The sequence below is a fragment of the Caretta caretta genome, chromosome 7, assembly GCF_965140235.1.
Source record: "Caretta caretta isolate rCarCar2 chromosome 7, rCarCar1.hap1, whole genome shotgun sequence".
Taxonomy (NCBI): Eukaryota; Metazoa; Chordata; order Testudines; family Cheloniidae; genus Caretta; species Caretta caretta.
In genome coordinates, this window is record NC_134212.1 from 110,500,486 (window position 1) to 110,572,574 (window position 72,089).

At 39.9% G+C, this 72,089-nt stretch overlaps 1 protein-coding gene and 1 long non-coding RNA gene across 3 annotated transcripts; one reads left to right on the forward strand and one right to left on the reverse strand.

Moving 5' to 3' along the window:
* Nucleotides 1-7,912: 7,912 nt before the first annotated feature.
* On the reverse strand, nt 7,913-27,206 carry LOC142072831 (uncharacterized). The gene is made up of 3 exons (XR_012669423.1): nt 27,070-27,206; nt 25,738-25,818; nt 7,913-7,999 (listed from the first exon to the last, which is right to left on the reverse strand). It is a non-coding gene; the product is annotated as an uncharacterized LOC142072831 (long non-coding RNA).
* A 59-nt stretch (nt 27,207-27,265) lies between these two features.
* FAM204A (family with sequence similarity 204 member A) lies at nt 27,266-52,909 on the forward strand. Of its 2 annotated transcripts, none has more exons than XM_048857466.2 (8): nt 27,266-27,349; nt 29,278-29,546; nt 30,567-30,657; nt 31,290-31,326; nt 31,943-32,042; nt 35,210-35,299; nt 50,683-50,789; nt 51,134-52,909. In XM_048857466.2, exons 2-8 carry the CDS (start codon nt 29,286-29,288, stop codon nt 51,183-51,185), a joined length of 738 nt encoding a protein of 245 aa, XP_048713423.1. In that variant the 5' UTR covers nt 27,266-27,349; nt 29,278-29,285; the 3' UTR covers nt 51,186-52,909. The 2 variants fall into 2 exon arrangements, with proteins under 2 accessions (XP_048713423.1, XP_048713424.1); XM_048857467.2 differs by having other exon boundaries at nt 27,349-27,482.
* Nucleotides 52,910-72,089: the final 19,180 nt, after the last annotated feature.

The window sequence follows — 72,089 nt, forward strand, 5'->3', positions numbered from 1 at the left end:
GATAAAAACTTAATGCTTAAGCAAGACATTCATATTTTTGGAGGATGTTTGACAGTATGATCTGGAGCAAAATTTCCAGGAATGAGAGCAGAGCACGCACATGAGAAGGTGAGAAACTCATTTTTAATCTTTCACTACACCACTGTGGATACTCACTTTTTAAATTCTGCTCTCAGTTACATGAGTGCAAACTCAAACTAGCTCCATTAACTTCAATGAATTTGCGCTATAGTAAACAAGAGAAAAATTTGGGCCTTAAATCAAATTAGGCTCTAATCTGAATAACTAATAAGACTGGATCAGACCATAATTATACTATACTAATAGACATACCGAGGAACCCCTGTACAGTGTAATCAAGTTTACATTGATTATTCAAATTCCACAGTAGTACTGTATGCGAACATAGACCTGTCTTACTTTTACAGTCTAAGAGATTGATTGATGAAATGTACAAATCTAAAGCTATGTTGACTTGCTCCCCCCGTCCCCACACCGCAGGCCTTGGGCAAGAGTCTAACCAGTTTATGAGTGGGAATGATGCAATCCAGAGAAAGGCAGGAGTGCAGGTAATCCAGTCTATAGATATGTACCATCTATTTGCGTATCACATAGGGAAGAATTTTCTATCAACAATACATGAATAACTCCATGTCCTGAGCTTGCATGCCAACACAGTTATGGGTATATGTCATCACTTTAAAAGCTGTTTCAATAGACTTGTAAGACATACTGGTAAGTTTGCCTGGTTTGAATTAGGCTGAGTGGTTCATGATGGCATAAGGAGGGGAAAGACATTTTAATAAAACCAGCCAAATCAAACCTCCTCTTTCCAATCGACTTTTCATGGAACAGGTTGACAGGGCATTAAAAGCTGTACTGCTGCTTTCTACAGGTGAAAAGGGTGCCTAGCATCTAGATTTAATGGAACCCTAAATAGCTATAGATAATTTATTCTAGTTATAGCTTTAAGTTCTGTTTTTCAGAGAATATAACTCTTACAAAAAAAGTGGTTTCCATGCAAATCAAAACCAGCTGAAAGCTTGCCAAGGCCAAGATGTAATATAACATGGCATTTAAGCCTCTCTCTGTCTTTTCTGTCTCTGGAGATATCATCATAAAATAAAAGAATTCATCAGGTAATGTTTTCTTCATTATTCAAAAGCACAATTCTGAAATGAAAAAGATAATTAGACATACAGTGCTGTCAACACATAGTTTATGAGGAGATTTTGATTAATTAGCTATGGTAAAAGGTTTTTATATAGTCATAATTAATTTATATTTCAGGAAAAAAGGCAAACAGACACTATACATATTTTAATATTTTTCCTGCTGATAGGTTTATCAAAATGGTTCTGGTGTTTTGATGACCCTTCTGCACTTCTTTCTTTTAGGGACACTTTTCAAAGCGGCAAAGGGAAATCTAATAGCACAACTACCATTGACTTTACACGCAGCTAACACACCTGCACGTCTACTGCACCTCTACTCCTGGTCCTAACTGCATCATTCTGTTTTCTGTAACATGAGCCTTTATCCTTAAGCACCCAGACTCAGGCCCATGGTGAAAACTATCACACAGATTAATTTCATTCTCTAGGGATTTGTGAAACTGAGCAAATTACTCATTTGTGTTTGGGTGGGGGGAACAAATGTCCATCAGACACAGTGCAGCTTCTGTATACACATTTTAATTATTAATTTTCAAAGTGGTTCAACTCACTGATGATGCCACCTTGTGGGACCTTATCTAATGCCCACTGAAGTCAGTAGGAGTCTTTCCATTGACTTCAGTGTGTTCTGGGTCAACTCTTTGATAATGTTCTGGTGACACTGCAGAGAGGACAATTATAAAGTGTGTCAAAAACTTGCTTTTTCTCTTGTTTTGACAGAAGCCACAGCAATAAACACTAGCTAAAGAAAATTGTTAAACTGCAGGATCCTAAATAATACCCATTCAATTTCTGTTTAAAGCATACTGACTGTAGCATTGCACAGAATGGTTTGGAGCTATGAAAAATTCTACAATAGTTAAGATTCCTGAATAAATAATTCTCAATTAAGTGTTAGCACCTAATTATGTTAACTTATAGTAATTACCGATGCAATTATGAAATTGAAGATTAACCTGAAAATGTAGACTGGCTAATTTATTTTTATGATAGCTATACAGTAATAGCATGTGTAGAAGGACTTCTACAGGCACAAGCAAGGTAAGTGTTACTTTAACTCATATTTAGGAAGCAAGATATTCTTGTAACACTGAGAATATCTGGCTAGATTGCACCAGCATGCATATCTATCACCAAACACCATGTTTAATTTTATTTTTTCATATTCTCATGTATCCTGCACGGAAATATTGGATGAAATGCAGAGACACCTTTGAGTATGTCATTTTTTATTAATCTTTAGTTTTTTCTTCCAAATGATTAAACCTTTGTCTTTTACCTGCAGAAGCTAATTTCATTTTAAGTGACAAAGGAGAACATCTTTCCTCTATTCTTATCACAGATAGGCTGAAGAGGCCATGTTTTGATTTTGGCTTGGCAAAACCAAAGCTACAGATAGTTTGCTTTCTGATTGTATTTTATGTGACCCTTCAAAGTTTGAGGGTAGGTCCAATAAAAGATTTAATGTTCTGGACTCTCTCTGATTCTCATGAGAGATGGCTACAAAGAGCAAAAATAGGGGCAACACTCTACTCTCAATTACCCCAGTATAAATCAGAATTACCTCTGAGGTTTACACTGCAGTAACAAAGAGCAGAGTTTAGCCATGGATCTCTGTTGTAAGTCATATGACGCATAAATAAGGGTCCAGTCTTGCAATTCTTAATCACACAAGTAGTCTCATTGAAGTCAACATCGATGAAGGCTTAAATGATCATTTATTTATAGTGCTACTTAAAATGAATATGATCCTTTGAAATCTAACAAAAATAATAAATTATAGTTGTGTTGGGTTCACAAACATATCCAAGAAGTGACAAAACAGTAAAGATTACCTCACATATATAGATAATATATTATTTGTGTCACTTCCACTACTTTTTCTTTTACAACCAAAAGTACAAAAACCATGTGATTAGCCATGACACTTTGTGTTAGCTTTTACCCAGATAAATGTCAGATTTAGATAATCCTGTGGGATCTACGCTGCAAACACTAAGTAACATGACTCTCTGAAGTTAAAAAAAATATGTATTATTGAGTTTCGATTTCCAAATTGTACACTGGTGCAATAGCTTTGCAGGATCATGTGGAAGGTGTGAGTTTAGCAACCCCCTCCAAACGTTTACTTTCTGAATCATTGAAGATCAAGTATATGGTAAAGGTGATTGCATTATTCATTACGGAAAAGGATGCTGAGTGTACCTCTCTTACCCCTCTTTCTGTATGACAGTATGTTAACGACTCCAGTCTCATGGGAAAACATTTGAAACCCACGGCTGGCAAAGGAGAGGATTGATTTGGAAGGAGACATGGGTACAATTCCTGGTCCCAACATGTGGGATTTTTGAAATGACTGATTAATTTTATTTATGAACTTAAATATGTGTATCATGATTGTGAAATACGTAAAACATTTTCTAGTGTAAAGGTGAAGCACTACAATTATATTGTCCCACTGAATCAAATTCCGAGTGCTCCAAATTTTGCCCTCATTTATACCCAGGCAAGCAAAATATTTCTAATGGCCTCTTAAGCCTGAATGTCCTGGGGATGTGAAGAATCGCAAGCAGGTGGGGTTGTTTTTTTTTACTTCTCAGGGACCCAAAAACATTTTTAGAAAGAAGATTGCCTCTTCTGGAGTTAGATTTTGCCTTTAAGGTACAGCCTATAGCAAGAAGTGGTGTTACACAACCCCCGCGGCAGGACTGAGAGACACTGAGGAGCACCCCAGTGTTCAGAGAGGACAGGCACACTGCTATACCTTTCTGTGGGCTGGTGGCGCCTATGTCCTCACTCCACACTATGTTGCTGTAAAAGGACCAGGCAGATTCAGGCCCCAGGCAATTTGGTCCTTTGGCTTCAGTCCTGATCAGAACCAGGAACTAAACAGGTGCTAATTAATGAAAAATAATGAAATAAATTAAGAGAAATTCTCTAAACCCCATAAAAATGGCTCATTTGAGCTTTGGGTGAAATCAGGTTGGTTCTTATTTAATTTGTACTGGATAGCCTATTCCTATAAAGGGCCTCAATATCATTATACCCTACAACCTCATGAACACCAAGTATTCTAATCATTCTGTCTTATTTGGCTGTTTAAGCTGAATGTTTGAAATATGCATAGCAAAGGGAGGCAGGCTTTCTACGTGAAACAGAATCTGATACTGGAGAGAGAAGGTATGGACAGAGGAGTGAGAAGAGCCAATCGAGCTCAAATACTAAACTACCATGCCACTCCCCTTCCCCCCCTTTCAATAACTGTGGGTCATTGCTACTGAAATCTGGCTGCTGCTGTTCGTTAACTAACAAACGCAAAAATCATACACCTGTCTGCCAAATATACACAGCTGCATGTTTGTTGCTGCTGATCCAACCATCTGCAGAATATACCAGCCAGTGAAAGAAGAAATCCATAGCATAGTTAAGAAACAACATTTTAATTTGCTGAGTTTTGTGCTGCAGCTAAGACCAGGCATTTGTTTTCAGGGCTGTTTGGAGAGAATACTGCTCTTTTGACCAACAGCTATGAACTCAAACTGGGACCCTCAACCAGTAGCCCAACCAATTTGAGCATGCCTAAGATCCAAAGGGATTCTAACAGCAAGGGCCTGATCCCAACTCAATGAGTTTTTGATCAGGCCCCAAAAGAGAGGTAGGTTGAAAAAAGCTACATTGAAATATACCCACTATGCAGCTGTGGGCATCAAGTGGCATTCTGCACATTGTTCTGTTTTTATATCCCTTTTGCTTTAGTGTGTGGGGGTTTTACTGCTTTTTTCCCCATTTTTAATTTCTACATTGCAGCTTCTGAGGCTACTCAGCTTTGCAGACTTTTTTTAAATGTTAGCTTGCTCACCAATTTGATTTTCAAATTTCTCACAGCTCTCATGACACTGTGACCAAATGAACTCAGCATTCACACTCTACATACTACTGTAATAATCTTTGTATGAAATACGCCTTGTGAAGTGTCATTTGAAAGCTAATAACTCACTGGTCAATAATATCAGGGTGAACTGTACGTAGCAACATTATGTGTAAAGTTATGAAATCCGCCTGTATTATGTTAAAGGCACATGTTCAAACTCACTGTAGTCTCCATTAGGAAGAACTGGTCAAGCAAGCCTGTCTTAAACAAAGAGATGTATGTTTACCTCAGTGTGCATATAAGCTGTAAACAAAGTCCTCAGACAGTGAGAGGGGAAGAAAGAAGACAATCTAAATCTGCATTTCAGCATACACAGGTGAAAAGTAACAGCATGAGCCTCCTTCCTCCACCGGACTCTGTGTATCCTTTTTCTCAGCTGAAAAGAACTTTAACTAGGGGTCACTCTCAGGAAAATGCTTTTCAAGGAATGATTGAACTATAAAAGTGAGGGGCAAAAGCACCCAGGTTCTCTTCCTGTCCATCTCTCTTTTTTCACCTAAGAAAGAAACAGCCATTGGACTTTGGGAGCAGATCCTGACCTGAAACTTGGTTAGCAATGCTACTGAAAACCTGTGGTAAGAATTTCATCTTGAACCAAGTCTAGTTTAAGTTTAGTACTAGGAAGCATTTTATCTTTATTTTTCTTGTAACCATTTCTGACTTTAATGCCTTAGTACTTGTACTCACTTAAAACCTATCTCCTTGAAGTTAAATAGACTTGCTTTATTTTTTAATCAAAACTAATTCAACAGACCTAATATACCTGGTCTGTCCAGGTGAGGGCTGGACAGTGCACAAAACAAATTTTTTGGGGGAAAAGCTGACACTGGGAGTGTGTTGGGGTCACCCTGCATGTAGTAATCAAGGCTTCTGGATGACACAGTGGCTGGTGTTTGCTGACAGGCTGCTGGGGTCAGAATTGCTGGACCAGGGCTGTGGGTGTGACCTACCTGCTGTTTGGCTGTTTGTGAGGAGCCCAGGATGGGAGTCACAGCAGGAAGGCATGGTGCGTCATCCTAGGTTGCAGAGCATGTGGTGACACAGTCCCTAATGGGTCTGGACTGCACCTTGAATGTCGTAGTCACCCTATTGGGCCCTATTATCAAGATCTGAAGACTGTACATTTAACCGGCACCATTCAGACGTCATCACAAAATATGGGATGGGGGAAAATATGATGAAACTATGAAAACTATGTAACCAGGTGCAGGAGAAATGTTGGGTGGAATTTTCAGAAGCACTCAGCGCTCACCTAGTCAAATGGTAAAATTCTCATTGACTTCAATGGGAGCAGAGATAAGCCAATACTGAGAACTCTGAAATCCCACCTATTAAAAAGAAGAAAAAATGAATATTTATAATGCAACTGACTGAATGTTCTTAAGGGGTGAGGAGGGATATATATGACTTCACCTCTCACAAACCATATATATTCCTCCTTTGAAAAACAAGTCAGTCTAAGGGCCTGTCTACATAGAAATTGAGGAAAATTCAATCAAATTAACTACAGGTGTTAATTTCAAATGGATTACTTAAACCACATTAAACCCCTGTGTGGATGCTTTTATTCAGAATTTAATTGGCCTCAATCTGATTTAGTTTTATTCACTTTGGAAGTCCAATTATGATGACCAGGATGGCACTCATCTCACCTTTTAACCAGAAAAAAAGGAAATATTTTCCAAAAGGCCTTTCAATTTACATCCATAAATTCTGCATATTCATCCAATTCCACACACAAAACCTACATTTTCATGTGCAAATCATCTAATTGCACATGCAAATTTGTGATTTGCATGATTAATGTCAGTGTGCATGGGCAAGTGTAGCTCTTTCAAATGCAAATGGCTGCACATGTAAAATTAGTAGATGCAATTGTAAAGGCCCATTCAAAAATTTGAACCCTAGCATATCTTCTATTAGAGGGTCACGCACAACTGTGGATGTGAATAGGTTGAATGGTCATTTCTCATGCAACTTTTTCGTTGATAGGACTTGATCTGATTTGGCATGAAGTGGCACAGCCAGAACATAATACAGTATTGCTCCCTCATGTCTTTACACTAATTTCTGAAATGTCTTCATATCACCACCACCCCATAATATGTCCCAAACTTTCTAATGTACTAGCAAAGAAGATTAACAATTGTTCTGTACTAACAGAGCTGGTCAGAAAATGATCACCTTTGTCCGGCTTGTCCTCGTCTGTCCCTCCACGAACGCAAGTCAACACCACACCATTCTATTTTGTTGCAAGCACGTTCTTTCCATTTTGGGCCAAAGAGTTTTGTCATCGGATTGGCCCAGAGCATTTTTGGTCTGCCCAGTGGTCGCCTGTGGTCTCTGAGGATCCAATCACTGATGCAGGTTTTCCACCCATTGTCTTGCCTGCAGACTACATGACCCGCCCATCTTCGCTTTGCGTCATACATTGCCTGCACTACATTGGTCACCTCTGCACGCCTTCTGATCTCATCATTCGGTATATGATCATGGAGCGATATCTTACACATTCACCTTTCCATTGCTCTCGGTGACAGTGAATTTTTCTTCCTCTGCTTTTGTCATTGACCAGCTTTCTGCTCCATATATCATTGCTGGTAGAACCGAGTTAAACAGTTCTTTCCTTTTCTTAATGGGCAGTTCATCATCTGTTAGAGAAATCTTTATTTTGCTGAAACTTGCCCACCCCGCCTTTCGCCTCCTACTGCATTCCCCTTCGAATGAGTTGTCTCTGCTCAGCTGCTGACCCAGGTAAATATATTTGTCGACCGCCTAGATTTCTTTCCCATTTACAGTGATGATTCCTTCTGCGCATTGTTATTCTACATCTACTTCATCTTCGATGTGTTCACTTTCAGCGAAAATGTTCGCAGTTGCTGCAATTTGTTCTCTGCAAGCCACACAAAGCAGAAAATGATACTTTCTGCAAAAATTTCAAATGAAATAAAAATAAATCTTTTTCTGGAAAATTTCACAGGTATTTTCTGCAAAAATGTTCATTTAAAAAAATTAAACAACAAATTTCAACCAGCTCTATCTATCAATGTAGTCTCAGCAGGATCTCACCTTCACTGCAACAAATGTACATATGAAGTTAATTGATCTTACTATGTGTACAGAATCTATTATCCCAAATGATCTCTATGTGCTTTACAAATTTAACGAACAAGATCACTGCATCTGCTGCTGAAATTCAGCCATCTCTTTCTGAAACCTCAGTGCCTAACAACACTGCACAAATGTTTAGGACAAGAAGTGAAGAATCAGTGATCCAATCAAGGAGAATTAAGGTAAGCAAAGTATAAACACCTAACTTGGAATTTGGGCAGGAGACTGAGATTAGAAAACCTACTCTTATTATTAACATCACCATGGAATCTTTAATGGCCAGTATCCTTCGGCAGCACCATGCTTCAGTGGATCAGTGCTGACTCAGAATGAAAAATGCCACATAGTGAATAATCAATACCACTTCCTTCAGTTTCTTGGTATTCCTAAGAGGTCTCCTGTCCAAGTGCTGACATAAAACTGATCCTTCATAGGTTGGGAAACAATCTTCTGCTGCACATAGTATCCACTAGGTGCAGCAAAAGTGGGGGAACCTCAAAGGAACCAGTTGCAGCTCCCCAATCCTCAGGGCAGTACACGGCTGGTTCAGCTGCAGCATAGTTTGAGCAGCACTGAAGTTACTCCAAAAGATGCTCTCAATGCATTAGCCCCAAGGGGGTCATCCACCAGCTGGGGATGGCGCTCTAGCCATGCCTCCTACACTCCTTGGCATGATCCCTGGGCTGGGGGCTAAAAAGGAGTTGGTGCAGGGCTGGCTATGCTACTCAGTGATTTCCCTGTACTACGGAAATCTCCGGTTAGCTATTTAAGCCCTCCATATTGCCCCTTTGAACAACTGGAGCATCACAAAGATGCCAGAGTAGGACTCAGGCTTGCGCCCCTTATGTAAACACAACACAAGACTGTACAGCTGGAGGTTGTAGTATGTAGTCCCAGGCTTCAGCATTTTTGTTTTATGAAACTAGAAATTGTGTCTACTCCGCCTGGTTATAGAAGAGCAAATGAGAGTTCCTGGCTTGTTCCAAAAATGTAAAGCAGGATCAGCAGTAAAAGATGTTGAAGCAGCCAACTTTGAAGTGGAATATGGATTAGTGTCACCAAGAGCAGCAGCAAAAGCTGTGGAGGCAGCCTCTGACGGGGCACTTCCCTTTCTGAACATTCTGAATCTGTACAGCACAGCCACATGGAAAATTTCTCTAGAAATATTTCCCCAGTTTTGTCCAGCTCTACAATACAGGTTTACCCTCTCTAGTTGTTCCAGACCTCAAGTAGCAGAATGAGAATGGGTGGATATAATAGACAGAAGGTGTAATTTGATTTGCCTAAAATATAAAATCAAATTATTCCCCCATTACTATGTACAGAATATTGGTGGTGACAATCAGGATGTATTTATGTACTTCCAGATCAGTATATAGAGCAGACTGTAGTATTTACACACTTACTATGACTACCTGAAGAGTCTCATCCATAAGCTAACATGACATATATTAGAATGCATTTATATAGAACTGTAAAAAAATGTGTATTTTTTTTCTTTTTACTCTGTAATTATTACTGCAAAAGTTCATAGCTTCTTTCCAAGATCAAGGAGTTACATTTCTTCCTTTTAATTTACATGATGTAGACCAAGGTTTTAATTACATACATGGATTCTTGATATTCACTGTCTCTTCAGGAATGTGCTTATTCTAAAAAAAGTGAAATAATCCAAATATATTCCTTATACAGAAATAAAGCTTTTTCCCCCTTCTATAACAGAATTGCTGCTTTAAATAGTCTCTCAAGTTAGGAACAGAATGATTCTTTTATGTCCATATTCAATTCATACTGATTAAGTATTTCATATCTTACATCCTCCTGCAATGTCACAAGAAATAAGGCCAACATTTTAAAACTGGAGTGTCTAAAGTTAGGTACCTAAATCCATATTGGACAGCTAAATAAGTTTCCTGATTTTCAGAAGTGCTAAGTGAGCACCTATTGATCTCAGTTACTCAAACTATTTTAATGGATTAAAGGAGTTTTTTGTTTGTTTGTTTGTTTGTTTTTAAAGACATACATGGGAGTCAGGTACCCAACTGCTATTAACTTTCACTAGGAGTTAGGGAAGCTATCTGCTCACTGTGCCTTTGAAAACTCCCTCTAACTTTAGGCACCGAAGTTTCAAAATTTTAGCGGAAGAGAAGAGCTACAATCTTCATCTCGTTTTCTCTGGATGTGTAATCAATACAAAGAATAAAGACTGTTCCCACCTTAGTGTTTCCCTTTGAGTAATACCGTTTCTTATAACATATGGCAATTATCCATTCTTAGTACCATTTTTCAAACAACAATGAATAATCATTCGGTACATATGTGCTTTTCCCTTACAATTAAAAAGTAATATCTCTCTGAACAATTTTAAAATGTACTCTCAAGAATGTATTTAGCTAAACCCCACACAGGAGCTGGTGCACAGTCCATATTTTGAGTGTTTAATTCCCAATACACACTGTAATAATACATAGCCATTGCATCTGGAAACTGCACACTTTTTCTGGTGTATAAACCTGGGCCATTTTGTTTCTGTATAAACCAAGATAAAGAAGAGCAAGGATCATATTTACTCCTTTCATGGGGTCAATGTGAATATCAAGTTATTATTGCTATAAGACCATCATAGTGCATGACACTTTAGAGGCCACTGCCCTGAGGAACAGCCAGATGCTGGGACCAGAAAAAGGGGATGGATCACTTGATGATTGCCTTGTTCTGTTCATTCCTTTTGAAGCATTTGAAATTGGCCACTATTGGAAGACAGGACACTGGACTATATGGACCACTGGTCTGACCCAGTATGGTCATTCTTATGGTCTTAGGGAAATTACACACACTCTACTGTAGTTTGTAACAAGATAGATTTATTTTCCATCTGACTCTGCCCCCTATTAAACTGCACTCTCTCTGTGGGCATAATCAAAAGACAACCACCCGTCCACAGGGGAAGAGTTTAATACATGTCTACATGGATACTTTGTATTCTATAATTTTTAAGCAAAATACATAAAAATCCAATGTAATTCATTTTAAGAGTATATAACAATTAGGCCTTAACAGTTAGCTAACCCATTTTGTTCTAAAATTCAACAAACTCCGAGAAAATCTCTTTTTATACAATCTTTGGGATATGTCATTTGCCATTTATATTTGATGGCCTTAAGGAAAAAAAGTTATAAAAAGGTATTAATGCAAGTAGATAATAAAGCTGCATTCTATAAATCTATAGCAGCTTACAGTAATCATTAAAGGTTGCAAAACTCTTTCATCTATTCAAAAATATGCAGTGCACAGAATGCCTGCTAAGGTGCATGACAAGTCAGAGTTAAATATATATTAATAAATGAATTAGCTTCATAAATAATAGCCATAATGACATTTTAGGAGACAATAAGTCTGAGGATTGTCAGAAAATGGTTGATGTATGAGCTTCACGTCTCAGTGATTCTTCAAAATGAATAGGCTTTGCGAGATAGTTCAGACCCACGACCAGCCTATTTCCTTGAATAATTTACTTGTTGTCAATTTGTACAGCCACATTACACATGCAAATTGTGCTGCCTGTGCAAACACCACTTGGAGATGATAAAAACAAATTTACGAAGGCTATAGAGGAAGGATTTATTTCACTTTCTCGCCCAGGTCAAGCAATACATGTATCTGACGATTGTGTGTACCCAATTTTGTTGTAATTATATCAGCAAATTATTCTTTATAATCTTATTATTTTTAGCAGTCTCCTTGTGCTTGGGATAATTAGCTTTCTTCACTCAGTGTAAAAACAATTCAACTTGCCAGCTAGGCAGGGCACAGCTCCATTATCTGTTTTGGGTTTAAATTTATTCCCTATATTCTTGGACACTTTGTGTAAATTAAAAATTTCATAGTCCCTAATACTGTACACGCTGTTCATTCAGTGATGAATTAAGGTCCCTAAACCTCTACGTTTGCTATTAGATATCTCACCCACTTTATATGTTAATCTGTGCTAATGAATTCCACAACCCCTAGCCACAGCAAGATGACTAAAATTATTACCACTTACAGAGATATGCCTTTTTCATTTAAAGTTCAATTCAAATTGCTCCCATAAACAGTCTGCCACACAAAGATACCTCTTTTAAAGGAGAGTTACTTACCTGTAAGTAGAGTTCTCTGAAGGTAGTATTATCTTTGGCTACACATTCCTAAGTTACATGACCTCTGGTTTGTGGCACAAGGAGAGTGGATTCATAGCTTGATAGTTGAGACTTTTTCTTTCAGGCACTTCATTAGTGTGCCTCCAAGGTTATTTATACCATACTCTGTCACATAACTGCTCATTCCTTTTTGAGGTAGGCCCTAAATCAAGCAGTTAGAGCAAACAAGCTCCTAAAGAAGAGGAGGTTGGATTGACTGAACACCTATCCATTGTATTGCATTGAAGGACTTACAGTTAAGTATCCCTTCTCTGAAGGCAAATATCTATGGTCCAACGCTCCTGGACACTTAAAACAAACACCACACACAGAAGGGCAACAAACAAAACAGACATATTACCATATGTTGTAACATATCCATGGCCACATCTGGATGTCAGGTTGCTTATAGCACGGCTACTGGGAACTTCATAGTGAGAGTGGGGATCAAACTCCTGATCCTAAAGGACAGTAATCTACTACTACTAGTCTTCCCTACTAAAGGAGAATCTAGTTAGCAGTACAGGATCTCAGTTGGGCAACTGTGATCCCAACCAGCAGAGGCACTGGTACACACAGAGACTAAATAGGTTCATTACAATATCTTGAAAAATCCACTGCTATTTGTACAAGTGAAATCATGGCAGCACATTTTAAGATACTTTACAAGGTATCAAACTTGGCCCAGAAAACTGAATGTAGCACAAAAATAATTTTAACAAGATCAAGCTTCTAGTAATAATGTTTCCACTTATACAGCTCCTTATATTTTCAAAGTGCAATACAAACACTAATTAATTTCACATAACACCTTTGAAAGGTAGGTAAAATAATATTATTTGTTTCACAATTTGAAATAGAGAGAGGTTAAGTGACTTGCCCAACCCCCACATCATCAGTCTCAGATCCAGGAATTCTTGGTTGCCAGTCCCTATTTACTCCTCTAAACAATGCTGATTAATATACAAGGAAAAACTCTTCTATTAAAGGTTAAGAAAACTACTCTCTGCCTCTTCCTCTGTAAAAACAATCTAAGGTTATGATTATTTCACATAGTGATAGAGTTGGCTACCGGTAGAAGTCAGCTTACCTTCTACTGCAAGAGTGGACAAAGTGCGCTCCCAGACCCAAATAGGGTCCATGGACTCATGGCTCTAACAACCAACATATCAATTGATGGATCGACACTTAAGATTTTTAACACAGTATTTGAAACGTCATTGTTTGTCTTACAATAGCTGAACATTCTCACATTTAGTGTCATGGGGCCAGTTTTCCACAGGTATTTAGATGCCCGAAGATGCCAATAGATGCCAAGTGGGATTTACAAAAGGGCCTAAATAAGTCAGGCACCTAATTTCCATTGAAAGTCATAGGAGTTACATGACTAACCTACTTAGATCCTTTTGAAAAGCCACCTAGATGCCTATCTGCAACTTGAGACACCTAAATATATTTGAAAAGCTAGCCCATACAGCCCTGAAAGATTAACTAACCTAATTATATTATTGTTATTCATTATTTGTGTTACAAATGCACCTAAGGCTCCAATTGCAATTATAGTGTGTCATAAATATAAAGGGAAGGGTAAACACCTTTAAATCCCTCCTGGCCAGAGGAAAGGGTTAAGAAGCTAGGATAACCTCGCTGGCACCTGACCAAAATGACCAATGAGGAGACAAGATACTTTCAAAGCTGGAGGGGGGAAGAAACAAAGGTTCTCTCTGTCTGTGTGTTGCTTTTGCCGGGACCAGAGCAGAAATGCAGGTCAGAACTCCTGTAAAGGGCTAATAAGCAATCTAGTTAGATATGCATTAGATTCTGTTTTGTTTAAATGGCTGATAAAATAAGTTGTGCTGAATGGAATGTATATTCCGGTTTGTGTGTCTTTTTGTAACTTAAGGTTTTGCCTAGAGGGATTCTCTGTTTTGAATCTAATTACCCTGTAAGGTATTTAGCATCCTGATTTTACAGAGGTGATTCTTTTACTTTTTCTTCATTAAAATTCTTCTTTTAAGAACAGGTTTCAGAGGAACAGCCGTGTTAGTCTGTATTTGCAAAAAGAAAAGGAGTACTTGTGGCACCTTAGAGACTAACCAATTTATTTGAGCATGAGCTTTCGTGAGCTACAGCTCACTTCATCAGATGAATCTGATCAGATCAGAATCTGATGAAGTGAGCTGTAGCTCACGAAAGCTCATGCTCAAATAAATTGGTTAGTCTCTAAGGTGCCACAAGTACTCCTTTTCTTTTAAGAACCTGATTGCTTTTTCCTTGTTCTTAAGATCCAAGGGTTTGGGTCTGTGTTCACCTATGCAAATTGGTGAGGATTTTTATCAAGCCTTCCCCAGGAAAGGGGGTGCACGGTTTGGGATGATTTGGGGGGGAAAGAAGTTTCCAAGAGGGCTTTCCCTGTTAGACGCTTGGTGGTGGCAGCAATAAAGTCCAGGGACAAAAGGTAAAATAGTTTGTATTTTGGGTAAGTTTTAACCTACACTGGTAAAAATAAGCTTAGGGGGTTTTTCATGCAGGTCCCCACATCTGTACCCTAGAGTTCAGAGTGGGGAAGGAACCTTGACACAGTGTCATTGTTTAGGTGCTTTATTAATACATGGTCAGAGACAACTCCTGCCCCAAACAGCTTGCACTCCAAACAGGCGAAAGAATGATTAAACTAATTTTACAGATAGGGAACTAAGGTACAAAGAGATTAAGTAACTTGTTCAGGTCACACAGGAAGTCTGTGGCAAAGATGATAATTATGGATATGATTTTGTCAGCAAAATTCACAGAACAATCATGGTAAAAATGTACAAAATGAGGGTATGGTCATGGTGGAGCCCCGCCAATTAGGGCTGGCTGCCTGAGCCCTACGACCTGGGGCTGAAGCTGAAGGACGAGAGGGGCTGAAGTTGAAGCCGAAGAAGTCACAGAGATCTGTTGGAATTATGGAATCTGTGACCTCTATGACCAAATCGTCTCCTTAATGATAATTGAATCTAGATGTCCCGGTCCAGTGTTTAACCACAAAATCATTCTTCCTTTCTGGGTGTCAATGGTGTGCTAATACTTTTGAGAGGCCTGCCTATTCAGGACTGGATAAAACAATCTTATTCAAGTGCCACTTCTTAAAAATACAGATGATAGGGAAAGAATGAACAATAAAATACAAGTTTCTGAGGAACTAGTAGACATTAAATGAAGATTTAGATAATCTTCTCCACAAAGATTTAAGGCTTGATTCTGAACAGCTCAGTTGCAGAGTGCTCTGAGAATAAGCACAAGTTACAAAGTGATTAGCAGAACAGAGTGCATAAGCAAACCTGATCCTGAATTATACAGAACCCTACTTAGAGGTCACAAAGTTACTCTTGCCTAGTAGCGAGAGTAAGTGCTTCTTCTTAGTGTATGTGCAACGTGCCTCAGGTGGCACATGACCAGAATTTATCACCGAATTTGGTCCACTGGTTAGAGTTGCAGGTGTCCAGATTTCGACGGAACGCCCGGTCAAAAAGGGACCCTGGCAGCTCCAGTCAACACCGCTGACCAGGGTGTTAAAAGTCTGGTCAACGGTGCTACAGGACTAAAGCAGGCTAGTCCTTACCTGTCCTGGCACCACACTGCGTCCCAGAATTGGCCAGTTGGTCCAGCTCCTAGGTAGGGGGCCATGGAGCTCCACGTGCTGCCACCGCCCCAAGCACCAGCTCCTCACTCCCATTGGCTGGGAACCAATGGGAGCTGGGGGGGACAGTGCCCGCATGCGATTGCTGTGCGCCGAGCCTCCTGACCCCCTCGCATAGGAGCTGGACCTGCTGGCCACTTCCGGAGGGCACCACAGAGCCACAACAGGCAGGGAGCCTGCCTTAGCCCTGCTGCACCACTGACTGGGAGCTGCCCGAAGTAAGCCCAGGCCCCAACCCCCTGCCCCAGCCCAGAGACCCCTCCCACACCCTGAACCCCTCATCCTTGGCCCCACCCCAGAGCCTGCACCCCCAACCCAGAGCCCATACCTCCTCCTGCACCCCAACCACCTGCCTCAACCTGCAGCCCCCTCCCACACTCCGAATCCCTCAGCCTCACCAACCAGCCTGGAGCCCCCTCCTTCACTCCAAACCCCTCATCCCCAGACCCACCCCACAGCTGGAGCCCTCACCCCCTTCCACACCCCAACCCCCTGCCCCAGCCCAGTGAAAGTGAGTTGCGGATGGGGGAGAGCAAGCCACCAAGGGAGGGGGAGTGTAGAGCAGGGGGCAGGGCCTTGGGGAAGGGGCGAGGCAAGGGCATTCGGTTTTGTGTGATTAGAAAGTTAGCAACCCTGGTTGGATCATTCGCTTCTCTGGCCAAGGCTGGGTGCTGATGGGGAGCACAACATGAATGCTGATCCATGCTCCTTAAGGGCTAAAGGCAAATAGCAAAGCATCTCATGCTGAGGATTATATTTAAGCGCATGTTTTCTCAGAATGTCTGTTCTCTGTTATATCACCCCTTTTTCGCCCTAAGTCTCTGAGAAGATGGAAGCAGGCATGCAAGGGGATTTAGACTGACTTGCTTTTGTTCAGTGCAAAAGACAGTGTCTAGTGCATAATTTAATTACAACCACATGTAATCTTGGCGCACACTTGTGCTGGAGGGCAACAACCTTGTGTTCACTACCGCACACTATGGGCCTAATCCAAAACTCACTGAAAACCATGGGAGTCTTTCCATTGACTTCTATAGGCTTTGGACCAGGACCCATGCAAGGGCTTGCAGGATCAAAGCCTTACTATCAGTGCTGTAGAGAGGACTCACATTACAAGACATCATTACTATTAGAAAATATATTATCCAATATTTACTTTCATGTGCTGCCCTAGATAATGTTCTTGTGAGATTTCCATTTATTGTCCCTATAATGGTTCCTAGGGTCTTTGTTTAGCAAGAAATGAATTTTGTTTCTTATATTGCTCTGTATGTGAAAAAACCTGTAATCCCTTTTCACTGCTTTTAAATGCCTATTTGAGTGTAATTATTTTAAAGAATTAATAAAAAGTTTTTTTAAAAACTGTATGTAGAAAAAGTGCAGAAAAAAATTAGAAGTCATTTAACTGACTTTGCATCTTTCTTTAAAATCAAACTACTATTCCTTTTCACTGTATTTTATTGTATTAAAACATAATCATGTTAGAAAATTTCCCAGTAGGTCAACAAAAATGAAAACAAGGTAAATACTATATTCTCACAATGACTATAATCTACTAATACAATAGGGTCTCTTCCCAGTATGTTTGAACAAAAATTCAGTTCTTGATTATTTCAACTTATTTCCAAAATACTGTCTACAAAAGAGAAAATGTACTGTTTCCATATTTGTGAAAAGTTTCTTAGATCCATTCCCCATTTCCTATTGTCAACAACAACAGCTAGTAATATGTAATTTATATTACACATACACCTTTTTTGTATATATAATTAGACATCTTTTGTGGAAATAAGTGTATATGGGATCAATCAGGAACATTTACTTCCATATAACTCTACGTACCTTTTGTAAAACAATCAAAACCACCTGGCTATATATTTGTGACCATAAAAATATTTCCTTGCAAATGGACTCTTTATGCATTTTTCAAATAATTTACAAAAATGATAGTGCCCCAATGCTAATAAACCCTCTTATCATGTAACTACTGTTTTGAGCAAATGTTTAAGAAAAGAGTGTGACAGCTACTGCTGTCCCATGCAGTATCTTTGGGGACCATAATATATTGGGTTTTTAGGTCACTGCGGGCCCACACTGTGTGCAGCTACTGCAGGAAGGGTTGCCCCAGCTCCTCCAAGAACTAAGAACTGGGGGGGGGGGGCGGTGATTAAGGTGAATCACTCAGGTTGTAAACACTGTCAGAGAGGTACCACCTTCTGGGACAGTGGTGGGCAACCTGTGGCCCGTGAGCTGCACGTGGCCTGTCAGGGTAATCCGCGAGAGGTAATCCCGTGTTTACATTGACTGTCCACAGGCACGGCAGCCCGCAGCTCCCAGTGGCCGCGGTTCACTGTTCCCAGCCAATGGGAGCTGCGGGAAGCAGTGCGGGCCACAGAGCTGGTATGCCATTCCACCTATGTTATATCTGAAGCAATACAAAGGGCATTTTGAACTACAAACTGGACATCTATATGAATAATCCATCCTGGTAGGGTGTAGGGATGTAAGTAGGGTTTTTAAATGGAAACCTTTTAACTGATTACAATTCTATTGGTTAAATGGTTAACCATTAAGGAGTTCACATAGGCCGGGAACTAGGGGTAGTGTATGTGGGGCTCTGCTGCCTCCCCGCACCTGGGGTCCGGGCCGCTGGGCTCTGCTGCCTCCCTGGGCCTGGTATCCTGGCCACCGGCCCCAGGACTCCACTACCGCCCCATGCCGGGGTCCCAGCTGCCGGCATGCTGGCCCGGGGACCAGCACTCCGCTGCCACCGGCCCAACAGCCGGGACTCTGGCTGCCAGCCCCGCCCCGGGGTCCCAGCTGCTGGGACCCCCCGTGTGGGGGGCAGAGGAGTTTAATCATTAACCGAAACCGATAAGAATGTACTTATCTGTTAAGCGGTTAAACATTTACATCCAAAAGCAGAGTATGCAATGTAGCAACAGCAGTCAGAGCCTCTTCTCAAGCAATCAAATAGAAGTTGTGAGACCATTTTAAGCCATCAAAATCATAGTGTGGACTAACGTACGGTAGCACCAAATTACAAATATTTTATAATACACTAGAATATATAGCTGAATAATCCAATAAAGACTGTCCAACGGGAAAGATGGACTGCTCAGGCTGCTGTCATAAACTAGTTTGACTTTATAAAATAAAACCAATGATCCTGTCTCCTGTACATGTTTTTTGTATTTATCAGTATAGTTTCTTATATGATGAATCACATATTAATGTTATTACATAGTAGTATTTTCTTCGATGGAAAGAATAATCCATTTTTTATGACATTATTAAACAATCACAACTGGTTCTAAGACTAACATTGCATCTGAAAATATTACCACCAGCAGGTAAGGAAAACAAAGGGAACAAAGATAAAGAGAAGTTGCCGTGACACCTGCAAACTTAAATGAGGGGCCTGAAATTATGCATTATGCAGCACATTGCAATTGCTCTAGACCTTCCTTCTGCAGTTCATTAGATTAATTTTTCAAACAATAGCATCAAAACATTGTTTAGACTAGAGTTTAATTACTGGTGTTTTAGTAGTTTTATGTTCCATGGGAATCTCACAGGCATTCATAAAAGGCATAGTTTGGCAGGTCTCCAGGACAGGAATTTAAGTGACAAAGGAAGTTAGATCAGTTGACTAAAAGGAATTAAATCAGATGACTTGAACATTTGGTTGACAGGGACTAGAAAACTGGTAGGAGAGAAAATTCCAGAGGAATTGGAATCTGAAGCAAGTTTTGGACAAAACACCAGCCCACTTTGATTTTAAAGTACAGATAGGCATAAACAGGCATACAATAGCAGTATTAATGTGGCATGGTGTGCTCCCTGGCCTTTCTTCCCATATCAGAAGAAGGGCAGAAATAACTTGCAGGACACATGAAGAAGCCAAGAAGGGAAGCTTTCTGCAATAATCCTCTTGTAGCTCTAATAGTCAATGACCTGTGGAACATAAATTCTGCAGGTTTGGAGGGGGTAAAGGATGGGTAAAAGCTGGAATAAGGTGCAGTAGTTGCAATCTGCCTAGCTATGGCTTTTCCCTCATAAGTATGTGTAAAAGGTGGCCTTAATTTGTTCCAGTGAGGTGAAGGTGTATTTAGAGCTGGCCTGAACGTTGGCTACCTTATTTGTAGATAGAATTAATTTGCAACCACAAAATGAATTGCAGATGCCTGCAATTAGTGCAACTATTCAGACTTGTACCTGAAACTGAATTGTGGGTACAAAAGTGGGGACACTAATTCTGCAGATACAAATTGTGCTGAGAAACGAGAGGCTATCCCTCTGAAAACTTACCCCTAAAGTGTCAACCATATGAATCTAGCAGGCTATAACAGTGTCACATGTGTAGCTCTTAGAAGTTTTCTCACATTAGAGGGTATTAGGAAAGAATATAGGATGGTGGCCTATCACATCTGTCAGTCAATGAATAGGCAATATCAATAAATTCAGTTATAACTGTTTACCTGTATAAACAATTAGATTCAATTAGTAAATGTAAATGAAATATAACTTAAAAATGATTTTCCCAGATGAGAGAAAAAAGGTATTCACAAAATGAGCGTGAAATTTACATGTAGTTCATGAAAAAGTGATTGTTTACACAGTTAAATACTTTGTATCTGAGGTGCAAAGTGAGGGCACAAAGGAAAATAAGAATCATGAATATTTGTTTTAAATCTCTATATAGAGCATGTTGGTATGCCCTTCATATAAGGGCCTGGTCCTGCAAACCCTGACTCACATAAGTAATCCTTGCAAAAACGAGTAGCCCCATTAAGTCAATGAGGTAACGACTACTCACATGTCAGGGTTTGCAATATCAGGTTCTTATTAGCATTTACGTTGCACTATTCTTTTTCCCCCCACACAATATTTTAAAAATATCTGCTCCTCCTTTTTTGTCCCTGGTGCTTCCCAGGATTACCCATGGTTGTGAGACACCTCGCTACCACCTACCCTTAGTGTGAAGAAGCCTTGTCTTCTTGAAGAACCTGTCCTGACTCTTTCAGCCACAGGCAACACAAGCACTCCCCTCTCAGCCTACACGGGCTCCACTCTACCTTGTGCAGATTAGTGATAGGCACACTCCAACCCCCAAGTTCTCAGAGCATACCCCTGCAGTGTCCAGTCTTTTATCCACTGGACACTCACAGAATTACCAGACCCATGCACTGCCGCTTACAAAGTACACCTTAGAACACAGCACCGCTTAACACACAATACGTATATTTGTTTATAGCGAATGCAAGTATAAGTTTATTTAATAAACAGAGATTCATATGATAGCAAACAGAAATACTGGAAACTAAGGGTTACATATCAAATAAAAGCATATCACACAATCTAGAGCTTAAAGTCAACTAACAAGATGCCCTCTTGTCTAACAAAGTACTGCTTACCCCAAGTCCTTCTCACAATGTTTTTGAACCAGGATGGGTGAGACCTTTCCTTCTAAGGCCAAGCATGCTGGCAGCTTGCCTCCCCCAGTGAAGGATGTGAAGGCATCTTTCCGCACACCCGGATATACCAGTCCTGTCCTTTGTTCTTCACCTCTAACACAGAGTCCCCCACCCATTTATCTCTTCCTGTTAATTTTGCTTTTGACATCCCCAATGTCTTATTAGCATTTGACTCAGTATTCAAATATACTCTCATTGTAAGACACAATATACAATAGTCAACCACAGAGATAAGCATCTCTGATCTTCTGTCTGGTGGAACCTGGCTTAAGGCATGCTACCTTTGGTGAGCTACTTTTAACTACAAGGCCTTAGGAACATAATTTCCTATATAAACATATCTCCTTACATATTATATGCATATATATTTCACAAAGATTATGATGATCAGTGTGATACAGGCTTTCAACAGAAACCTAACATGACACTCTTTGGTGAGCTAGAATATAAATATCACACCCAAGGAATCCCTGTAACCCTTATGCACCCCTGTACCCTCTGCCAGTTGGCATCAAGAGGTCCTTGGGTCACATTGTCCCAATAACTAAATTGTTTGAGAATATCTAGGTGAAGATTTTTAAAAAATGGTATTTAGGCTCCTAACATCCATTGAAATGTGAATTTCACAGGATGTTAGGAACCTAAATACCTTTCTGGATCTGCCCTCACTATAGCGATTCCCACCTCATAAGTCAATTTGAGATCAAGTGTGCAAGCATCCAACCTGTAGAAAATGTTGCTGCCAAATCTTATGTCACTTCAACCACATTCCGTTTCCATCTTTTAATCACATTGTTCTAATAGTGATGCCAGCCTTAATATCCCTTTTATCTCTTCCTCCCTCTTTGCCTTCTTCCATGCTGCTCCCTTCTCAGGAAATACTTTGCCTGAACCTCTTCACCAAGCCATATTCAAATTCCTCCTAAACACCCACTCCTGCTGTCACCCACAAAAACTAAAGAGTAAGAAAAAGTTAAAATAAAGTGTAACAAAACTTTCCAAGCGATTATGTACCTTAGTGAATACAATGTGCCATCATGTATCTTTTAACGTTTACCTTTCAAACATCTGGCAGATTCAGTTTCCTGGATCAGAATTCTAGATTTGTTCCTCAGAAAAGGTCACATCTACAGACTTTTTTGGAGCTAGCTAGGGAAAACTGAGGCTCTGATCTGCAGCTTGTTCCGTGCAGAACATATTGCAGGATTAGGGCCTAAATTCTTTGAGATTTCCTCTTTCTGCATGATTTGTTGATGGTGGCTGCTTCTTTATGTTTTAAAAGGATTTTTTTTTCCAGCCTTGAGAAGTAAAGTACAATTCCTTTGAGATGATTAGGCAAAAATTTCTTCATGGAAATATTTGAATATTTTAATATTGTGCAATTTTAATTAATGGAAAGACACCTAGAGTTTGGGATGGATGCTTATTTAATGTTTGTCTACAATAACCAAGATCCTGGGATGTTTTTGCCTGGAGGGACAGTCATGACTCTGACAGAGTCCATCTTACAAGGCATAAAACAGGGGTTGGCAACCTATGACACATGTGCCAAAGACCGCACGCGAGCCAATTTTTAATGGCACGCTGCTGTCTGCTGGGGACAGGTGAATTCACTGTCAGGGTGCCCTGACTCTTGCACCCCCCACATCCACATCCCCACCCTCACCCTGAGCACCAAACAGAAGCTCCTGCACACGCACCCACATTCCCACCTGCACCCCTCCCACCAAATGGGAACTGCCCAGGTAAGCGCTCCACACCCAAACCTCCTGCCCCAACCCTGAGCCTCCTCCCTCATTCCAGCTCCTGGCCAGACCTTGCACCCCAGGGCTGGGGTTGTGGGGGGGGTGCAGGGGTCAGGGCATGGGGCTGGGGTGGGGGGGTGCAGGGGTCGGGGCTGAGGGCTAGGGAGTGGTGGGGGTGCTCCCAGCCCCCTCCCCGAGTGGCTCATGGCAGGGGGCTGGAGGGGATATGCCTATTCCACCCCCTTCCCCAAGGTCCCCGGAGCAGGTGAACGAAACCCCAGGCCGGCAGCGGGCTGAGCAGGCCGGCGGTGTAAGATCAGCATTTTAATTAAATTTTAAATGAAGCTTCTTAAACATTTTGAAAACCTTGTTTACATACGACAATAGTTTAGTTACATAATATACAGACTTATAGAGAGAGACCTTGTAAAAAACGTTAAAACGTAGTATTGGCAAGCGAAACCTTAAATGAAAGTGAATAAATTAACACTTGGCACACCACTTCTAAAAGGTTGCTGACCCCTGGCATAAAATATCCTGAAACCTCTCCAGGAGTGATGCAGGCAGTGATGCTGATAACTTCACAAAGCAAATCTCCCCATACCCACTGTGCTCACTGGTGACACACCTCCCTATTACTTCCTTGGAGCAGAGAATCATAGAATCACAGAATATCAGGGTTGGAAGGGACCTCAGGAGGTCATCTAGTCCATCCCCCTGCTCAAAGCAGGACCAATCCCCAATTAAATCATCCCAGCCAGGGCTTTGTCAAGCCTGACCTTAAAAACCTCTAAAGGAAGAAAATTCTACCACCTCCCTAGGTAACGCATTCCAGTGTTTCATCACCCTCCTAGTGAAAAAGTTTTTCCTAATATCCAACCTAAACCTCCCCCACTGCAACTTGAGACCATTACTCCTTGTCCTGTCCTCTTCTACCACTGAGAATAGTCTAGAACCATCCTCTCTAGAACCACCTCTCAGGTAGTTGAAAGCAGCTATCAAATCCCCCCTCATTCTTCTCTTCCGCAGACTAAACAATCCCAGTTCCCTCAGCCTCTCCTCATAACTCATGTGTTCCAGACCCCTAATCATTTTTGTTGCCCTTCGCTGGACTCCCTCCAATTTATCCACATCCTTCTTGTAGTGTGGGGCCCAAAACTGGACACAGTACTCCAGATGAGGCCTCACCAATGTCGAATAGAGGGGAACGATCACGTCCCTCGATCTGCTCGCTATGCCCCTACTTATACATCCCAAAATGCCATTGGCCTTCTTGGCAACAAGGGCACACTGCTGACTCATATCCACCTTCTCGTCCACTGTCACCCCTAGGTCCTTTTCCGCAGAACTGCTGCCTAGCCATTCGGTCCCTAGTCTGTAGCTGTGCATTGGGTTCTTCCGTCCTAAGTGCAGGACCCTGCACTTATCCTTATTGAGCCTCATCAGATTTCTTTTGGCCCAATCCTCCAATTTGTCTAGGTCCCTCTGTATCCTATCCCTGCCCTCCAGCGTATCTACCACTCCTCCCAGTTTAGTATCATCTGCAAATTTGCTGAGAGTGCAATCCACACCATCCTCCAGATCATTTATGAAGATATTGAACAAAACCGGCCCCAGGACCGACCCCGGGGCACTCCACTTGACACCGGCTGCCAACTAGACATGGAGCCATTGATCACTACCCGTTGAGCCCGACAATCTAGCCAACTTTCTACCCACCTTATAGTGCATTCATCCAGCCCATACTTCTTTAACTTGCTGACAAGAATACTGTGGGAGACAGTGTCAAAAGCTTTGCTAAAGTCAAGAAACAATACATCCACTGCTTTCCCTTCATCCACAGAACCAGTAATCTCATCATAGAAGGCGATTAGATTAGTCAGGCATGACCTTCCCTTGGTGAATCCATGCTGGCTGTTCCTGATCACTTTCCTCTCATGTAAGTGCTTCAGGATTGATTCTTTGAGGACCTGCTCCATGATTTTTCTGGGGACTGAGGTGAGGCTGACTGGCCTGTAGTTCCCAGGATCCTGCTCCTTCCCTTTTTTAAAGATTGGCACTACATTAGCCTTTTTCCAGTCATCTGGGACTTCCCCCATTCGCCACGAGTTTTCAAAGACAATGGCCAATGGCTCTGCAATCACAGCCGCCAATTCCTTTAGCACTCTCGGATGCAACTCGTCCGGCCCCATGGACTTGTGCACGTCCAGCTTTTCTAAATAGTCCCTAACCACCTCTTTCTCCACAGAGGGCTGGCCATCTATTCCCCATGTTATGATGCCCAGCGCAGCAGTCTGGGAGCTGACCTTGTTCGTGAAGACAGAGGCAAAAAAAAGCATTGAGTACATTAGCTTTTTCCACATCCTGTCACTAGGTTGCCTCCCTCATTCATTAAGGGGCCCACACTTTCCTTGGCTTTCTTCTTGTTGCCAACATACCTGAAGAAACCCTTCTTGTTACTCTTGACATCTCTCGCTAGCTGCAGCTCCAGGTGCGATTTGGCCCTCCTGATTTCATTCCTACATGGGAAGTGTGTCCCAATTAGGGTGCTGTATAGCAGGGACCTTATGGGGGGCAATTTTGTGCATGCTGGACACTCGTCATCCGAAGGGAGTCTTTAATCACACCTTAGACCAGAGGTGGGCAAACTTCGGCCCGCGGTCCCATCCTGCCTGGCCCTTGAGCTCCCGGCCGGAGACGCTAGCCCCTGGCCCCTCTCCTGTTGTCCCCCCTCCCCTGCAGCCATGCTGCCACACAGGCAGCATGGCTTGCGCCTGCCCACCTCCCAGGCTTTCCAATAAGCCAGTCCTGCCACTCTGAGCAGCATGGTAAGGAGGCAGGAAGTGTGTGTGTGTGGGGGGGGGGGTTTGGATAAGGGGCAGGAGGTCCCGGGGGGCAGTCAGGGGACATGGAGAAGTTGGATGGGGCCGAGGTTCGGGGGGGGGAGCAATCAGGGGACGGGGGGGAGGTTGGATAGGTGGGGGAGTCCCGGGGGGGCCTCTCAGGGGATAGGGATGTGGATAGGGGTCAGGGCAGTCAGGAGACAGGGAGTAGGGGGGGTTGGATAGGAGATGGGGTCCCCGGGGGGCAGTTAGGAGCGGGAGTGTGGGTAGGGGTCGGGGCAGTCCGGGGACAGGGAGGGTTGGATAGGGGGTGGGATCCCTGGGAGGGGACAAGGAGCAGGGGGTTGAATGGGTCAGGAGGTCTGAGGGGGACAGACAGCGGGTGGGAAGTGGGAGGGGTCGGATAGCGGGCAGGGGCCAGGCTGTTTGGGGAGGCACAGCCTTCCCTACCCGGCCCTCCATACAGTTTTTCACCCCGATGTGGCCCTTGGGCCAAAAAGTTTGCCCACCCCTGCCATAGACCTTAGTCCATCCCATGCTCTGCTGCACATTGGGCTACCCACATTTGCCATCCTTGCCTGTCAACTGCCCTTCTCTCCAAATCTTCCCATGCCATGCGGCGGTAGATCACAAGGGATCCCCAAATGAGGGAGCCTCTCCCTCGCCCTAAAGTGAGGTGTCACTCCTCTCCTCTCCCTAAAATACGAACTTCCCAAGTGGGCAGCCTCTCATCCCCTACGCACCCTGACCCCAGCCACGGGGGGTGGGGGTCTTTCCCCCCAAATGGGAGCCTCTCTCCTCCAAGGCGCCCCCCCCCAATAAAGGCGTGTCTCAGCCCCAACCCTTCCTGGCAATGGTGCAGAGACACCCCCCCGTCCCCCGGCCCGAAGCCCGTCTCCCCTTCCCCTGTGGGGGTCTCTCACACACCACCCCTGCTCCTCCAACAGGGGACTCTTCCCTCGTCCGTCCCCACGAGGATGGAATCTCTCCCCTCCCCCTCCCCGCCGACGGGGCCGGCCTCTCGCGGCTCGTTCTGCAGCTCAGCCCAAACCAGGCCTCCGCCGGTTGGCATGGAGACCGCGGCGAGCGGAGGGAGGAGGGGGCAGGCCAGCAGCAAAGCGGCCGCTGATTGGCTGGGGGAAAAGTGCCCAATAGCAGGGAACGATGTTAATGAAGCGTCAAGATGGCGGCTAGGTAAACACGGCCGGTGAGTGGCTCCCGCGCTGGCTGCCGGGGCCTGAGGGGCCGCAGGGAGCCGGTGCGGGGGGGATGGTTCGCGGCGGGAGGGAGCGTCCGTTCATTGCATACGGGCGGCACCTGGCGGAGGAGGGAGTCAGGAGGTGCAGCGCGGTGGCAGCTGGGGTGGGGGCCGCTGGGTGAGGGGCGGCGCGGCGCGGCGGGAGCCGTCAGAGGGGGCTGGGCTGATCGTTGGGGGGAGGGGCAGGGAGTGTTCTTGCTCTTCGGCAGGGTGGAGGTTTTAAGAAGTGCGGGGAGGAGGGATAGTGGGCCGGGGAGGGGGAAGGGACAGGAGAAGGGTGGAGGTGACTTTGTCTTTGGGTGGGCACAGAGGGTTAGGTAGGAGGTTAGGGAAGGGCAGGGCTCGGGTTTCATGCGGGTCCTGGATGTGAGGTTCATGATTGCATCTCAAAGTACTGGGACACGTGGTAAATGTCAAGAGGTTCTGGTTGAACCTGTACCCTTCTCCCAAAACCCCACCTAGCATGAGCCCTCTTTCGTTTCTGGAGGGGGAACCTGCCGGAAATGAATCCAGAAAAAAGGAGACCTTTGTCTTCCCTGTTTTCCTACTTACCTCCTCCAAAGTGAGCCTGATTTGGACTGTAAATCAAATCCAAACAACTTTTGAGAGTGGGGGCTGGGTGGTGCTGTCCCAGGTAGCAGTTGCAGGAGGAGATGGAAAGTAGTGAGGCTGAGAATAATAAACTTATCATACTCTTCATTGAGAGACACTAGGGCTATCCTGTTAACTTGTACCTATAAATAGCTATTTAAGTCGGGGTTTGGCTTTGTAAAAAAGTTACTAAGTCATACCATTGTTAGATTCAAAAGAAAACAGCACAATGTTATATTTTCAGTCCGATTCAATGCTGACATAAGCTGTACAAATGTTGCCAAACTGTTAAAAAGCAAATATGTCAACCACACCCATAGGTATCTTAGAAGTAGGTAACATCTGCCTAGGATTGCCTGTGCACTTGCTGCCTTTGATCCCTTGTGGACATTTGTCAGAATTGTCCATTTCTGATCATATAGCAGGTGGCTAAAACAGTGACTTCTTTCTTTCTCCTATCTGTCATGGTCAGGCACAATTTTTCCCCCCTTTACTTTTATTTATTTATTTTTTTCAGACCAAGTCTCTCTGTTGGGAGGAAGTCACTTAATTAGTTTTAAGATAAATTTGAAATTGTCTGATGCAGATTTTGCTCTAAGTTATACTAGTGTAAATCTAAAATAACTCTATTATAGTCAAGTTTTACAATTGTGCAGCAAAATAGAATCTGGTCTTGTATCACTCGTGATTTATGTTTTTGTGTTGCATGATTCAGTAAAACACTTAGGACCAAATTTTTGAAAGGGTGTGTGCAAAACCAAACAAGCACTTTTGGAGACACTTGACTTACAGTTCCAGGGTACACACAAATCTGACTGTACACACTTCAAAAGCATCTAGCCCCTAATGTGTGTCTCCCAAGTGTTTTTTTTTAAATACTCATTCGTGCACTTTCACAACCCTTTGATAATTGTTCTCTAGATTCAGGCAGTATGACTTACTGCATTTAAAAAAGATCTTGAGTTACAATTTTTCTATACTTTATATTAAAAACTGAGTTTTAAAATTATAGGAGAGCAAAAGGACCATTGTGTAAACTGCCCTCTCTACAAGTGTTAAGACTTTCTGCATTAATTCTAATAAGCTTGTCTAAACCACTTAAATCATCTAATGGAAGTAAGATTATTTTTTGCTTTTTCCTCTTGTCAAGAGCATTTAAAATATTTGTAATGCTGTATTTCATTATTTCTAATTCTCTGCATCCACAGAGAAAATAGAATCTGGGTAAACTCATACGAAGTGTGTGTCTTCACAAAGATTTTTTGCTGTTTTGCTCTATTTTTTAGACTGGAAGATGTGGAGTGGGCTGTTTCCTCCTGGTGTGAATGACAGTGATGTTGACTTGAGTTCTGATGATGGAGACCCAGTGGATGGTCCTATATCTTGCTCCGCGGAAAATAAAGTAGATGAGGATGTCAAAGGAGTTCAGGTTTCTGATTTTCAGACAAATAGACCTGAGAGTATCACTGAAAGTAAATCCATTCCTATAGCAGTGGCAGATGGAGAAAACGAATATCAAGAATGCCCTTCTGGAGTTTCTTTAAAAATATGGAATGTGGGTATTATTAGTTTGTCTGCAAATGACCAGTACAAAATTTTAATATACATGTTCAATGTTGTATGGCTAATCTTTATTTAAGTGAAGGCGCATATGATGTGTAGGATAAAATAAAGCAATTTGAATAAAATGTAGTCTGCCATGATCCATTGGAACCAATGTTAACCTAACAAGCTGCTAAGAGGGATTTTTTTTTTTAATGTAAATTTTATTTTTGCTTTCTTTCAAGACTGGTAAAGCCCAGGGGAGAAAAATAATATAGCACAACCACTCTTGCTTATGAAGTTTTCTGTTCACTTCAGGGCCTGAGCACCTGAACTTCTTTGCAACTGGCTTCTGAATGGTTAAAGATTTGTAATTTAGCATATTATCCAATCAATTGAATATTTAAGATGTAGTCAACAAAAAATGTGTCCTTCAGTTTCCTGTAAACCCTGCCATTCAGTATCAAGTTGGGTTACAAGACCGTATTCATTTTCTTTGATCTGTACATGTTTCATATGGGGAAAGAAAAGATTGGAGAATTCATACTTATGAGTTGACCAGTCTACACTGATATTTCACAGTGGGCCTCTAATTCTGAATAAGGATTGCAAAAAACTAGTCTCTCATCTTTCTCCATAGCCTAGATAGCCAGTTATGTAAGAGGTCTGCTTCCAGGCTTCCTTGAACATTCACCCATCATCTAAATTGACCTCAGAGGACTTTATGAACATGCTCACTGTTGCGCCCTTAATGTGTTTCACGTGAGTTGTGTACCTTATAATGAAGTTTGGGATGCAGTTCTGAAGAATCATGGGGACTAAAAGAAGGGGTAGGGGCAGAAAATCAGAGATAATTTTATGTGGTATGAAGATCACAGTCTGTTGTGTGTAACTTTTGCAACTTATTACCAGTAGAATTGAACTTGCACTATATAAGAACCTTCGTATAGTAAGAATTAGAATTTTGGGTAATGTTTTCAGTACACTTTTTGACTTAAAAAAATTCTGAGTTTGCTTTTTCCTTCTCCTGTAGAAATTTCAGGAGCTTCAGAAGAAAAACTGTGAAATGAAAGTCCAAACAAATCAGGGAAACAGGGGGAAAAAGAGAAAACGTTACAGAAAAGGTATTTCATTTAATTATAGAATTAATACCAAATGCATTTTGATTTACTAAAGTGGGTTGGAAAAAACTGTATTTTTTCAAGAAATACAGTGAAAGACTAGGCTGGAGGGCACCATTGATGCCAGCATTCTGTGCCTGTGAACCAGAGATTTTTGTTGTGTGACTATGTTATGGAAACAGTATAGATTTATATTTGTGCTACTTGCAAGGAAATTCAACTTGTAAATGTTCTTCAATTAATGTTGATTTATCAGGATTACCAGTTAGCTAAAATATATTTTAGTAATCCAATGACTCACTCTTGCTTTAGCTTTCTAAATACAATTCTCTATTACAGATACTGTATAAAGTTCTTATTATGAAAACCCTTATTACTGAGCATAATCCTATCGCTTTAAAAACATTTTAGAATGTAAGCACTATGGGACCAATCCTGCTAACGGGGTCTGCCTAAATGGGGTTCCATTGACTTGTTGGAACTCTGTGTGGGAGGATCTCTTGGCACCTCAGGCCTTAAAGATTACTCAGTAATACCATACACATTAATCTTGAACTAGTCTCTTTTAATGATTTGTACCAGAAGTTTGTGAATGTCTTTAAAATATATTTGCTTTCTTTATTTTTTCTTTTCAGAAAAACTGAAAAAGAACAAAAAAGAAGTGATTGAAAGGTATAAAAAAATCAATATAATTATCTGAAGTGTGTTTGTAAAGGGACATTGTCAGAAAGAATGAGTACAAAATTTGACTAACCTTAGGGCCACATACTATCTTTGGATATCTGTAAGCAGTTTCCAAGTCAGTCAGAGTCTCGGGCAGTCAACAGCTGTATTTGACCCCTAAAATTATTTGATGGGGAAATTTCTTGATTTAGCAAATATTGACTTGGGTCGAAATTAAAATAGGAGAGGAGGGACCTAACTTATTATTACTTAACCCATAGCTATGTCGACTTGCCCTCAATTGCACTACTTGTATGTGTAGTTACATGCAAAGTTAACTGCAGGATTGGGGCCTTACACGATTCAAGTACAGATATTGTGAAGTAAACAAAAGGAACTGTTAATTTTGTTGCCATTAGAAAGTTGAGTAGGGGGTAACTTTTTCCAAATGGGAGAACAAAACATTCTTTTTTTTTCTTCTGGCGTATAAAAGGTTATTACAAACAATGGAGAGTCTAAAAATATGTAGCTGATAATGTTAACTGCTATTCATATTTTAACTGAATAATCAGTTTAATTTATTCTGAGTGTGCTTAGTACAAAGTTGTGTTTGTCTGTTTTTCAGTCAGCAATCTTCAAATGAAGGTCAATGGAAGGAACTCACGCAATACTTCGGAATTAATGATAGGTTTGAATCTCTTGTGAGCAACAGGGCTGCCCAAAAGGTGATTGCTATTCATAGTTTCTTAGAAGTATGATGACAATGATATATTATGACAAAACTAAAATCCAGCTATAACTGAAATAAAAATAAGCCAGAAAGTTGGTTGAAGGTGAGTAAATAATCATATACTTCTATTAGAGAGAGAATTCTATGTAACACTTGTAATATGATCTACTAGTTAGATATCACATGCAATTTATAGATATTATATTGAAGAATTGCTACACTTTCTGTTGCTACAATATCCTTGGGTATTGCCATCCATTTCTCTCTCTCTCTCTTTTTTTTCCCCTTCTCTCTGTGATATGCATAGGGAGAAGTACACATCTGATTTGGCTAGGGTGAATTTCTTTTAATTTTAAAATACTTCAGCTGATACTTTTAACTGAAAACAGTGGAATTGTCTTGGAGGTATAGGGGTTAGTTATCTAAAAGTGATACTTCATTTGAAGTAGTCTTTTGGATTATTAAGACATTTATGTTATTAAAATATATTAACATGGCCAATAATTCTCTTAGCAATTTCTGGCACTAATTATTATTGATTATCATCAGTAGTCTCATTTTCAAAGCTCATTTATCTTTGTAAATTATGTTCTTTATAGCAGTGGCTCTCAATCTTTCCAGACTGTTGTACCCCTTCAGGAGACTGATTTGTCTTGCGTACTCCCAAGTTTCACCTCACTTAAAAACTTCTTGCCTACAAAATCCGACCTAAAAAGCGCTAACGAAGTCAGTACAAACTAAAATTTCATACACTCAATTACTTTATACTTCTCTATATACTATACACTGAAAAAGCACAATATTTATATTCCAGTCGATTTATTTTATAATTCTCATTTTTACCGTAAAAAGAAAGTAATTTTTCAGTGAAAGCATACCGTGACACTTTTTTGTATTTTTATGTAGCCTGTTGTAAAACTAGGCAAATATCTAGATGAGTTGAAGACCTGCATATACCCCTCTGCATGTACCCCTGGTTGAGAACCACTGCTTTATGGCATTATTTGGTCAGTGATGTTTCTAGCCAACGTTCAAGAAATTTGTATGAAACCACATCACATTTTCTAGGTTACATATCCCAAGCAAAGTAACTTTGACCACTGTTTTCCGAGTCCTAATTCTAGGCAAACATCTGCTCATAATTCTCCCTAACTGAAACCACAGGCTTGCACTGAATTCCTCAGGTTAGACCTGGGTAATGGAGGAGCCTCGGCCAGTAAAATGTGGAATCTCTCCAGCCGAGATGATTAGATGAATTGCTTTTGTTAGTGCTGGCAAACTATTAATTATATCTATTAATTTCATAAGGCATCAAACAGAATTGACTGCCATCACAACTTTGAATTATTATTTTATTAAATTTTTGTTCTTCTCTGACTTACATCTTCAATGTATGAAAATGAAAAGAAAAATCCTCTTAACAGTATTTCTCAGTAGTAGCAGATGTTATATTTTCATTTACCATTACATCTTTAGAACAAAGTAGGTTAGTTGATCAGCTATGACATATTGTACTTTAACAATATTTAAATCCAGTCAAGAAATGGAAGTCTCCTTTTTGATTTGGAAAAAGGGGTTTTTGGTGAAATTTTTAAAAAAAATCTGCTTGTGGATATCTGTCATGGATCCACAGATCTGATGCTCTGGAACTGTCCTTGGGAGGACCCCTTTCAGTGGGCCAGGTTCTCCCCTCTCCATCCCTTTAGGGATTCACTTCTTCACTAGTGTAAGTCATTTAGCTTTACTGCCTCCTTAGACTGAACCTCCAAGCCTTCAGCACCCTTACTTCATGCGGTGAGCTCCCTTCAGTGTGTCCGCCTGAGCTGGAATCCTCAGAGAAACTTGTACACCTAAAGGGAGCAATGCATCCACACCTTCGGCATCTGCAGTGACTCTCAGCCAGTGTTTCAAAACCAGTAAGGTTTATTAGATGTCTGGAACACAGCATAGAAAGTCCTTGGTCAGCACAGAGAATGAAAAGTTACCATCATGGTCAGCCCAGAGCCCTGTGACCCCTCTTTTGCCCCTGTTCAAGAGAGTCTCAAGCTTCCAACAACCAACTGCTAACAACGCCCCTCCCCTCCTCTCCCCCCTCCCCCCGGCCACTCCTCAGTCCTTTTTTCTTGTTCCTTTCGCAAACATGGCTGGCGTTCTGTAGAGGGGTGGGCAGTCCATGGTTGTTAGTTGCTAGGTACCAAATGTCCTGGCAACTGGAGTGGCCATTGTCATCTTGGACTCCCCATATACTAGCGGCCCTTGCCCTAAACAGCTAGGTGTCAGTCACACCTGTGTCTCTGGGTCTCTGCATAGAATAAGCAACCTTCTCCTGCCACCTAGTTAACAATACAGCATATAGGGGAAACTGAGGCACACACACTAGTCATACAGAATATTACAGAAAATTCCCACTCTGGCACAACCTCAGTTCCACTCCTATATTCCTTCAGAAATATTACAATTGGAATCTTCAGCAAATACAAACCTACAATTTTTTAAAGAGCACATATGTATTTTTATAAAACTTTCATTAGTCATCCTTAATTTGAAGACATTAACTTTAGACAAGTTAGAATTTGCCTCTGTTATTAGGACACTTTTTTTCTTGTATTCAGAAATTTTAAAAATGTAAAACTTTTTTTTCCCCTTTCATACCATGATTATTTGAAGACTTGGATTTAGTAGTACAGCAAAGTGGCATGGTGCCAGAATTCAGTTTTGAGATAAAGATAAGATCTAAGAACGGCAAAGATACAGTGATGATTGCCATTCTTCATGTTACCTGACATATACACTTCACATTTTATTTAGGAAAGCTCCAGGGATGGAATAGATAAGCCAAACCATATCTTGAGATGAAACTTTCTTGTGACAGGTCTAAGCTAGTCCATGTAATATTTTTTTTTAACTACAGTATTTACCCTACACATAAGGTGGGCTAATATAATGATTTGTGCTCAGTCAGCCTTTCAGTGACTACTTAATGATACTATCCATTACAACGCTTAGACAAATGTGATTTGTTTTACATGGAAATTACAGATGTGTGAAATAAATATAATTCTGTTAAACAGATGTTTAAAATGTACATGAGGAGTTCTCTCTCTAAATCCTATTTCATCATTCATTTTGGCCTGAAGATGTTTGCCATTTTTTTTTTTCCAGTCTGGTCTTGAAGTCAGCATAGACAAGTCTTTGACTGAAGGGGATGTTGAGAGAGCTGAGGAACTGAGTAACAGATTAGCCACTCGTGAGGTAAGTTGACCTAGTTAAATACTACCTCTTAAAACTCTTGACTTTGTGTATCTAGTCATAAGTCATTATAATTTAACCAAATACTCTTAAAGATTATTCCTGGCATCTTTTCCTTTTGCTGCTGCTTACATAGGCTTCTTTCAGCCACGACCTATTATAGCCACATGTGTAACTTTAGGACTGTTTGGACAATTATATCTGAATTTTCAATGGCTCGAGTAATATCTATCACAAGAAGACCTGAACACATAACCCCCAAAAGGATTGATCTCAGACAAACAAGTTATTGTGGAGCCACATTAGTAACTTCATAGTTATGACTATAAATAACTTTCTGTAATAATCCTAAAATTTGAACCTTCTTCCACATCAGTTTCTCAAGAAATTTCAGATGGAAAGTAGCTGTCTTATTAATATTCTGTACCTCAGACTTTGCCTCTCTTTCCCACCTCAACAAAATTTATCCTCGAGCAAACTGGATGAGAGAGCTCAGAGATATAGTTATGTAATGAAAAGGGGTTTTTTGGTTTTGGAATAATTTTAATTATTTCTGTTTTTAAGAACATATCTCAAAATTAGGTTGGTCCAGAAACTTCACATCTTTTATTACATTATCTGCAGTGGTAGCTAGTGTGTCTGAGTAATTGTGGCAAGTGGGTGGCTATTTGTAGAATTAACTTATGAAACATTGATCCTTCAAAAGGTTTGTAAAATGCTGACATAACTTTTCAACTCGGGTAGTTAACCTGTTAGATGCCTTTGTGAATTTGGATTTAGAATTAGAAACCACACAAATAAATGTGTGTATGGCATCAGCAGTGCATCACTGGAGTCCAGCGTAGGCAGCTGGGCTCCAGCTTCCATGAAGGCAGATGGAGGGTGGTGAAAATGTGAAGAAAGAAAATATTGGAGAACAGCTCAGAAGCCAAGGAAGGGAGAACAGTCAAATGTGGCTCTAAATAAAGAGAGGAAATGGTTTGTATGTTTCCTCCTATTTATTACTAGAAGGTTTTCCATTTTCCTGTTAGAACATATCTCCTACCTCCTGTTTATCTTCCCAATCATGCACACGGGTTGGAAATTTCAGGTCTGTTGGCTAAGTTACTAGAATTCAAAGGGTTTTTGAAAGTTTAAAAATGGAGAAGGAAAACACCACAATCTACTTCAGATTTTCACATAAATGTTTTTAAAATATTTTAAAATAAGAAAATTTCCAGCCAAACTTTTTTAAAAATAGAATTAAAGCTGCAATTGCTAATCAGTTAAATTTAACATGGTACAGTATACCATTCTAGTTACTCATTAAAAAGCAGAGTTTTGGAGGCTAGGAAATTTGTACTTAAGCTCCCATAAATAACTTAGTTAAATTCTTACTCTGCCTCAGTACCTGTCCTCTACATATTCGCAGGATACTGCCTTACTCAGCCACTGAGAGTACTATGTAAGTAACTACCATACACTATCTACATTTCCACTAGTGACTGGAAAACCATCACTTCACGTAGTATAATTACAAACCCAAGAATGTTTGCTATTGGCCATATATCTCCCTTTTTGAGGTCACCCACCTGCTCAGAATGAAATATGCCAACATCTCACCTCTCCTTTCAAGTACAGTATAAAAACACTCCTAATATATCTCCTTCCAAGAACAGACCTGTAATGCACCATTTCCTCATCTACTCTAAATTAGAGTACAACAATCAATAAAACATGCTGAGATTTCTGTGCAAATTTTTTGACTTAAAATATAAATTAATATGAAAAGTTAAAAGTTTTTGTACCATTTATGATATACTATTATCTGAATTGAATAACTGTTGTAACGGGGCAAGGGCCACTAAAGTTAAAGAAGTCAGTATGTAATCTGAGATGTGCAAATTTGAACGTAGAAATGATGACTGGAAGAAGTTTGGAGCTGTGTGAGTCCAGAATATGGAGTGACTACTGAGCCAAAACTAAATGGGGCGCAGTGGAAAATTTCCAGTAAATATTGGCTAGCATTGGGATCAGTGTCAGTTGAACCAATTTTTGTTTGTGGTTGTCATGGATATGATAAGTGAGAATATATGAAGGGAGCTATCTTGGAACATGCTGTTCGCTGATGCCTTAGTGACGTGTGGAAGATTGTGAGGCCCTGCACGCCAGTTTTGAACAGTGGTAATGTACTTTTGAGCAGGGTGGATTTAGAGTGAATGTTGGCAAGACCAACGCTATGTTAACTGAAGGAGGAGGATACTTCATAAAGGCAGAGAGCTAAGAAGTATGAAAGAATTTAAATACCTGATGATGATGCCCTGCTGAGTGATGCCCAGCATCATACTAAAGCTGCTTCGTGCAAATGATGAGAGCCGACCCCAGGTCTGTGTGACAAAAAGATGCCAATAAAGTTAAAAGATGAATGTGTAAAACTGGAATTGGGCCCATCTTAATGTATGGAATAAAGACTTGGCCAACCACAACAAAGAAAATCAATATGCTCTCCACTACAGAAATGAAGATGTTGAGGTGGTCAAATGGTAGGACATTCCATGACAGGAAATGAAATGATGTTGTAAGGGGCCTGCAGGTTGCTGTAATTGAACCCAAGTTGAGAGAGGCTAGGCTATGTTGGTATGGGCATATCAAGCGGCGACTTGAGAGTTATATCAGTAGGATGGCTCTTGCAGTGATTGTGGATGGAAGACGACCAAGGAAGAGACCAAAGATTCATGAGCCACATATCAGTGGACCTCAGAGAGACCAACTGTATAAAAGCCTGGCATACAATGTTGAGTTTTGGAAGAAGGCTATAAAAGTCGCTGACCCCAAATTGGGAAATGACAAGAAAGAAGATGATCATTCTCTGAATTGGGTAGACATGGTATTGTACAACACCTAGCATATTACAGGTGCTATTGTTATATATTATTTGTGGAACCTTAACTCCAAATTCTTGATTTTGAAGTATTAGCAGGTTTGAAAAATAAGAATACGTTTGAAACAATGTTAGTGTTCACAACCTTCATTCCATTTTGGTTAAGGTGGTTAGTCTGAAAAAATAATACATTGTGAGAGAAGGAAAACGCAAATGACCATGCCCTGATTTTCCAACGCGTTTCGTGTGGGCAGTCTCCCAGTAACTTCAGTGGGACTTTACACAGGTACAGGGAATTGCCCATTCAAAACTCATTGCAAGATTGGTTCTTCTTTTGTGACTTAAAAGAAGAGTCTGCATAGGGTAAGGTGGGTCTCCATAATTGTGGGAGCCGGGGGAAGGCCTATCTTTTGTTCTGGTGAAATCATTCATGTAAGTAACTGATTGAATAAAGAGCCAAACAAAGGCTGCAGTTATGGGAGCAGCTGAGTCAGAACATTATTGTCTCATAGACCAGGTACAGACTAATAAAACAAAATTGCTTTCACATTTTTAAATATTGATGCAAACATCCATGTGATCTTCTCCCATTCCATTCTGAACTTAAAAAAAAAATCTTGTTTTTGTGAAATGCTACTTTTTTTTTTTTTTGTAGAAAGTGAATTAATTCTAAAAAACTACCCAATTTTTTCAGTTTACACAAGTTAAGCTGTTAATGTTACTTTTCTTTTCACCTCCAAAAGTTGTAAGCATCAGGAAATGGTTTGAGCCAAACGCGGAGAAAGATATTGACTGTGTACGGTATGGCACCCATGAAGGTGGGCAAAAAAACAAGTTGAGTTGCTGTTTCTTATATACAAACTGCATTATTTTACATTTTATTTCTCTGAATTATTATTCCTGAGCAGAGTTGTATGAAGATATCAAAAATAAACTGATTCTATTTGGGGTACAGCCCCCTTGCAGCCCTGTGGAATGTGTATTCAGTGGGTGGGTGTTCTTTTGGAAATCAGGTGTACAGATTTTTAATCACCACCATTTTCTTTCTCAAGAAGCAGTAACTGGAACCTGCTGATAAAGCCTTTGCTTTGAGGCACAGATCCCAGAGTTCTTAAAGCTGTTTCCTGCTTTAATAAGTGAAACTAATTTTTGATGTATAACATTTATAAGCCTGTGAAACTGATAGGGCAGCATCAGTTTTTAGAAAAATGAAGCCAAAAATAAAGAAATGTCTGGAAATAGGCAATGAAAACATGCCATAAAAAGCTAGGGAATGCCAAAATCATGCTGTCGATGTGCTATCATTATGACACAGTGAGGGATGATTTTTGTGAAACCTGATTCCCTTAGAATCCGAGTGATGACTTACAGAATGTGCATAATCTGGAGACTGGCTGGGTAGATCACTGAAATTCACATCCCTGAAACCCAAAGGTGGTTTTTTTTTTTTGTTTGTTTGTTTGTTTGTTTTGCCACGTAACACTTGTTTCAGGGTATTTGGAGGCACACATTGTCATGTTGTAGTATAAGGAGTAAGTTTGGAAGCTGTCTATTGTCTATATTTCTTTGATGAAAATACACCTGTCAAGGAATGGATTGCTGTTTCAAGAGAGATTTTTCATAGCACTGTGCACACAATTTTCTTTGTGCTGTTAAGCCTGGTTACTGGATTGTTGTGGGCTAGCAATTGAATGAATGTGGAACAAATACAATCTGATTGCTTTCGTCATGGGGCAAAAATTCTCCAGGGTCTCTGTTACTGTAAGTCAAAACAGATTCAGATCTTTTGGACCTTATACATTCTAATTTTCAGTGCTAAAATGTAGAATTGTTTAAAATATCAAAAATTATTTTATTTTAGTAAACTTTTTGTAGTTCTACAGTGTGCATGACAAGATTTTTCTACATGAAAATTAGCATGTGTATTGTAGCAACTGTAGAGTGAATCATGTTAAGGTAAGGTGTTCGGAGCTTGGATTTTGGTATGCTAGTGCATGTGCTAGGAAAATAAGCAAGAGAAAGTAAAAATGGTATGTCTAACTCTTATTGATTAAAAATAATATAAACTATTTTTTTAAAGTGTGTGGGGAGGAAGTATGGAAGCGAACACATTAACTCCAATTCTGCGGTTGGTGTGCACAGGAACACATGCATCTCCTCACAGACAGACCCACTGACTTTCACTCACAAGTGACCTATGCATGGATCTGATTGTAAGATTGTGGACTACATGTATAACCTCCCTTGATGCAGCTAGATGAAATTCATTATTTACAGAAATGTAGTATATATGTGGCTGGTGAAATTCACCCCAATCCCAGCACAAAGATTTCTACAAAGAAACTGTAGAATCTCTGTATGGTTTGAAGTAATGAACACACTAACTTTGTGGTCATTTTGCCACTTTATAGGCTGGAATAGTGATGGCAGTTCCTTTGCACATACTTTGAGAGTTTGGGGGCTAGTGGATATCTGTAAGTGTAGAATCCATGGGCCCTGCATTCAGCAAGTCCTCTTTCTGATTATTTTGATCACCATGGCGCTCTAGTGGTTCAGTGCTTCTTGGGCAGGTTCTCTATTACTGATTTAATTTCATTCTGAGAGAGTATACTTCATAGAATATACTACTGCAGAGGCTCAACCTCATCTGTGTGGGTTATATACTTCTAAATCTAAAAAAGCACACAAAGTTTATCTAGGGTTTTTAAACACTCTATATAGTACTGGAAAACATTTCAAAGCATGCATCTTCCAGGAAATTTACTTTAATTACTATGTTAAGAATGGATTGTTTTAATTTTCTTACAATTTGCACAGTATAAATATTCACAGTTAAAGTGTATTTTATTGTAATCCAAGTGCTATCTTTATCATATCCTAATCTAAGACTCTAAGCATTAGCAAAGTGCTCCATGTTTTAAAGCTCTGCTGCTTGAATGTAGAAATGAGTACCTAAGGCCATGGTTGCAACATCGTGTATTTAATGATAACTTGTTTCACCTGAGAGTTATCAAGAAAAGTATTGAATATTTATATAGGAGTTATCCAAGGAGCCTTGAATCTTTTTTAGAATGGATATTGTTGAAAGAATGAAGTTAGCATGGTCAGCTTTGCAGTGTTTGTAGTGAGATGCCCTGGATTTCGTAAACCGTGTTGTTTGGTGGTGGTATATCCAATATGCTAACCATGCGTGCTTTGGTAGCAAGCTTTGAACACATACCTAATATGACTGAAAATCCTTCTAATCAGTAGACATTTTTTTAATGAAGTAGACTTCATTGTAACATAGGCTATTACCTTAAATTGCAGTGTGAATGGTTCACTTACTGTACTTGTTGGACTTTTTAGGCACTCCTTTAAATAAGTTAATATTGAGAACTTAGAGCACTATATTGACTCTGCATAACAGTAAATGTACATTCTATGTAAGAGTTATGACTCAAATTACTTAGTAATATCACATCAGTGTGAACTACATAATCTGTTAAAGATGTTCACATTTCCTTTACACGCTTACATATGTTGAGATGTGAATATAAATGTAAGGCTGTGGCTATTTAATTCTTTGTAAACTTGTTCTAAAATTGATTTTGCGTGACCTGAAAAGAGATCTTTTCAATACTTCACCCTGAAAATACTTTACATTGTTCTTTGAGTGAACCGTATTTTTCTTTAATGCTGTCATGCTCGAATGTTTTGTTCTGTCTCTGGAAACAGAATGCAGATTTCTGTATGGCTCTAATAGTCCTGAGAATTATTCTGGCTAAAATTCAAACTTTTCATTTCACTTGTGATTATTGTGTAGCTATTATTGCTGCATAGGTGCCACATTGTCTAAGAGTGCGTTAGCCTGAGGGCAGTAACTTGAACACAATAAAATGATCTTGACCACATTAGATTTACCTGTCAAAAGAAACCTTAAAAATATGTAATTTAGAGTACTACATTACTGAAGCAGTTGTCAGTCTTTAAATAACCTGTTTTGACAGCACTATTCCTATGTGTTTAGCTTAGAGGTTTCTGGCATTTTGGTGAGAATTTTCAAAAGCTCTAATTTACAAGTAAACTCTGCATTATTGTAATAAAGCTTAAATGAAATATATGCTTTATAATCAAATTAATTAACCAGTCATTGGGATACCATTCTCATCTCCCAACAGAGCTACTCTGTTGAGCTTTCTATCGACTCTGATGCTGTTACATGATTTTTTGACCACTTGCTAATAATTGTTGATGAAATTGTCCTCATTTGGAAGCAAATTCTAGCTTGATAATTTAGATTAGGGACCATATGAGCTAGGTTCCTAAAACTATCTCTGTATTTTAAAATTTGACCCTATTTTTAAAGAAATAGTATATAGCTTGTGGTTGCCAAGTCATACAAACATCCCCTCTTTAGATATACACAGGGTAAATTAATTGCATGGGGAAATGGCTACTCTACTACCACTACTATGAATGGAGTTGTATTTCTAAATTTATCTACCCCATTCAAAATTTACTATAATATGTGTAGATACCCAAAGTGGTTGCAACAAATTTAAAGACTATAATTGCACAGCAGTTAACTTAGGCTTCTAAGTTAGGCTTCTTAGGCTTATATTAAAAGACTGGAAAAAGGAAGAGTAGATTTTATTTTGTCTTGGTGATAGGTTCCCCCCTCACCCCCCCGAACGTTTAGTGGAGGTGCTTCCAAATATCTTTCTTCATTAAGATTGTTTTCCTTTAACCTTTGCTATATGACAGGGTTATCACCTAGAATTACGTTCTTATGCTCCTCTAATTATGTATATCTTTTCTTTAACAAACCTTAAAAAAAGATTTCAGATGTTACAAGTCTAATTAAAGAGACAGACAAAGCCGAATTTATAGTGTAGATTTTTTCTGCAGTTCAATTAATCAGCATGTTTTCTCTTTTAATTAAAACCATTTTAGTAAATTAAAGCCCACAGCAAAACACATATATAATTTGTTTGTAATTAGCTCTTAATTGGTGGTAGTTGAAGCTTAGCACCCTTGGTTTCTTTCTTCATGATTGCCATTTTATTAGCAGCCAGTCATTAATTAATCTTTTTTTTCTAATTAGCTTATAAAACTGTTGATGGCACATTATTGTAAATGTGATTTTAAGTTCAAAGCTTGTTAATAAGCTTTCTTACTTAGAAGAACAGAGATAAAGAAATTGCTGAAAACAGTACTACAGTTTTTTTTTTCCTAACTGCCTTTCTTATAAGGGGACTGTGTAAAGCATCTAACAGCTTATAGTTAATTTTTAATGCTGTTTTCTCATGTATGGAAGAAGTTACTTGCATATAAATGTTTAAATCTAGAAGAGAGCTTAAATATTAGAACATTTTTCTGTCCTTGCTACATTAGTGTCATCGAAATATAATTTTGAAGTTTTAATATCCAGCATAAAAAAACAACAAAGGTATTACAAACTATTTTACAGTGAAAGTTGAGCACATCCTTGAAAGGAGACAATTTTCACTGCAAAATCCACTCAATATTCTTGTTTGCTTTATATATTTTATATACGTCAGCAATGGATAACATTCCATAACATAAAAGGAGAAAATCATTGCTAAAGGCAAAGTCTGAAATAACTAGATTCATATTTGATGAGAAACTGTAATACTGTATTAAAAGGCTGTTTGGCTTCTCTGGTATGACCATAGGATGCTTCAGGACCTGTTTGAATAAAGATGTTTTGTAAAAGCCTCTGTGGGTTTAGCATTTTGTAGATCATACCTAAATATGACATTTCTGGAGCAGTTCTTGAATCTGCTATCTCATTACTCGTATCATAGAGAGTTTGTATTTTAAACATGACTTCTCATTTAATGAAAGGTCTCTGCTGAATAATATTTAATTTGGAATATCTCAAGATTTTCTGGAAAGTTTTCTGTAAATTACAGTAAATGTCTGTTGAAACTCAATAAAAATGTTTTCTGTCTTGCCGCCTGAACTTTACATATGATTTCAACTTCAGCCATTTCTTTGCTTGTTTTAAAAGTGTTTTATGATGCTGTGCAAGAAACACTAGAAAGGGATAGCTGACAAGGAAAAAAATTAAAAATTGGGTAAAAAGTAAATGAATAATGTCATATTACTAAAAAGATGAGAGGCTAATTTGTGCCGACTTTTTGCTAATTTTGTTCAAGCCTCAAAATGAGGAGCTGTCACCCGTTCTGTGTAGCACTGATGACAGTGCCAATGATCCATGAAATAAGCTGCCGCTGGCTTTGTTCTGATAAGAATGAACAAATCTGCACAATGTACGGCTCCCAGAATCTCATTTTCATACTTGCATGCAGGCTAAAAGAAATAAGCTGTTTGCAGGCTTGATTAATCAGACATTTGAGGGTTTTTTGTCTCTTTGATCTCTTTCGTCTCCTAGGTAACTTGCTTGACATTAATGTTGAGCTTGAGTAAAGACAATCAGGAATTGTAGACCAAACTGATATAAAAATTAAAGACCTTAACACTTTAAGTACTCCAGTAATGGTTCCGCTTTACTTCAGAAAACATCTGTTTTCATTTAATTAAAGAACAAAAGAGAATGGCATCAATATTTTTCATAGAAACCTGTTATTCCATACAAAGTTAACGTATGATAATTGGTATTTTTAAATAAGTGCCTTGAAACTGTTCAAAAAGAGGGAAAACTGTAGCTCACGAAAGCTTATGCTCAAATAAATTTGTTAGTCTCTAAGGTGCCACAAGTTCTCCTGTTCTTTTTGCGAATACAGACTAACACTGCTGCTACTCTGAAACCTTTAGAAATTTGTTACAAGGTAACAATTTCAGATGAGTAAAATTTTATGAAAAATGATGGATAAGAAGTTTACATGTATGCTATATCAAGCTGATAGAGTAAGATATTTGAAATGATTAATGGTGAACTTTAATATGGAAAGATTTTGCCTCATGGAAACTGAGTTGATTAAAAAGTTTGTCTTAAAAAAATCTATACTGTGTTACAAGGATGAGCCATTATAGCTGCTTTACTACCCAACATGATTTACACACTTTAAACCTGTAAAATTGAAAGGAATTTAAAAAAAATGTCGCAGTGCGTTTGCTTGAGGTTATGCAGACGCTTTTACAAATCTTCCAAGTGGCTGTAAAGATGAATGCCTCAAGGGTCTAGCCAGGGCCCTGCTTTTCCAACCAGCTAAAGCCCTTATCTTAAATCCAAGCAAAGTACCATTAATCTTTTTGAAAGACCTTTTATGGCTTTTAATATATCCCAAATTAGAACATTTTACACCCTTGGTTCCTGAAATATGGTGATAAAAAGCCTTTAGAGCTTAATTTTCCTTACTGCGTGCTCTGACCAATTTGCAGTTCTTTGTGATAATGTTTAGACACCTTAATTAAAATGCAGCAAAATATTGGATGTTCTATATGGAAAATGCTGATACTTTGGCTACACAAGAAATTGTTGTATATATTTTTATTCATGTTTTCTTATTTCTTACAACACTGTATTTTGTTGAGTTATCTGATGACCCGAAATGTGCTCCCCCCCCCCCCCGCCCCTTTAAATGTAAAATCCATTGACCAAGCTTTTAAGGATTTCTTCTGGAAGGGGAAGTGAAGATGTATGTCTGGGTGTGGATGGGTGCAGAAGATGCTTAGTTGGAATAGAATGTTTGTGTATGTTTAAACACAACATATTTGTTTTTTGCAGACTAGGTTTTATGTAGCCCTAAAGTGATAGCATTAATACTGCAGAACATTTATTTCCCCTTCTTTCCACATATACTACAGAGGATCTTATTATCCCATTTTATTTCCATACTTTCAAAGATGGAAGTATTCATTCCGCCTTCACAGAAACAGACTAAAATATTTTTCGGTACATTTATAGACATCAGTTATGTAAGATTGTGTGTATATTGATGTTAAATAGGCCTGCGAGAATATATTTCAAATATATACTTAAGGAATAACTATTAGTTAATTCATTGTACCAGGACGTAAAATTCAATCAAAAAATGACATATGAATGCTGTGAATTCATTGTCCACTTAGTCCTCTGATTGCTCTATTGATTAAGTTAATAAAATTATTGTGCTTTGTCACATAAATACTCTTTTTGTGCATTAAAATCTACTGTATTCCTTTAAGTTTTTACTGTAACTTCAGGAATTTGTAATTCGTTAAATCTGGATTATTTCTAAATGTTGCTGGGATTTTAAGGAATTTAATTTTTATAGCAAAAAATATAATGCTTATAAATGCACTTAAATATTAAAAGGCTGCATGTCAGTAACACAATGTTATACTTTAGTTCAGGAGCGGGCAAACTTTTTAGCCTGAGGGCCACATTGGGTTTCTGAAATTGTATGGAGGGCCAGTTAGGGGAGGCTGTGCCTCCCCAAACAGCCAGGAATGGCCGGGCCCCCACTCCCACCCGACCCCCCCAGGGACCCCTGCTCCATCCGCCACCCCCTGCTCTCGGTCCCCAGACCCCCTGCCCCTAACTGCCCCCATCCACCCCTCCCCTTTCCTGACTGCCCCCCCGGAACCCCTGCCCCATCCAACCACCCTTTCTCCCTGACCACCCCTGGACCCGTTGCCCCTAACTGCCCCCAATTCCCCCACACACACCCCATTCAGCCCCCTCCGGGACCCCTGCCCCATCCACCCCTTCTGCTCCCTGTTCCCTGACCGCTCCCCGCTGCCCCATCCAACCCCTCCTCTCATTCCTGACTGCCACCCTCCCAGGACCCCTGCCCCTATTCAACCCCTGTTCCACGCGCGTTCTGAACTCCCCGACCCCTATCCACGACCCTGACCACCCCCTGAACTCCCCTGCCCTCTATCCAAAACACACACACCCCGCTCCCTGCTCCCTCACTGCGCTGCCTGGAGCACCGGTGGCTGGCAGCGCGGCTGCACCAGGACATGCAGCTGCGCCGCGCAGCACAGAGCACTGAGTCAGGCCGGGCTCTGCAGCCCCGCCGCCCAGAGCGTTATGCCACGTGGCGGCATGGCTGTGGGGGAGGGGAGACAGCGGACAGCCTTCTGGGCCAGGAGCTCAGGCAGGACGGTCTGCTTTAGTTAGTTTTTGTGTGATATGCTTTGTGACTAACTTCAGTTTTTATAGTTCAGATGTCAGTCTATTGAATTACTGGATTATGTTAATTTTTGTTAATCAAAACATCATTATTTGGCTAATGATGTAAAACTTAGAAATATTGGCTGATCAAATGATTGATTTGGTGCATCAGGAGGACTCCTTAAGGACATATTTGTGACCCATAAAAGGTACAAAAGATAGATTAGAGAAATGTTTAGCTTTAGTCTTTTTAAGGAATTAACGTAATAATCAATGCTCACATTTTAGCTATTTATTATTTGTAGAATCATAGAATACCAGGGTTGGAAGGGACCTCAGGAGGTCATCTAGTCCAACCCTCTGCTCAAAGCAGGACTGATCCCCAACTAAATCATCCCAGCCAGGGTTTTGTCAAGCCTGACCTTGAAAACCATAATAGAAATGCCTAGGGCTTCAATCAATTATCAAGAACCCCATTGTACAAACAAATAACCAGGCTGTCCCTGCCTCAAAGAGCTCACCATTTAGGTTAAGGAGAAGACACAACAGGTGGGTGATTGAAACAGAGAAACGGGGTGGGCGCGAGAGTGGGAAACAAAATAAAAATAAAAGAAACATGTCTTGAGTAATAGGCAATAGATTCAACTCACCAGCTGCTTAGCTGTTAGTGTTTTGTATGAAGTCTTTATAACATACAGATACCAGTATTTCACTGGTGAAACAAGATCAGTATGCCACAGTTAGCCTTCCTTTTCAGATTACATTAAAAGTGCTGCATTCTGGGGGTTTGATCCATGGCCTTAAGAAGTACAATTTTCACAGAAGTAAATTGCAGCCCTACGTGCATAGGGACAAATTCTGAAACCTCAAATTATCATGAAATGCAGTTGTCATTCTTTGACCAGCTCAAGTTGTAAAATAAAGCAGCTTCTTTCTTTCTCTTTCACCTGATCTCTATATGTGTTGCCATGACGAATGCAATTTCCAGTCATGTTTTCAGTAGTCTGAGACCCTTGTTCTGTTACCTCGGCCTTGCACCTTGGTATTTTTTTGGATTCTTTTGTTTGCAGTCTGGGCTGCGTAAGGCAGTCTTCAACTGGAAAGATGCTCATTGACTTCAGGCTTTGAATAGTGCCTTGAGTAAGTTATTGCTGCAAGAAGCAGCAACTTGTTCTAACGTGTTCTACCAGTCTTGGCCAAATGAGTTTTCTGGTTGTCAGGAAGAATAGGAGTAATTTTGAGAAGAAATTCTTTCAAGACATTATATTTTTGCTGGCAGTATTTAACATCATGCACAGATATCACAAAGTTCAATTAAAATGAGCAGAAAGTTAGTAATGTTCAGTAATGGAAATCTTTGAAATTGGCAATTTCAAAATTGTTGTGTGGCATTATTCCATCTGGTCTTTTCCCTGACATATACCATGGTATCAGTTCAATTCCCCTTGGGTGAAAAAGTTTGTAAATACATAAATAAAATGGCATCCAATTTACATCCTGTCAAAAGCTTATTTGAATAACATGCATGTTTATTAGCTAAACAATGATAATCTAGAGTCTGATAATATGAAGATCATTTTAACCTATTGCAAATGATCTCTAAATACGTTATTTCAGTCAACTTCTCAGTAGAACATGGCAACCATTTAACAGTGTGTAGTACCTCTAGATAGTTTAGGATGGAAGTGAAGAACACTTCAACAATTGGATCTGTAGGCAGATACAATACAATTTTCTAAATTAATATTTTGGCCAGGACGCTGGTAATATCCTCACTACCTCCCTTCCTGCAAAAAGTGCTATGGAAGTTTTTAATCTCCACACATGGTCAAGACTTAGAGCCAAGCTGGAGCACTGGTTCAGTAATGTTCTGAAAAGGGGATTACTGAAACATATCACTACTACTTCCTGCAGCATGCTGGGTTTTCCCTGGAGGTCTTCTACTTGATATTGGTAAGGCCTGACACTACTTATCTGAGAAGATCAGCTTGAGGGGTTATGGGAATACATTGTTTGGTTCTGATAAATCTATTGAAGATCAAATTACACATTCTAACTGTTTCTGAAGTTGATTTCCATAATACTATGTGTTCTGAAAATTGTGATCTGCACAACACAATATGTTCACGGAAAGAAATTTTCTTTTGTCTTTACTGACTCAGAGTATGTCACGAAAGCAACTAACAAGATGAAAGTAGAGTTGGTCAGAACATTTTCAAAACATTTTTCATCAAAAAGTGTTGTTTATCAAGTTAAACAATAAGGCTTCTGAGGTTCACAGTAGGCAAGAGAGGCAGACACATGAACCAAATACCTGATTTTCTTGATCCAAAAGCCGATGATTCAACACAGTTCCATTTTGCAAAATGTTCAAAAGATTTTGTTCCAGTGAGTAAAAAAAAAAACAACAAATTTTGAAACCTCAAATTCATGAAATGCAGTTGTCATTCTCTGACCAGCTCAAGTTGTAAAATAAAGCAGCTCCTTTCTTTCTCTTTCACCTGCACCATCCTAAACACCACTTGAGCCAAATTCATCCCTAGGATTAGTGGAAATAATTCCCATTGAGTCACTGGAAATTGGACACATTTATAGTAGGATACCAAACCTATGCATATTACAGTTTGTCACTTATTCTCTCCTGATCAACTTATATATCTAACATGTTTCTGGTACTTCCATCACTACTGAATTTGGCCCTTAGTTTGAAATATACACTGAATACTGAAACACTCAAAGCAGTGGCTAACATGCCAAGTTTTTATTACTTAAAAAAAACTATATAGGTTGGCTACAAACTTTATACATGTAAAACTTTCTTGTTATCTTAGTTCATGTGATTATATAAATAATTTTCATTCTTTAACATGATGTATTAGACAAAAAACTAGACCAAAGAGGGTAGCTGATGCTCTACTAATGCCCAACACATAAGATCTTTCCTCTTGCACTTGTCTCATGTTATTGAGATTAGCCAATTAAAATCCAGCCTGCACCAGTTCTAAAGTGCTTTAAATTCCATATGTGAAAGGTACTGTATGTGAGGAAATGTTAATTTTTTGAATGTACAGGTATACCATCCGTTGGATGGGTGGGATTACTCAGAGCCTTGAGGACCTCTACTGTTCTTGCCCATCATTCTTAACACTGCCATCTTTCTGGCTGATGAGGTGTGGAGGTGGGAACAGATCAGAATCATTGTTCCTTCAGTTCTAGCTGTCTTTTTGGACCAAAGCACACAGAGTAAAATGGATCATCTGTCTCTCCCATAGAAAATCTGGTCTTGTTCAGTCCTATGCATACATCGATCCATCTGATTTTTCAAAAGATATTGTAACTCATGTTAGCCCATGGGAAAGAGTATCAAACTAAATAACTCATTGATAGGCCTCATGTTTGATGTAAACCATTTGCTTCTGTTGACTTTTCTTTCTGTTCCTTCTCACCCCTTCTTAGCTCGGCGTGAAAATTGCTAAAGCTGTTGCTTGTCGCAACTTTGTAAAAGCCAAGCAAGATACGGAGGCTTCCCAAGAAGCTCGAAAGAAAAAGAAGCTTGCCTGGGGGTGCGTCATTTGAGTACAATATTCAGTATTTGTGGTTTTGTTGGCTTTAAATGGATTCAATAGAATCTCAGTTAAATGTTTCCTTACTTCAAATAGACTTGTGCTGATCCTTGTTTGTTTAGTTTGACCTGATTTGTTTTTTTCCTGAATAGTGAATCAGACTAAATATATAGTTGGTACCACAACTGATAACTTATTCTAATGTTTATATTGCCTTTTTGTAATTAGTAGGTTACTAAAAACCAAATTCTGATTTTTTTTTTCACTGAAGTTAAATGTTTTCTCTTGAAAACTCCCAAATATCACTGTAGTGGAACCTAACATGTTTTTGTGTTTCATTTCAGATTTGAAGCAAAGAAAAGATGGGAAACAAAAAGCAACATGGGATACATGTAGTTCTGTCTTGATCTCATCTGAAAGTAAAGCTGTTTAAAATATAATTATTGTGGGTTTAATACAGTATATGCTGCCTCTTTTATGCTTGCATAACTAAATCTTGAACAACTAAGCAAGGTTAATAGTAGTTTAAAAAAACTAAGCAAAAATTGTTTGTTTACTTATTTCCCGTAATGCTCTTAGATTTCTATATCTTGTTTCAAATTCCTGTTAAAATAGTAGTGGGAATAGATATTTGATTATTTTTAATGCACACAGAAACTTAACATTCCACTCATTCTCCAGATGGACAAAATTCTGTATAACACATCTCAGGTCTGAAGAATTATGGAGCCTGGTCAAGATTCCCATAAATCTGGACCCAAATTTTCAGTGCAGTAAGGTTCTGTTAGGTGGCCACGGCTTTTATAACGATAAAATATTAATGTCAGTGATACATGGGTGTGGGTAAAAGGACAGGTTCTTCGTTTAAAAAAAATCAGTATCTTATCAATTATACATCTGATCTACTAAGTAGTACAGATCTTATCACAGTATTGTTTTGAGGCTGCTCTTTGAATCATTTGGACACAAGAGATTAGTTGGTTGAATTGAAGGTATATCATGAAATGCCTGAAGAATACCAGAATATTGACTTTTGTGACGTTACCCAATGCTCCTTTTATTTAGTAGTATTAAGTATGAAAATAATTTTAAATTAAGCTATTCTCTATACTACTAAAAGTATCTTATCTTTGTATTATTTATTTATGTGGCTAGATGAATCGCAACAGAAAATTTTAGTCTGAGAGTCCATGAAGCGCAATGCTTAGATTCATTGCGTGGATCTAGTATGCCCCATGTCTTGGAACCAGCATCTTGAAGACCCTTCCAGTTTATCCTTCCCCACTTACTTCACATGTGTTCAAATTTTAAAATCCCTATCTTGTCAATGGGACAAAATGTAGAAATATGAATTTTGAAAATATCTAAAATCTGTTATGTTGTGGAGTTGATCAACTTACACTTGAATATCAAATGCAAACTGTATTTGGTGCCAGATGTTTTATAAAAGAATTATGCTTTGAATGCTTATGTTGTAAGTAACAAGAATTGTTAATAATGTTTTTCTAAAATCATTCACAGTGAAAAGTAAGGACACACTCAAGACTAGCAATAACTTTTTTCCCTGAAGTTTTTGCCTATATGTTTAGTCACCAAAATGCCTGAAATGAATTGGGAATGTAAACGTCAGTTGTTGTGAAACAAGATTAATATGTTTCAGGCCAAAGGTTTGGTATTAACATAATGGTGATTTACTATTTAAGCACTTCAGGCTAAAACAACTTGCCAAAGAGTAGTACTTTGAAGGTTTACGGCACCAATTCTAAGACCTAAGGAATAGGGCGTTTGTTGGTAGCCCTCGGGAAGTGGGATATATCTTTTTTTCTTCTTTTTTTCCCCTAGCAGAACATTGTACTTTTCATAAAGATGAGAGTTTGCAATATTGTAATCCTAGAGTCAGCTGTAATTAGTTATGATGACAGAGTTAAAGACAACTGCCAAGACTGTAAACCAGTGGGTAAACAGGATTCTGAAACAGAACATCATAAAATTCAAACTGTATTTTAAATACCTGTACCTTTTTTTGGAAGAGCCATTGGCGTGGGGAAAGGAAGCAAGTGGTATGTAGTCCTCATATTATTTATTTTATATATGCATTAAATTTACAAATACATAATGTATAGTTTGTGTATGTATCTGTATTTTTCCCACATGGAATAACATTACATTTAAGACATTATGGCTTATGAAAATGGGAAAATGCCTTAGTGGTTCCTTGGCAAACCTAGAAAAATACTATATGAAGAATTTTTTTCTGAATTTCAAATGTACCAGAATTCTATAAAATTCCTATCTGAAAATTCAAGTGAAATTATTTTTACTGTATATAGCTTGTGTCATAAATATAAAGGGAAGGCTAACCACCTTTAAATCCCTCCTGGCCAGAGGAAAAACCCTTTCACCTGTAAAGGGTTAAGAAGCTAAAGATAACCTCACTGGCACCTGACCAAAATGACCAATGAGGAGACAAGATACTTTCAAAGCTGGAGCGGGGGAAAGCAATCTAGTTAGATATGCATTAGATTCTGTTTTGTTTAAATGGCTGATAAAATAAGTTGTGCTGAATGGAATGTATATTCCGGTTTTTGTGTCTTTTTGTAACATAAGGTTTTGCCTAGAGGGATTCTCTATGTTTTGAATCTGATTACCCTGTAAGGTATTTACCATCCTGATTTTACAGAGGTGATTCTTTTACTTTTTCTTCAATTAAAATTCTTCTTTTAAGAACCTGATTGCTTTTTCCTTGTTCTTAAGATCCAAGGGTTTGGGTCTGTGTTCACCTATGCAAATTGGTGAGGATTTTTATCAAGCCTTCCCCAGGAAAGGGGGTGTAGGGCTTGGGGGGATTGTGCGGGGAAAGACGTTTCCAAGTGGGCTCTTTCCCGGTTATATTTTGTTAGATGCTTGGTGGTGGCAGCAATAAAGTCCAGGGACAAAAGGTAAAACAGTTTGTACCTTGGGTAAGTTTTAACCTAAGCTGGTAAAAATAAGCTTAGGGGTTTTTTTCATGCAGGTCCCCACGTCTGTACCCTAGAGTTCAGAGGGGAAGGAACCTTGACAACTTGTTTATTTTTTTAAACAGATGGTAAATAAATGTTAGGAAAAAGATGGCCTTTTTATGTGCTATACACTGAAAAAGCCAAATGATGCTAATTATTCTGTGCCCTAAAAACAGATTAATATGTTACAATTTTTGGTACTTTAATAAAATTACCTCTGTTTTAATAACAGAAAAAGAAATGGTGTAAACGTCCACTTAATAGTAACTGATCTAGTTAATAAATGGTTGATATATGTGCATCACACCAGAAGGAGCAGTACTCTTATTTGATCTGAAAATATAATAGTCAAAAAATAAAAGGTAAGGGGGGGGGTTGTGTTTGAGAAATCACTGTTTTATATTCATCTCAACAGTGCTCTCTGCATGTAATATTTTTCACTTTTAAAATAACTAATTAGTTTTATTTTAGACCATTAATAATGTAATTAATTATTTAGGAAGTATGCAGAACATTTCCTTTAACTTACTCGTGTGATGAATTAAAAATCACATTTTAAGTATTTTGGTGTTCCTAAAGCCTTCGCTTATTAGTGTCTGTAAATTAGCAGAATTAAACTCTGTTCAAAAAGATGTTAAAGATTTAATGAACACAGTGAAAAAATATGAAAAGCTTCATACCGCAAGATTGTATTTATTCAGATCTCTATCCTCTTCAGTGGGGAATTGCACCTTTTTTTTTCATGGGGGGGAAAAAACCTCCTAAATGTCTGGTGTGAGTCATAGGCATTTTACATTACTGACTTTCTTTCCCAGTGTTGTTCCTAGGATATGAGACACACAAGTCATGTGAGGTAATATCTTTTATTGGGCCAGCTTCTGTTGGTGGAAGAGGCGAGCTCTTGAGCCACCCAGAGCTCTTCAAGTCTTCTGTGAAGCCTGAAAGCTTGTCTGGTCCAATAAAAGATATTACTTCACCCACCTTGTCTTTTTGTCAATATAGCTCGGTGTTTTGGCCAAACAGGCAAAACTGCATTCTCCACTGTTCATTTTCTCTTACTCCCTTTCCCAAACAAAATCTGTGTTTTGAGCAACACTTTACTGCTTATAATTTTCTGAAGTCTTGTTTTCAACCACTATCAGCCTGGGGTACAGCAGCAGATATAACAGGAGGACTCTGAAGAAACACGTAGAGCAGCATTTTTATGTGGACCCTTAATCCTGCTCTTGTTAAAATGAAGTATATGTACAAAAAATGTGTGTTTCATTTAAGGTTAGATTAGTAGAAAAAAGTGTGTTGCCCATCATTTCATCAATCACCCTAATAAAACCACCAGGACTATTAATATCCAAACATCCCAGATCCATCTGCCCTTTGACCTTTTCAAAAGCCTGGGAAAACAGGTGACCATTACATGCCTTATTGTGATGGACTCAGGGAGCTCAATCTGTTTATCTTAACAAAGAGAATGTTAAGGGGTGACTTGATTACAGTCTTTAAGTCCCTACATAGGGAACAAATATTTAATAATGGTCTCTTCAGTCTAGCAGAGAAAGGTATAACACGAGGATTCCCAAACTTGGTTCGCGGCTTGTCCAGGGTAAGCCTCTGGCAGGCCGCAAGATGCTTTGTTTACCTGAGTGTCCACAGGCATGGCCACTCGCAGCTCCCAGTGGCCATGGTTCACTGTTTCTGGCCCATGGGAGCTGCGGGAAGCGGCGCAGGCCAGGCCACTGCTTCCCCGGTTTGTGGGAGCTGCGGAACAGCGAACCGCGGCCACTGGGAGCTGTGAGCGGCTGTGCCTGTGGACGCTCACTTAAACAAAGAGTCTCGTGGCCCTCCACGGGCTTACCCTGAACAAGCAGTGAACAAGTTTTGGAACCTCTGGTATAACATGATCCAAAGACTGGAAATTGAAGCTAGACAAAATCAGACTGGAAATAAGGTATACTTTTTTAACGGTGAGCGTAATTAACTATTGGAACAATTTATCAATGGTCATAGTAGATTCTCCATCACTGATAGTTTTAAAATCAAGATGGGTGTTTTTTTCTGAAAGATATACTACATGAATTTCTTCGGGGGAAGTTCTGTGTCGTACAGGAGGTCAGACTAGATGATCACATTGGTCCTTTCTGGCCTTGGAATCTATGAAACATACCATGTGAAGAACAAATGAGCTCTTGTTGAACCAATGTGAATCTCAGAATTGAGGGCCCTTCGCTGAAAGCATCCAACCAGCAGCTCCTTCTCAGTTACTTTAGGAGACTACCAGCTCAGGTATTATCTATTGTGGTGATATCAGATGGGGAAGAGAGTTGGTGTCATAGCCAGAGCCCAAGTTATATAAAGAGTTATAAATCCTTACCAACACCTTTAATTCTACCCCAAACATATTAGCCATCAGTGCAAAGGTTGGAGCACTGGTATAATGTTTCCTGCATGATGTGCCACTAGAGGTGTGATTCACAAAACACGTCACAGTTGAACTTTTTGAGTCGTCTTCTGTAACGCCTTACAGAGCATAGCAGGACTCCAGTGTCAAGGTTACAAAAGTGTGGCTAACGGTACTGAGGTCTGCAGCAACAATAAAAGGTCCCAACCGTCTGTGCACTCAGATGAAAAGAAGTTGCTGCTGCTCTGGCTGGCTGCTACCTGGGCATCTGGAAACAGCCTGGATTGTTAAGCTTCTTAGCCACTGACCTTGTAGTAAACAGCATGAAGCAAAGAGTTCCTGACCTCTGAAACGCTGTGCTTCCAAGGGCTTGTCTATAAGAAAGCTCCACTGGTTTTACTTACATTAATTTTTAATCTGCTAGTTAAATTGGTGTACAAAGCTGCTTGGACATTCTTATTTCCATCTGGCTTATACCTCTTCCTAATCAGTGAGCTAAATTGTAATAAGCTGCTCTGAAATTGAAAAAGAAGTGTCTGCACAGCCTTTTGCACTAGTTTAAGTATATTGGGTCATATTCAAATCTTGAATTAAACTGGTGCCATTTTTGTTGTATAGACAATATGAGATAATAGTATAGGTAATACTTCAGGGGCAACCAAAGGAACTGGTGCTAAATACCTCGAGCCTGGCCAACATGCAGGAAGCAAACTCTTCCTCCCCAATAAACTTACCCCAAGAAGTACTGAAGGACCCAAGCCCCTGAAGCAATTTTGCACCCTTTTCCCTACCAAAACTCCATATCCCTAAGTTGCAACAATGACTCTAAGCCCTCTTTGATACCCTGAGAGTCATTTGAAAAGGTGTAGCTGTATTCCCAAGTGTGGCTGTCCAGCATAAACAGCAAAGATCATTTTGAAAATAGAAATAGTCTTCCACAGATAAACTAGAACAATTATTAGTGTTAAAGTAAGGCCTCAGGGCACCCAGTCATGGATCATAGCACTGTTGTGCTAATCACTGTGCAAACACATACCCAATAGCTAAACCCTGCTCCGAAGATTTTACACTGTAGGATAAGAAGCCTCTCAATCATTCACCTCTTGTGGGTATCTCAACCTTAAAGATGGGATCTGGTGACCCTCTACCTGTGACCCCTTTCCAACTACTTCACTCCCAATGTACTGAGATTTTGCAATTGGCTCCTCAGTCACATCTCACCTTATAAATTTCTCATCCCCTTGGAAACCATTGTCCTTCCTCCACCCATTTTCTCCCACAAAATACACCTGGCAGTAGTCCAAACCCATGTATCTCATCTCCATTGTGTTCTGATGTCTAATATTAAGAACAAAATTTTGTTTCCTGATTCCAGTAATAGTGCGACTTCAAAGAGGGTGCATTTTATCAGCTTAAACATCATACTACTACAGATAGCAATATTTCAAAACACTACATTCCTGTGCTCCTAAACTCAGTTAGTGGCTGCAGGGACAGTTAGATTTTAAAAAAAATGCATATAGAGATGTAATAGATTTAATAGTTTCTTGCCTGCAACTATAATCTGTAACATTTTTTTCAAATTAGAAAGTGCTACTTTTTTTGGTTTGATTCTGTTGGATAAATTTCAAAGATATATATGGTGTCTAATAAGCCTTTGCAACCTCTAATTTGTGAAGGAGTGTCTGTCCAGTTAATACTTGTTCTTTGAAGCAAGGGGTTTTGAAATAGATGAAGTCTGAACTGTAATTACTGATATCTATTTCCTATTCACGTATGGTTTTTGGTATTTGATCAGGAAATTTTAATGTATTGCTTAATCTCAGAGCATTCCTCAAATTCAAAAGTATTAACTTGATGGGAAGTGTACTGTCCTGAATGACCAAAGTAAAACCAGAATACATTCTCACTTGAAATGACACATGTACAGATAACTCACCGGTAAATATACTGTTTTTCAGATACCTCTGCATCTGTCGCTACTTAATAATATACTTTATACTTACATAGGACTTTATGTGCAAGATGTTCAAAGCACTCACAAACAATTAAACCTCAAACACCCCTGTGAAATAGGAAGTGGTTGTCTTTATTTAACAGATGGGGAGACTGAAAAGAGGCAAACAGAGATTAACTGATTTACACAAGGTCAAACAGCAAGCAAGCCACAGAGCACATAGAATAGCACCTATGTCTTCAAGCTCCAAGGCCTGTACTCTAACCGATAGACTATGCTACTGTTTATTCGGAAATTACATTGATAAAAGATTTTTGCACTTAGGTCATGGGGAGTTAGGAGCCTAATTGCCATCTCTGGTTTTGAAAATCTTTGTTTTTGCTGAAAATGCCTTAAAAACTTAGAAATTGAAAAGAAACGTTCCAAGGATGACAGGAGAAAACATAAGTCCCAGTTTCCTTCCAGACAAGGCAGACGGCTGTGCCCCTTTATGATGCATTGAGAAGGTCAAAATTGTTACATGTTAACATTTTAGCTTGTTTTTCAACTTTCAGGTTTTATTTTCCCTATTTTCTGGAGGCTTCCTTGGAACTGCAGAGAACTAGAGCTTTCCCAGAGTCCTGCATCTAGCAGTGTTTCCCCGAGCATTTTGTTCTGCTGAGTCAAACAGATACTAACAAAAACAAACAGCTAAATAATGAATAAAAAAATCCACCTTTGTCAGTGGCACAGGTTTTACATGTATCTTCATCATGCAGGTTCTCCAGTCACCTTTCTCCGGGATGTTTTTACACTTTTAACAGTGAGAAGACTCTTTGAGGAAGGCAACATGATACCAGGATGTTGGTTTAGTTCTGTATTGACTCATCATCTACTTCTTCAGCAAGTGTATTTCCCTAGGAGGTCTCCTGGCTAGGCCTGGTTCTGCTTAGCTTACAAGAATGGCCAGCTCTTCGGCCAATGTAACATGATTGTACACTGAAATTACCTTTTTCTCTTCTACCCAGAAACCCCATGTTCTTTTACACTACTGCAGTATGTGCATTAGATTGTAAACTACTCTTCTACAACCCAATGTTATCTGTAACTGCATGGATAACGTGGAAGGACAGAAAAATTAGTGAGAATAATCAGCTTATTCATTTGATTCTTATCAGTTCTTAAAACAAGCTGTGATGGCAAAATATAAGGAATCTTCATTCTTCCTTTTTGGCAGTCTATTTGACACAACCTCTGTACACACAGCTTCTCTACCCATGGTTGGAGTTGTGGGATATCTTTAATTCTAGAAGGTATTTACAATTAGAGTTTAACAGGCTTTTCATTTAGGGGACTAGCTGCTGACCCAGAGAGGAGGTGTGGCCATGCTTGACCCCTAAATGTTAGTGGACCCTCGCCAGGGCAAACGACTAGCTGCTAACACTAGCTGCTAACCCCCAGCCATGTGAGTCCACTTGAACTACTCAGCTGAACAAGGAAGATCCAGCTGCCATTGAAGATTGTCCCCTTTTTTGCTTTGGGTTATTGCAAACAAAAGTTCTTCATTTTAAGAGCTTGAGAACATTTTTGTAGTTGTTTTAGGATTTTTGTCACCTGTTGGATTATTGAGGCTAACCTGAACTTTAGAAAGATTTTGGAGAACCAATAATCAGTTGCTAACTCAACATTCCTGATGCCTCTTGTGAACTGAAAACATTCCTGTGGTAACCAGAGCAATGAATTCACTTGAATGTTACACTTATTCCCCTCCTATGCAACTAATTAAATTACCTTTTTCACAATGATATTCCAGGTGTGTTACCAACTCCAGAAGGGAACTAACAAACTGTGGCCTCAAAACAAGTAAAGAAAAGACTGAAGTCATGTGAGTGGCTTGCATGGAGCCAAGACAGATGAACATCAACATCAAGGGCCAGCTCCTAAACCAGGTTTCTATGTTTAAGGGCCTTAGGGGCTGGTTAGCAGCAAATGGAGAAATCAACAGCGAACTGCAAGCAAGGCTGCTGAGTGGGGGAAGTCTGGCACAAGGCAGGTGCAGTGGTTTATGGTAAACAGATGTCCAGATTACTTAAGAGACAACTATATAAAACCATATGAAGACCACTTCTGTACAGGTCAGAGACATGGGCAACCAAAGAGAAGCAATTGAGAAGAGTTGAAACCATTGAAATGAGATGTTTAGGGTAGTGAGGGGATGACTTTGCTAGACCACATGTGGAATGATGTAATCAAAAGTAAGAACAAGGTCTGTGGTATCAGAGAGAAGTCCAAGATGGTATGGTCATGTTCGACAGATTGATGAAGGGGATTCTGTTAGAGAGTCATTTGAGACTCAAGTTTGCAGGCAAAGAACGAGTACAGCCAAGAAAATGATGAATAGACGGTGAACAAGACGATGGAGTAGGGGAGTGGATATGGAACAAGTGTTGTACCACCATGCCTAGAAAAGACTGATCCAGTCATCCAACCCAACCTAGCTGGTAAAAGGGGAAGAAGGAGAAGTTATCCGTGTGACAGGTTGGACCCCCCTTCCTTTTGGGGTGCCACCAGATGTGCTGGGGTCCCACTGAGCCTGCCTGTCCTACCAGCCTGGGTTTCCCTTACTCTGTGCTGCTGTGACATGCTCTCAAGCCCCTTTCCAGCACACCCACAGGTAGGGGGACACCTAGCTGTAGAATCTCACAGTCTGCGATCAGCTCTCTGTGGGAGGACTCAGCTAGGGCAATGCCCAGCATTCATGTGCACACACCCTCTAGAATGTAAACCCAGAATTATATTGTCTTGTACCGTATAGAGATCTATATTGCATAAGCTCATAAAAATTGCCCCCTCCCTCAATGTGGAGGACAATATGCACAGCTCTTTGTCCCCTCTCCCCCAGTTACGAATTGCACAAACTGGGTTTTGGAATAAACAAAAAATAAGTTTAACAACTACAAAAAGTAAATTTTAAGTGTTGATAAGGGATAGCAAACAGAACAAAGCAGACTACTGAGTAAATAAAACAAAACACACAAAGTAAGCTTAATACACTAAAGAAACAGGTTACAAATCATAACTTCTCACTATAAATGTTGTTTTAGGCAGGTGGCAGAGTTTTTGAAGCTCAGAGTTCCAGTTATTTCTCTTCACAGGCTAGATCATTGCCTCAGCCTGGACTCAGCCCTTGCCTTTCACCAGCTTAGTTCCTTTGTTTCTTCAGGTGTTTTCATCAGTCTTCCTTCTTGGGCTGGGAAGCAGTGGAGAAAAGCCAAGATTAACTCACTTCCCAATCTTAACTAGGATTTACATAAGGCAGGAATCCTCTGTTTCCAGTGGAAAAATACCAGCAGTGTCCAACATGGTACTCCGTACCAGGTGACATCATCACGTGACCTTGCAGTGTTAAAGAAACCATGAGACAAAGTTTATTTGTAACGTCCACAGGAAGGAACTCCAGGAAGATGAGAAATCAGCATCTTCAAAGACCCACTGTCTTTCCTACTGGCCCATCCAGGCTGATTGCATACTGTCTAGTGGGCGTTTCACAGGTGTAATCATAGTTGTAATTGTTACATAGTCAATATTCCTAACTTCAGATACAGAAATGATATATGTATACAAATAGGATAATCATATTCAGTAAAACATAACCTTTCCAATGATGCTTTACATGACCCATCTTGCATAAAACACATCTTAGTTATGCTATATTCATATCATAATATTTTTATGAAGAATATGGGGTGTAGCATCACAATCAGCTCCTGAAGCTTCTCTTTCTGTAATGGTACAAGTTTCCAAGAAAACCTTGAAATAAGTAGGTCTAATATGCCATATACAACTGTGAATATCCACAGAAAATTGGAATATTGGCATATTGAATTATTCAGTTTTTAATTACCATCAAATAATTTAGCATGGAGCTTTCATTTTACCCAGAGTTAATGACAGAATGTTGAAAAGCAGCTTGTTAGCAAGTGTTCTCTGTGTTATGTACTGGAGGAGCACACAAGCGGAAAACAGGCATTCCCAATGTGAATACTCTGTTTTCTTCACTGAAATATGTTCATAAAATGTCCTCTGCACCTACCAGGGCACTGCCAGGGATGCTTCTTGCCGAAATATAGACATGACATCGCAGAATGCTTTTTTTGTTAAGGAAAAAAATACAACTTCTGCTTCTTTGTTTTTTTACTATGATTTTTAAGTGTGTTTATTTTGATAAATTTCATTAAGCTTTGCTTTAGGTCACTGTTCGATTTTTTTAAAGGGCAGCCCACGTAAAGGATTTAGCCACATATGGCTAAAAAATGTTTTTCTAAATCCCATTATACTTCTATGTTCTTCTCCTGTATTATGAGTGGGATTTCCAAGAAAACTCGGTGTTGGTCTGACTCTGCTCCCATGGAAGTCAACTTCCACTGACTTTATTAGGAGCAGGGTGAAGCTAATGCTGGACACTTTTGAAAATCCTACCCTACATTACTGGCATTAATGATCAGTAACTAATTATGGATAAACACAAGAATATTTTTTAAAAAAACGTATTTGTCTGACACATTAGGTGCCTGAATACATCACCATGAAAGTGACTGTGATGCTATAATCTAGCCTTTGTGAAATCACTTAGTGCCAGATTTTTCAGCTCTTACTCATGTTGAGTAGTCCCTTACTTCTGAGTAGTCCCATTGGAATTGCCAAGGATGACAGAATTTGGCTTTAAAAGAATAAGACAGGAGACAAGGGCCCAGATTTTTAAAGGTATTTGGGCATTGGTCTACTCAGCATTGCAAAGCTTAAAGGTATGTCTGCACTGCATAGTAAACCTGGATCCATGTGACCCACAACTGCAGACCTGTTCTTTCCAAGCTTGCACTTGAGCATCCATGCTGCATTGCTACATGAGCCTCAGATCTGTGTTGGCATGTCCATACTGTGGTACATAGATATGAGTCAGATGCTGTGATTTCTATGTGTGTAATCCAGGATTCTTAGCATCCTTGCTAGCTGTAGCCACTCTAGGGCTTGGTTCATGATGTATTGTGGGAGAACTTGTCTGTGGCACTTGACTGGCAATGCTCTTAGAATACCAACACATCAAGTTGAGTTGTTTTTTGGATGTACCTGCTCTCTGCAACTGGTGGAAGACCTGTTCTCACTTTCACTGCTGTTTCAGGCATCAGACAGTGCACTGGTGAGACACTGGTGGATATTTTGGAGGCAGTATTTGTCATATTGAAGGTGTCTTTCAGAGGGGGATACAGCTCTGGCATCTGTGACCCCGTTAGTGCAGCTCATGTCTGTTGCCATCACTGCAGATTCCCCATAGGTGGACTGGCACTTCTGGAGCAGGGCCAAAAGTGCACGCAAAAATAATTTTGCATGAAGAAGCAGACGTTCCTGGAGCTTAGCTACAGTGACAGGACATATGCATGAGGGAGGCCATGCCAATCCAAGAAGTGAGTCGCCATAGCCATCTGGAAGCTGGCTACCCAAGACTGTTACAGGTCTGTGGCAAACCAGTATCGTGTTGGTAAGTCAGCTGTGGAGGTTGTGGAGGTATTTGAAGCTATCAGGACTGTGATTACCCAAAGGTGGTTGGCATAAACAATGTACCTGAAATAATTGCTGTCTTGGAGAGAATGGTGTTCCCAACCTGCACTGGGGCTCTCAATGGCTCATAATTTGATCTCCACAAGGAACACATGAGCACATGAACCACAAAGAATACTATGCCATCATTCTGCAGGTCTTGGTTGACCACAGAGGCAAGTTCATGTATGCCAACAACATGGGATACACTGGCAAGGTGCATGATGCCAGGATTTCTTGGAGATCAGGATTTTACCTTCATGGACAAGCTGGGGCATTATTCTCTCCATGTGTTATTGTTGTAAGTAGAGGCCCCACTGCTATTCTAGGGGACCCCGCATGCCCTGTTCTGTCATGACACTTGGACTCTGATTTTAGAGACCCTGGCAAAAGAAAGTTCATATACACACTCAGGAGCTCTAGGATGGTGGTGGAATGCACATTTGGCAGGTTGAAGTCCAGATGACACTGCCTTCAGAACCATTTGGATGCCCCATTGCCAATGCTGTCCATTTTTCCGTATGCACTATTGTGCACTGCACAATGTCTGCGAGACAAAAGGTGAACCATTTCACCAGGAGTGGATTCAAGACAACACTGGATTACTGGAACGGTGCATGCAACCAAAAAGCACATTACTGGGGCATCAGGGATGCCTTGTGCACCCATAGAATGGATTTGCAGGGTGATGTGGATGTGGAGGAATGACATAATATAGTTATGTTGCACTTAAATTATCTCACACTTATCAAGCAATTTCTGAGGCTAATGCAATTTAGGAATTTTATGAAAACTATTCTTGTACCTCCACAGTCAACCTCAGACTTGTCAAATGGCTGCATAGACTGCAGGACATGGTAGCATGCAGGGGACTCAGCATGTGGAGTGGGAGCCTGCAGCCTGGTGGTCATGAGAGTGAGAGAAAAGCTCCTTCTGCTGTGCTACATTGTGCTTCCTCAACCTCCTGTCATGCTCCAGGAACTGCGTGACCATTCTGTTCTCATGCTGAGCAGTTTCATTCTCCCTCCATCTCTGTTTCATTCTCCCTCCATCTCCCTCCATCTCCTCTCCTCCATCTCTGTTCATCAAGCTGTTCATCAGCCTTGGCTGATATCCCGCATCATTTTGTCCCTGACTCTCTTCATTCTCACACGTTAGTTGACAGTCCACTCCCCCTGTTTCCTAGTCTGTGCCCAGCAGAAGTGGGAGGGCCTGCTAAGAAAAATGAAAGAGCACAATTGTCTGACCATCAGGAAAAAAGAGATTTCTATTCTTTTCCGAGGGCTATGTCACTTCAGGGTTACAGGATGATACTTTTTATCACGTATTTTTATTTTATTTATACTTTATTCATGGCTGGTTCAGAAGCTCCAGCAAGTCATCTTTCAAGGCAAGACATTATGGTAGGACATTTGGGAATGAGCAACAGGGGATAGATCACTTGATTACCTGTTCTGTTCATTCCTTCTGGGGCACCTGGCACTGGCCACTCTCAGAAGACAGGATACTGGGCTAGCTGGACCTTTGGTCTGATGCAATAAGGCCATTCTTATGTTCTTATGGTTAAGATACCAAAATAAATTAAAATCAAATATAAATCTCAACAATTTATTTATTTATTCTTATGAAGGCCCCTGTGGAGGTGAGAACTTCTGTTCCAGGCTAGCAGAAAAGGGGACGGGCGGTGCGTTTGTGTAGAGGGGAGTGGAGGGCTGCATTTAAAACTGAGTCAGAGCCCAGGTTTACTGTGCAATATAGACATACTCTAAATGACTTAGATGTTTGAGCTGAGATGGCTAAATGTAACAAAGACAACTTTGGTTTGCAAGCATAACATGGGAATTAGCAGTAGCGGAGAAGGCAAGAAATATATGAAATTGCCTGGGGTTTTAATAAATTTGAAATTTCTGGCTTCTGAATCCAAAACTTGACTATCCTTAATGTGGTGAGTGAAGTGATGAAGGTCTCTTCTCCACCACCACAATTCAGACTTGTGCTAGTTCTTTATAGCCTCCCTACTTTTCTTGAAAACCTCTGATTCTTCACCCACGCAAATCAATGAAAGTTAGAAGCCTACATTCCTTTGAGGAGCTGGGCCTTAGTTCATAAAACGTTCCAGGAATATTGGCTTACGTACTGCCAGTATATCCAGTATAGATATTTGGTAAGGAGTTTTGAACTCACAGCTAAAATAGAATATTGTAAAGCATCCATGCTGCAGATCTGATTTCTGTGGTGGGAGGAAAACAGAATATTAAAAGTTGGAAAAAATCTCAGAAAAGGAATCTCAGAAAAGGAATCAGAAAAGCCAGAAGGAGAGAGACAGAGGCTTAGCTGGTGGAAATTGTTATAGCTCCTTTGATGGCAAGGGAGCCATGAGAATTTTCCCCAGCTGAGGATCTGTCCCAGAATCTCTGTAAATATATTGGGACAGTTTTATTAGAATTCAAAAAATTATTTACACATCTTTAAAGTTAATTGCACACTTCGTTTAGATACAGGGAGGTGCTAAACAATACCCTCCAATGTCAGATAGACATTGTCTGTGTTTCAGCACTTGAACCATGTAAATTCAACATGACTAATGTTGCAACAGCAAAAAATGGCCTTCCCAGGGCATATTCTGCCTTGATTTGTGTAAATATATCATAGCTGGCATATCCCTTTCATTATCATCACAGTGGTACCTAGAGTGGGAGCTAGACCCTGGCATAACATCTTTGTTGCTGTTTGGGCAGGGGGTGTTGTGCAGACTGGGAGAAGTAGCAGGGGTAGACATTTGAGGGACAACTCTGGGGGCTGCTTGGAAGACACATACACCTTTGTTTGGTTTGAAGAGAGAGGTAAAAAGTTCAGATTATACGAATTAATTGGTTCATTTATTGATATAATCCAGTAGGGAAATGTTCTTGGAATCCTAAATGTCTTGAAAATATCTCCTATTAGTATGGAATGTGGAAAATAATGTTACAGTAAATCTGTACAGTAAATCTGTACTCTCCTTGCCTGATCTCCCCTAGTGTAGATAGTACACCCTCTGCCAGTACAAACACAAAAAAGTATGACCAAAGTGTCTGTTCCTAGGACTGTGTGAATTCATTCCTGTTGCTTTTTAGTATAATGCACTACTATAGCATCTTTCCTCTGAAGATCTCATATTCAGGACGTAAGCTTCTCAAGGCTTCAAGAATTAGAGTAATTCGATAAGTGGCTTCCCCATTAAAACACAAAATAGTTAAATGACTTTCCAAAGGTGACATATGATGTGTCTAGCAGAGCCAAGAATAGAACTTTCTGACTGCTAGTTCTTTGTTCTAGCTATTGTTATTTTCATATACTGAGCACCTGGTAGCAACCTTTACTAGGTAAAAAATTTTATTATAAGCCTCAGTTTTCATAACCTTTAAGGTTGCCACTTTTCCAGGCTTCATCTCTGTCCCAGGGTGAATATTTTTATCCAACAAATTATTGCTGTAAATAAAAAGTTAAATAATTACTATTGTGGCCTCTGTTGGATTGAGCTGCTGAATAATCAGAAGGTTGTTAACCATATTGATGATGATTTCCTAGTGCAATATGCCGTAGGCTATGCTGGCCTCTCAGAAGACCTTCAGTGTGCTAAATCGGACAAAGAGCTTCCTACAAGAAGCCATTCTATTACCTGGTACATCACATGTGAAAACTCCCATCAGCATCTAAAATACTTGCATTGCAAATGTAAATGCACTATTCCATTTCCACAGTGTAACCCATCATTTAAAGATTTAATTCCACTTTGATTTATGCTAGGAAAATGTGGATTATAGGTGACTGCATGACACTTAAATCGTATAGACTTCTTTATGATGATAACACCCATCTAATAATAGACTAACTGCATAAATATCCCCTGGGTTAAGTTGATGTGACTCCATTGAAATGAGCAGTCTGTTAACTTCAGTGGAATTGCACATGTTTAGCATAGAGAAAGGATTTGGCCCACTTTGTAGTACACTCTGAAATTCCTAAAGATAGGGGAAACTTATACACCCCTTGCCTGGACTGTGCCTGGCTGAGATCAGAGTCTTTAGTCCTTCATTTTCAAAATCAATACAAGCACTTACAATTAAAGAAAAATAAAACAAAGTAATTAATCCTGTTTGAATGTTCAAACATTCTGTTACTGAGAGATTTTTCTCCCGCTAGACCATGGACTTCCTCTGTGTATGATCCAAGAAGGTTAGGAAAAAGTCCTTTTTGGGGAATATAATTTTCCAAGTACCATGATTGTGCTACAATACGTGTTCTACCTGAATCTTTTTAGATAACAGGCATCATGCTGTATTTGGTTCATTTACCTCTGATCGAAGAGCAGGAGAACACAGAAGTGGCACTCAAGGAACATATTACATACACAGTTTGTGACAGTAAGATCAAGGAAGACTTGTGAAGAGCAGAATTTTCTTCATCTAGAAATTCAGCCTTGTTAACAATAAAATCCACCTTCACAAAGGAAAAAGAACAATCAGAAAAAAGAAATACCTCTTATGTATACTAAGAGAAAGAAAGGTCTTGTGGTTAAGGTATGGACTGGGACTCAGAAGATAAGGATTCCATACCCAGCTCTGTCATAGATTCCCTGTATGACTACAGAAAAGGCACTTAGAGTGGGATTTTTAATGGTAACTAGGCACCTAAAGATGCAGATAAGTGCCTATTGGGATTTTCAAAAGCCCTTAGAGATGAGATTCACAAATGGGACTTAGACACCAAACTACCACTTTAGACACCTGAGTTCAACATTTAGGCACCATTGACATTCACAAAACCATTGCTCAGCTGCTGCCTGACCCTGCAGGTGTCTATGTTTTCTCCATTAAACGCCCATAAATTTTAGTGACTGGGCATGCACACAGCTGCCCAGCAGTTCAGCACCTAAATCATGTCTAAACTCCAGCAAGATTCACAAGCTAGGTATTCCCCTGCCTACCTTGCTGGCAGGTGTGCTCTGAGCAGGCCTAACCCCACGCAAATGGTGGTGATGGTACTTCTGTATAGGCTTCAACCCAGTGATTTGAATATTCACCCAGGATGTGGGAGGCTTGAGTTTAATTACCCACTCTGCCTACTATAGGGTTCGGAACTTGGGTCTCCCGCCATTCAGGAGAATGCCCTAACCGCTGGGCTCTGAGTATTTTGGGGCAGGTCTCTCATGTTGAAGCTGTTCCCCTGTATAACTTCTTATGTATTCATTGAGGCAGAGAGTGTGAGAATGACTCTGTAGTCCAGGGATTAGGGCCCTGACATAGGAGACTCAGCTTCTGGTCCCCCTGTGCTAATTAATATTTAATTAGTTATACACAATGGAAGAGCCTCAATAGGAGAGATTGAGATAACCCCTCACCCTAGAATATCTCCTAGGCCAACGGGTTAAGGCATTCCCCTGTCAGGTCGGAGACTCCAGTCCCTGCTCCACATCACGCAGAAGGGGGATTTGAACCTGGGTCTCTCACGTCCTGGGTGAATGCTCTAACCACTGGGCTAAATTTTATGAGGGGGAATGCTGCCACCTCAGATTTTCTTGAGAAAGGGTTGACCTGGTTTAGGCAACTAACTCCAGGAGGGGGTTCATGGCTGTGAATCCTGAGTGGACAGCAACATGTCCGTCTGGCCCAGACTTACGCACATAATTCCTTTTAGAGGGCAGGGCTTAAGCCACAAAGCTCTTCTCTGCATTTCTGATTGGCTACCTTAGATAGTTCCCTGATCAGCAAGCTGGCTTTTGTGAATCTGGTTCTCAGTCCTCCAGCCATGCCCATGCATTGCATAGGCAGCCTAGACACCTAACTCAGGGTTGTGAATTCCACTAGGTATTGCAGCAGCCATGAATCCCATCCTAGGTGTCTAACTCCCATTGATTTCAATAGGAGTTAGACACCTAGGTACTTCTGAAAACACTACTAGGTGCCTCTCTGCATATTTAGCTACCTAAATAGCATTAAAATCTGACCCTGTTCTTTCTAATCCATCTCTCCCTTTGGATGCCTTCTTATAGGGACATTTTCCCACAATGCCTTTCTGAGGCTGGCCCTTTAAATCTTGCAGAACCAAACTGCTACAGCCCTAAAGTGGCCATTTTGTAACTGAGTGCTGTTTGCTACATCTCTATTCTTTTAGCTGGTAAGTAGGCTTAATTCTGTGTTCCACCACAAATGCTGCATTGCTACTCATCTCAGTCTAGTATGTTGTAAACATCAAAGGAGGGCATAAGGCTAAAAGGGCAGATGCAGTTTGTGATGGATTATACCATGAATTTAAGAGACAGTCTATGGTAAAGACAAATCGGTGCAGAATCTGAAAGGCAAAAGGACAGAGTCAATCTTTGTTATGAAGGAAGGCAAAGACAGAGGGGCACTAAACACTCTGAATTCTTTCTTTTTTTAGGAAGAGATTTAACAGTGGTAACAAATGTACAATAAGTCTCGAATCTCCAACTTTTTTTTTATTTTGAATTTGGAACATGAATAAAAACATTGGCTTCTCTCATTTGGGTGAGAATAAAAGAACTTTTTTCTGAGATGTAGTTATTTAGGAGAGATCACTGAAGAGGACTGGAGTAAGGTTAAAAGATGGAAGATTATTAAACACTAGTCCTTTCAGGCACATTTCCAAGATACATTGTGTTCTGGTTTTCAGTTTTACACTGGCATTGAGGCAACTAAGCTGCTAGATATGAAGATATTCGCTGGAGATACCAGGAATACAGATTGACATTAGAAAAGGCTGGTTTTACCTGACTTTTTATACTTTTTTTGTGTTTTTATAATAATAGGAACTGACAAATCTAGGACCTGGACCAAATCCCATGGTCCTCAATGTAAAGGTCCCTCCTGACTTCTGTGGAATTTGGATATGAGGCTTTTAGATATTAACTACATAGTATTCGTAAACCACAGCTGTAATAGATAGAAATAAATGCCTGCAAATATTTTTACTACCTACAACATGCCATACTATAACAGAACTATTTTAGGTATGCTGCATAATGCAAACTGCAAATAATTATATAGTAGATGAAGGCTGTAAAGTGTAATCCTATAAGTACAGCTTTTTCTAGCTATTCCTTCTGAGCCTGGGAGACAACTTTGTCTAAAAAAGATTACTGACACTATGTAGTTACGCTGCATGATAAGCATGAAAATGAAATTATTTTATGCACATAAAGATATACATTTAAATAGTTTAATGTAAGAGAATAAAGCATCTGAGGCAAAGATGTGTCTAAAGCTAAGAGTAAGCAATACTCTAGGTGTTCATCTGTTTAAGAAGGAAGTAAAACAGAAAGAACACTAAGCAGCTCTCCTTTTTACTGAACCTTTTCTCATTATGGTGAAGTGAGAAGAACTAGAATTGTAGATCTGGTGGGAGGTACTAGAAGCCCCTTGGTAATATTCCTCACCCAAGCTGAAGGAAGGCTTGGGATGATTTTGTCCACCCTGCTAGAATTCTGCTCTCTGGATAATACTAAATCTTCCTTACCAGAAATGCCCATAATTCCTAAGCCTCATAAAAATACTTCAGAGAAGCAATATCAGGGCCTGTGAAATACACAAATTGCACCATTTTCCAGGTATTTTCTAAAATATCCTTTTGCCTTGCTTACATCCTTCCCACCTTTCAAATTAGAGGAACTAAGAATAAAGGTTTTCTGCAAAAATACTGCTTCACATGGTATGTTTCATAGATTCCAAGGCCAGAAGGGACCAATGTGATCATCTAGTCTGACCTCCTGTACGACACAGAACTTCCCCCGAAGAAATTCATGTAGCATATCTTTCAGAAAAAAACACCCATCTTGATTTTAAAACAATCAGTGATGGAGAATCTACTATGACCATTGATAAATTGTTCCAATGGTTAATTACTCTCACCGTTAAAAAATGATACCTCATTTCCAGTCTGATTTTTGTCTAGCTTCAATTTCCAGTCTTTGGATCATGTTATACCAGGGGACATGCTGCAAAATATTAAGGCTGGTTCTGCTAGTTGTTAAAGCACATGGCTAAACATCAGGATATTTGGGTTCTATATGCAGCTCTGCTGTAGACTTGTGGGAATTTGGACAAATCCTTTATTACTGAAGCTGTATTTTCCATTGCTGATCCCACCCAGTTCTCCAGTGTCTGCCGCAGAACAAATCTACAGGGCAATGTTCTCTTATCCACACTGTGGATCTTCACTTAGAATTGCCAGGACCAAGCAGATAGGGCTTGAGAGAAAGATAATGCCTAGAAAGGAATATTTTCAAGGATGGATAAAGGGGGAGAAGGCTTTAGGCCAGACCTATGAAGTTATAACCCCTTTGTGAAGAGGATAAGTAGGGGAACAATTCAGGT

Coding starts and splice junctions, on each gene's coding strand:
- FAM204A (XM_048857466.2), top strand. CDS start 29,286: ATGTGGAGTGGGCTGTTTCCTCCTGGTGTGAATGACAGTGATGTTGAC. Junction 35,300..50,682: donor ACAGATTAGCCACTCGTGAG/GTAAGTTGACCT, acceptor ACCCCTTCTTAG/CTCGGCGTGAAAATTGCTAA. Junction 50,790..51,133: donor AAAAAGAAGCTTGCCTGGGG/GTGCGTCATTTG, acceptor GTTTCATTTCAG/ATTTGAAGCAAAGAAAAGAT.